We start from the raw sequence: 72089 nt of genomic DNA, 5'->3' as shown, positions 1-72089 counted from the left end.
ATCATACTCATACTCTTACATTCTCCCACTTGAGTATGATTAATCACAACAGATAATCATCTCAAATTATTATAAAGGTGATCGCATAAGTCATTCATCTACACACTAGTACATAGACACAACAAGCTTACATAAACCAAAACAATGAATTTATAATAATTGCCTCTGCAACACAAAATACAGATTTAACTTACAAATCACAATGTTCAGTTCATGTTTATAGCAATGTATCTATCACACCCCGAACCCAGGTCGGTAATAAAAACTCAAACCCCGAATCCGAAACGTGAGTTAAAAGCTAAAGAAATAAGAGGAAATTTGACACCGGTTGGAAAATGAACTCCTCTTATTAAAAATAACTCCAAAATCCTTACAAGGTGTACAAAAGTAATAAATTAAAATCCTTAATTTCTCCTCAATCGCAACCTCAGCTCTTCTGACACCTGTCTTGCCAAACAACTCATCTGTAAAATAATAGGTGAAGGGTGAGCAACAACCACTGTCGCTCAGTGAGTAGAATATATAATATGCCAGTCAAGCTTGCCCTTTTAATCACACTATAAAATAGGATAATGATATCAAATCATTATACACATAATGCCATATCCAATCATCCCTTCACGTGTTCATTATAACCTTCATAAATTGTAACTCACCACGTGATCCCTAATGGCCATCTGCCATAATGTCCCCATGTGCAGTTTACATTTATCCTTGGATTAATGCAACACCAAAGTTCTCATGCTCCATTAACATCTCAAACAATTCGCTGATCAGATATATATAATAACTCTAAAAGTACTTCACAAAATCCAACATGCTTGACTTGAAATAGAGAGATATTTGAAATATGGAAAAATCTCACGATAACTCATGATTTTCGATTGTCAGAAAATAAGAATACTTTGAAACACATTACATAAACCACTCACCTCGATAAATCTGAGCTTTGGCAAGACAACCCAACTAACATCTCCACAAACTTCAAACCCTAACTCTCTATCTCTCTATATACATATATAATATATATATACCCACACACGTACGTACATATATATACATAGATATATGCTATATATACATCATCTCTATGTAATGCATGCATTGCATGCTTCTGTGGTTTCAAAAGAATGGAGCCTTTGCTCCTATTTATAGGGAAATAGAACGGCTCCAAGACTTGAGGTCCAAGGAAAATATACAATAAAACATATGAAGTCCTATCCGTAAACTCCTACGTGTGTATGAAGGTGATACTTTCCTTGCGACACCAAATGTAGCATCAAGATCTTAGTCACTAGTTATGCAAGGTGTCAATTGCATGTGTGCAAAGGATGACACGTCCAAGTAAATAGCCTTGCAAAATCAGCACACTAGAGTGCTTACTAATCACCCATTTCTCTCTCCCAAGATAATTAAGACTAGTACTAATAGGAGCTAGGCATGTGGTATATAATAGTACTAATAGTTGCAAAGAATAATGCCAATCATCAAGGTAAATCAAGTGCCCGTGTTAGACGTATAATAACTTTTCATGGATTCAATAGATGAAGTTTGAAGGCATTTGAATGATGAAGAACCAAAAAGAAATCTTTGAAAAAGAAAAAAAAAGACGACGCCTCCGCAGAAGTGATTGCGTTACTTTCGAAGTCAGCTATTTGGTTCTTTGGTATGTAAGGGTATTTGGTATCTTGTGTCTTAGGGTTTTGCTGTAAGTTAAGGATTTCGATTCTTTCCATATGAGGATTAGAGTTAATTAAGTTCGCGAATTCATTACTAAATTAGATTCTTAATTGTGTGGTTTAGCCGAACACCTTCTTTTCTTAATGTTAAATATATTATTGTACTTAAGAAAAAAAAAAGAATTAGAGTTAATTCTCTATAAATAAGATGTTTGAAATTCATTTGGGACATGTAAGTCTGTTCTGGCCATCTTTACAAATTGTTTTTTTTTTTTTTTTTTTTTTGTTAATAAAATAATATTTGTATTTTGTAATTTATTTGTGCGTCGGATTTTAAGAGCATCGGATACTCTATATAAAGACCCCTCTCCCTCTACTGAGCAGTTGACCCTTGTTGATTGACCTACAATATAATAATCTCCTTGGCAAATATTGGTCCCGTTTCGTTTGTTGAAACCTGACCGAGACAATGCCTTTTTCAGCCTATATTATTGGTCTCTAGAATCTCGGAAACAGAAAACAAGAATGATTTATATGTAAAGAGTTTACAACTGTGAATTGTTATTAACATTCTAAAAATCTTATTTAGCATTTTAAATTTTCTATAATTAGAAAGAAAAATACACTTACAAGGAGTGTAGAATGAGATTTTTGAAGTGCTAATAACAGTTCCCTTACAATTTATTATTTTGGAAGTCGAAAATACTTATATAGGCATTTCAGCCTCTTTTGATCGTGCAATTCACATCAGGAACTCACAAGCAACTACCTAGCACGAGGCCTTTTGGGAGCTCACTGGCTTCGGGTTCCATAAGAACTCCGAAGTTAAGCGAGAAGGGGGCTAGAGCAATCCCATGATGGGTAACCCACTGGGAAGTTGCTCGTGAGTTCCCTAAAACAAAACCGTGAGGGAATGGTAAGCTCAAAGCGGACAATATCGTGCTACGGTGGTGGAGTGGGCCTAGGAAGTGATCCGCCCCGGGCCAGGATGTGACAGTTACAGTAACCAAAAGATATGGGAGAGGACCGGTGATCAGAGAGTGATGTATAATATACACGATGATGGGCCATGCATCTCATCGGATAAGGGTAAAGATTATTCTGTTTTACATTACCCATATTTTTTATTAATTTTTATTATTTAATCATCTTTAATAGTTTTGCTCTAATGTCCAAAAATCAACTAAAAATGTATAGAGGTAAAAAGTGTTGCGTGGATAACAGTAGCGAAGCCAAATCAGTAGTTTGTAGTTTGAAAACTGGTCTTTTAATTGTTTTGAATACAATTTTCAATGCTACATATAATTGAACCATTTAATACTATTAGAGTTTTTAATTGTTAGATTAATTTTCACAATTATTTAGATTTTTTATTTTTTATCTTAGTCATTTTTTTTTTTATCATATAACGCTACATAATATTTAGAAGAAATTTTTCCATAGTTTTAGCTCCGTAGCATTCCGTAGCTCTTTTATTGTAATACTTATTAAAACTCCACCTAATCTGTCACATCCCGGCCCGGGGCGGATCACTTCCCGGGCCCGCTCCACCACCGTAGCACGATATTGTCCGCTTTGGGCTTACCATTCCCTCACGGTTTTGTTTTTGGGAACTCACGAGCAACTTCCCAGTAGGTCACCCATCATGGGATTGCTCTAGCCCCCTTCTCGCTTAACTTCGGAGTTCCTACGTACTCGAAGCCAGTGAGCTCCCAAAATGCCTCGTGCTAGGTAGGGATGAGAATATATATATAAGGATCACTCCCCTGGGCGATATGGGATGTCACATAATCTCACTTTCTCGAGCAACTTTTTTTCTATGATATGTATCATTGAGTGGTTCAAAAAATCGACGATTTGATCTTTCATATAAAGATCTAATAAATCTTTACGATTGCTATATTATAAAAAAAATAAAAAAAATAAAAAATTGGTAACACTAAGTGATATTTACTATTGTAGCCGGACTCGTTCCTAAAATTTCATTTGTTACACTTTGTCTCTCAATTAGTCATTTTCTATTTACTTTGCCCTATTCCAACTTCTAGTTTTGCTTAGATGGCCGTTAGTTAAACATTTGTGCTACCAAACAATCATTTTTCTCTCAATTTCTTTTCAATTGTAACACTCCTTTTTTTAAGTTTTCTGCACTTCAAAGGTGACTAAAAAAAACTAAAATCGCTGCCGGTAGATGTACAAACTAACTGGAATAGAAGCTTCCTAAGAACATTTTCACATTTGACACAAAATTAAGAAGTTGACTGCAAATGTAAAATTCGAAGGTGTAAAAACCGCTACCTAATTTGCAGATCAAGGACCAACGCAACACGCTAAGGACTAAGGGTGTGTATGGTTTGTAGGAAAATAGGGCGGAAAGTGACGTCCTCCATCCACATCAGGCAATCATTTACTTCCTCGCGCCAAACTAACATAAAACATTAATTGCTTTTTTATGACATAATTGAAAAGGAAAGTGTTATTGACACTTCAAAAATCTCATTCTACACTCCTCACAAGTGTATTTTTCTTTCCAAATATAGAAAGTTCGGAGTGTAGAATGAGATTTTTGAAGTGTCAATAACAATTCCCATTGAAAATGCTCATTATAACCTAAAAGGTGATACTTCCTTCCATGATTACCAAATATAGAAAAAAATAATTTTCATTTTCGCGTACCAAACATAGCCTAATTGGTAAGGAAACTGATTCAACACACTATTTTTATCCAAGAGCACATCGCATATTTATGAGCGTTTAGATAAACTGAAGTAAAGAATATCAACAGACAAAAACAAACAAGGTGTTTTTTTTTTTTGTTAAACGAACAATATTATCTACATTGAGAGAAGAGAAGGGAGTGGGCTAAACCTAACAATGTGCTAACAATGATTTGGTTCAAATTTATCTTTTGCGAGAATCGAACCTAAAACTTCTCACTTACATATAAAGAGTGATATCAATACTGTAATGCTAAATGCGTAATACTAAGCGGTAACAAACAAGGTGTTAGAAGTAGAGAAAAAGAGTATAAAACTCATTTTTGCTCATTATATTTTAATTGAACAAGGAATAAAGGAAATAAAAGAAATAAAAGACATCACAATTCACAAACAAACATGAAAACGACGAAAAGAGATAGAGTAACAACGAAGCTGGAGTCAGAAGTTTGTTACAATTTTATGTACATTGTATAATATAATATTTTCTCAAGTGTAAATTTATCCCATGAACTCCCTAAAGCAAAATCACAAATCACAAACTAAATGAAGAAAATTCATAGTTTACAAATCAAATCAAAATCCATCTCCTCTAATTTCGACATAACATTTCCAATTAATTCAATGGAAGTTTGAATTAAATCTAGGGGTTGAAAAAGTGATCGCCACAGTGACATTTCCAACCCAGAGGCTTGTAATTCGAGTACTTGTTGGTACCTGGATGAGATGGGTCAAAGAACATCATGGGGATGGTTCGGGTCATGCCTGGTTCGACCCGCCGCTCGTGGCTGGAAATGGTGGGCACTTGAACCGCCACGCATGGGTGGCAATAATTGCACTTGTTGTGGCAGCTTGGTGGATCTGAACCCAGCCTGGTTTTCTCCTCAAATAACATGCCCTGCACGATGTTTAGCACAACATTAATTAACTAATTATAACCTTAATTTTGTTTCAATTTGATCATAAATAAAAATGAAAATTAAGAAACTGTTTAATAACCATTTTGTTTTCAGTTTTTCAAACATGAAAATTATTTATGTGATTTTTCAAAATTTGAGTTTCATTTTTCATTTTTCGATTTTCAGTTTTCAAAAAGGCAAAAAACAAAATGAAATGGTTATCAACGGGCCTAAATTAATTGAAGGGTAAATGTTTGTGCTTACCCGAAGAGGAGGAGAGAGAGGCTGAGGCAGATGAGCAGTAAAACAAAAGGCTGGAATTGAAGAGAGAAGAAAATGCAGAAAGACAATGGCTCTGGTGGCTTTCAAATGAAGATAAAATGAGTTTTTCATGGTAGTGAAAATATAAATAAATATATATATATATGATGTGCATATCATGTCACCATGCAGTCATCCCCCCGAATAAATTAAACACAACCCTTCAAGGATAATAAGTTTACAAAAAAGATCTTGAAATCCCACTTGCCAATTTCTCTGAAAGTAACTTCAAAGGCAATAAGCGAGAGAGAGAGTGAGAGAGAGAGAGGTTTTGGTTAAATTTGTGATGGAGTGGATAAAAGGAAGGAACAGGAAGTGAATAAATGGGGGGTGTGGTGGTGGTGGTCGGTTATGGGGGTTCTGACTGACCACAATGAGAGAGAGAGAGAGAGAGAGAGAGAGAGAGACGTGCAGAGGGGAGGCAGAATAGTGAGAGGAACAATACGAAAAAGGAAACTGTTGTTTGAAGTCTAACTGGTTTTATCTGCAGCTGGGAAGTGAGTAGGAGTGACTTGCAGTAAATACAAGTTATAGATTTACTAGTTACAATGAACATTTAATGAGGTTTAACTGCTGTTAAAACTCAGCTGGGTGAAACTCTCATGTGTCACGGTCGTATCGTCCCATGAATGCTCTCAAATGATGGAGTTTATAAGTCTAGTAATGCTCTCAAACGATGGAGTTTATACGTCTAGTATGGTCAAACAATAAAGTTATGTATGTTTAGCTTAAAAGAATGAATCAGTAATATCACGTTGTTGTTCTTATTTTTTAAGAAGTTTATTTTTATTTTTTTACTATGAACAATAATACTATTTTAAATTATATTAATCGGAAGGAATTGGTTTAGTTAAATTAAAGACAAAAGTATTATCTACCGGGCCAATTTATATCTGGCTAAAATAACGATTATGTACACAAAATGATCCCTAAATGTAAATCCGAATCAAAACCCTACTTTTAGAATATGAAATGTACAGTTCTTCTCATTTTCCAAAATAATATTTCTTGTCTTTTTGAGATTTTAAGATAGTTCTCCTTAGCCCAAATTGCTTCCCAGCCCTTGTTAACTAGTCAACTTAAACTATTAACATAAGGATAATGCTCGATTGTTGACAAATTCTAGCTGGAAATTACAGAAAACTACAATCAAGGGTTGGAAAAACAGAAAGTCAATGCATGACCAATGTCAAACTAGCCACATAGGAGACATTCACTTTGCAATGTTAAATTGATATGTAAGAATGTTGTGAAATCGAAAGTTACTTGTATGCATGACCAATGTCAAACTAGCCACATAGGAGACATTCACTTTGCAATGTTAAATTGATATGTAAGAATGTTGTGAAATCGAAAGTTACTTGTCTCCTTATAATATGTGGGAATGCTGTGAAATCGACGATGTATAGTGGAATATAAAATAAAAAAGATAATATTTATGAGGTTCGACAAAAATAATTCTCATTATTTTTCTCTCTTCTCTAGCCTTGTAGTTTACTGATATATTTCTCTTCAACATCATGTATATCATTTGTGAGCTATCATTGACCGTTATATAGGAATTGTAAAATGTGCTCATTAGGAGGATTGGATAGAAATTTTTTAACTTATATGCCTCTCCACCAAGCCACTTTCTTTGACTTTGTCCCACAATTGAAGGTCCATTCAAACCAAATAATGTCATCCATATTTACAACAGAAAATCGTTCTTCTTGCATACATATTAGAATTTAACATGTGTGCATGTATATAGTGGCATATGATAATTTAACACACTGTTATTCAGAGTTCAAAATATCTTACTCTCTAACTTATTGTAAATAGTTTTGTTAATATTAGGTTTTACGCTAAATGGTAAGGTTTTCTTTGTCATTTGCAGGTCAAATAAGTGGTGTTGTGCATAAAATTATATTTTTTGTGATTTTTATTTAGTCTTTTTTACGTGTTAGACTATAAGTTGCAAATAAGAATTAATAACTTTTAACATATAAATCAAAGGTCTTAAGTTCGATTCTCTCCAAAGACGAATTTGAACCACATCATTGCTAGTCAATTGTAATGCTAAGTTCACCCTCTTCTTATAGTAGATAATTATCATTTGTTAAAAATAACCATATAAGAAGTAAGCAATGTCTAATTCAATTTTAGTAGAGTTAGGAATTGGGACCAAAATTGCCAAAACCGAAGCTACAAAACTAAAATGAAATTGTGAAAACACCTCAAAAGCTTTTAAACTATGCCAATTAGAAAATATGTTGTAATTTCGAACAGAAATTCTTGAAATTTCTAAATGTATTGGTTCCAAAGCTGCTGATTATCTGGACGAAAGAAAGAGGAGCAAAAATAATTTAAAAGAAGATATAATATTAAAGGATCCAAAGGAAATGGCAGCCCCTTCTAGTTTTCCTGATTTGTTGCTGTGATTTTTACGGATCACAATTAGTCAAGCTGCCAGCTGCAGGGCATTCACAGTCCACTGCCACTGGGGAGGTTGCAGACACACAGACGGAGAGAGACAGAGAAAAAGAGAGAGAGAGAGAGAGAAGTAACGTGAGGCCCTTTTCATATTGTGGGAAGGAAAAAGAGAAGAAAGATGTCTGTCATCTAGTTTTCGTTTTTGAGGTTAACCTTTAAGTTAAAGCTATCCATCCAAAAGACTAAATGTGTGTTCTTCTTTGTTTTTTTTTTTTTTTTTTTATACATTTTAAAATTTTTCCATAGTGTGAGTAGGCCTGGCAATTTCTGACACGACCCGATAACCCGACACGACACGACACGAAATTAACAGGTGTTTGGGTCGACACGATAACGAATCGGGTCTTATCGGGTAACCCGATAAGCACCTGTTAAGATAACGGGTTGGGTCGGGTATACACGTGGGTAAACACGATACACGATAAGCAGAATATTATTTTTATAATTTTATAACCCTAAAAAAATACTATAATAATTATATACATTAATTTTACAATTTTATACCCCTAAAAATTATAATAAAAATATATATATATATATATATATTAAATTAACTATAAAATTTATAATTATTATAATTATTATATATACTATAATAATTATACCCCCAAAATATTAAGTCTATCTATACTAATTATATATATATATATATATTAAATTTTATAAAAACTATAATGCATATTAATTAATAATTTAATATGCATGAATCATGATCATGCATTTGCCAACTTGCCGCCCTTTTTGAAAAAAAAAATGGAGGGAAAATGAAAATGTTAAGAAAAGTTGAAAATAAAACAAAAAAGTGAGGGAATTAGGGAAAGATGTTGGAGGGAAAAGTGAAAATGATAAGAAAAAGTTGAAAAGGAAACAAAAAAAAGAGGGAAAAATGAAAATTAATAGAAGTGGTGAGAATTTTTTTTTTTTTTTTAAGTTATTAACTTTTTATCACACACATGACTGTCATGACATATTTCACTATTTTTATAATGACACACGTGACACGTGATGTATGTACTATTCCGTGTACCAGTCAATTATAATTTATACGTACAAAATAAATAGATTTAAATCTACTTAATAAATATATATATATATATATACACACACACACACGAAACTTGATTGATGGCATACGAATTCTCCAAAACTAATTTCAACGATCCCAACCGTCAAACTTGTTTGTATATGCTTTGAGATCACATCAACAAAAAATCATAAAAAATAAACATTCAGAGATCAAGTAACGGGACAAAGCTTTTCAACGGTTATAAACGAAAAATCACGATTTAACGGTTATTTTAACTCCGATTTTGATGATTTTTTATAACTACACTCCTTGACCCTATATGAATACAATGAATGGATTCGATCTTCAATTTAAAATATTTACACAAGTGGATACCACAAAATCTTTTGTTATACTTAATGAAAGTATAAATAAACTCTAAGTGTTAGTCAATCTATCGTTTTACGAATTCTCCAAAACTAATTTCAACGATCCAAACCGTCAAAATTGTTTGTATATGCTCGGAGATCACATCAGCAAAAAATCACAAAAAAAAAAACATTCAGAGATCAAGTAACGGGACAAAGCTTTTCAACGGTTATAAACGAAAAATCACGATTTAACGGTTATTTTAACTCCGATTTTGATGATTTTTTATAACTACACTCCTTGACCCTATATGAATATAATGAATGAATTCGATCTTCAATTTAAAATATTTACACAAGTGGATACCACAAAATCTTATGTTATACTTAATAAAAGTATAAATAAACTCTAAGTGTTAGTCAATCTATCGTTTTACGAATTCTCCAAAACTAATTTCAACGATCCAAACCGTCAAAATTGTTTGTATATGCTTGGAGATCACATCAGCAAAAAATCACAAAAAAAAAACATTCAAAGATCAAGTAATGGGACAAAGCTTTTCAACGGTTATAAACGAAAAATCACGATTTAACGGTTATTTTAACTCCGATTTTGATGATTTTTTTTAACTACACTCCTTGACCCTATGAATACAATGAATGAATTCGATCTTCAATTTAAAATATGTACACAAGTGGATACCACAAAATCTTATGTTATACTTAATGAAAGTATAAATAAACTCTAAGTGTTAGTCAATCTATCGTTTTACGAATTCTCCAAAACTAATTTCAACGATCCAAACCGTCAAAATTGTTTGTATATGCTTGGAGATCACATCAGCAAAAAATCACAAAAAAAAAACATTCAGATATCAAGTAACGGGACAAAGCTTTTCAACGGTTATTTTAACTCCGATTTTGATGATTTTTTATAACTACACTCCTTGACCCTATATAAATACAATGAATGAATTCGATCTTCAATTTAAAATATTTACACAAGTGGATACCACAAAATCTTTTGTTATACTTAATGAAAGTATAAATAAACTCTAAGTGTTAATCAATCTATCGTTTTACGAATTCTCCAAAACTAATTTCAACGATCCAAACCGTCAAAATTGTTTGTATATGCTTGGAGATCACATCAGAAAAAAATCACAAAAAAAAAAACATTCAGAGATCAAGTAACGGGACAAAGCATTTCAACGGTTATAAACGAAAAATCACGATTTAACGGTTATTTTAACTCCGATTTTGATGATTTTTTATAACTACACTCCTTGACCCTATATGAATATATTGAATGAATTCGATCTTCAATTTAAAATATTTACACAAGTGGATACCACAAAATCTTATGTTATACTTAATAAAAGTATAAATAAACTCTAAGTGTTAGTCAATCTATCGTTTTACGAATTCTCCAAAACTAATTTCAACGATCCAAACCGTCAAAATTGTTTGTATATGCTTAGAGATCACATTAGCAAAAAACCACAGAAAAAAAAACATTCAAAGATCAAGTAACGAGACAAAGCTTTTCAACGGTTATAAACGAAAAATCACGATTTAACGGTTATTTTAACTCCGATTTTGATGATTTTTTATAACTACACTCCTTGACCCTATATGAATACAATGAATGAATTCGATCTTCAATTTAAAATATTTACACAAGTGGATACCACAAAATCTTATGTTATACTTAATGAAAGTATAAATAAACTCTAAGTGTTAGTCAATCTATCGTTTTACGAATTCTCCAAAACTAATTTCAATGATCCAAACCGTCAAAATTGTTTGTATATGCTTGGAGATCACATCAGCAAAAAATCACCAAAAAAAAAACATTCAGATATCAAGTAACGGGACAAAGCTTTTCAACGGTTATAAACGAAAAATCACGATTTAACGGTTACTTTAACTCCGATTTTGATGATTTTTTATAACTACACTCCTTGACCCTATATGAATACAATGAATGAATTCGATCTTCAATTTAAAATATTTACACACGTGGATACCACAAAATCTTTTGTTATACTTAATGAAAGTATAAATAAACTCTAAGTGTTAGTCAATCTATCGTTTTACGAATTCTCCAAAACTAATTTCAACGATCCCAACCGTCAAACTTGTTTGTATATGCTTGGAGATCACATCAACAAAAAATCATAAAAAATAAACATTCAGAGATCAAGTAACGGGACAAAGCTTTTCAACGGTTATAAACGAAAAATCACGATTTAACGGTTATTTTAACTCCGATTTTGATGATTTTTTATAACTACACTCCTTGACCCTATATAAATACAATGAATGAATTCGATCTTCAATTTAAAATATTTACACAAGTGGATACCACAAAATCTTTTGTTATACTTAATGAAAGTATAAATAAACTCTAAGTGTTAGTCAATCTATCGTTTTACGAATTCTCCAAAACTAATTTCAACGATCCAAACCGTCAAAATTGTTTCTATATGCTCGGAGATCACATCAGCAAAAAATCACAAAAAAAAAAACATTCAGAGATCAAGTAACGGGACAAAGCTTTTCAACGATTATAAACGAAAAATCACGATTTAACGGTTATTTTAACTCCGATTTTGATGATTTTTTATAACTACACTCCTTGACCCTATATGAATATAATGAATGAATTCGATCTTCAATTTAAAATATTTACACAAGTGGATACCACAAAATCTTATGTTATACTTAATAAAAGTATAAATAAACTCTAAGTGTTAGTCAATCTATCGTTTTACGAATTCTCCAAAACTAATTTCAACGATCCAAACCGTCAAAATTGTTTGTATATGCTTGGAGATCACATCAGCAAAAAATCACAAAAAAAAAACATTCAAAGATCAAGTAACGGGACAAAGCTTTTCAACGGTTATAAACGAAAAATCACGATTTAACGGTTATTTTAACTCCGATTTTGATGATTTTTTATAACTACACTCCTTGACCCTATGAATACAATGAATGAATTCGATCTTCAATTTAAAATATTTACACAAGTGGATACCACAAAATCTTATGTTATATTTAATGAAAGTATAAATAAACTCTAAGTGTTAGTCAATCTATCGTTTTACGAATTCTCCAAAACTAATTTCAACGATCCAAACCGTCAAAATTGTTTGTATATGCTTGGAGATCACATCAGCAAAAAATCACAAAAAAAAAACATTCAGATATCAAGTAACGGGACAAAGCTTTTCAACGGTTATTTTAACTCCGATTTTGATGATTTTTTATAACTACACTCCTTGACCCTATATAAATACAATGAATGAATTCGATCTTCAATTTAAAATATTTACACAAGTGGATACCACAAAATCTTTTGTTATACTTAATGAAAGTATAAATAAACTCTAAGTGTTAGTCAATCTATCGTTTTACGAATTCTCCAAAACTAATTTCAACGATCCAAACCGTCAAAATTGTTTGTATATGCTTGGAGATCACATCAGCAAAAAATCACAAAAAAAAAAACATTCAGAGATCAAGTAACGGGACAAAGCATTTCAACGGTTATAAACGAAAAATCACGATTTAACGGTTATTTTAACTCCGATTTTGATGATTTTTTATAACTACACTCCGTGACCCTATATGAATATATTGAATGAATTCGATCTTCAATTTAAAATATTTACACAAGTGGATACCACAAAATCTTATGTTATACTTAATAAAAGTATAAATAAACTCTAAGTGTTAGTCAATCTATCGTTTTACGAATTCTCCAAAACTAATTTCAACGATCCAAACCGTCAAAATTGTTTGTATATGCTTGGAGATCACATTAGCAAAAAATCACAAAAAAAAAAACATTCAAAGATCAAGTAACGAGACAAAGCTTTTCAACGGTTATAAACGAAAAATCACGATTTAACGGTTATTTTAACTCCGATTTTGATGATTTTTTATAACTACACTCCTTGACCCTATATGAATACAATGAATGAATTCGATCTTCAATTTAAAATATTTACACAAGTGGATACCACAAAATCTTATGTTATACTTAATGAAAGTATAAATAAACTCTAAGTGTTACTCAATCTATCGTTTTACGAATTCTCCAAAACTAATTTCAATGATCCAAACCGTCAAAATTGTTTGTATATGCTTGGAGATCACATCAGCAAAAAATCACAAAAAAAAAACATTCAGATATCAAGTAACGGGACAAAGCTTTTCAACGGTTATAAACGAAAAATCACGATTTAACGGTTATTTTAACTCCGATTTTGATGATTTTTTATAACTACACTCCTTGACCCTATATGAATACAATGAATGAATTCGATCTTCAATTTAAAATATTTACACAAGTGGATACCACAAAATCTTTTGTTATACTTAATGAAAGTATAAATAAACTCTAAGTGTTAGTCAATCTATCGTTTTACGAATTCTCCAAAACTAATTTCAACGATCCAAACCGTCAAAATTGTTTGTATATGCTTGGAGATCACATCAGCAAAAAATCACAAAAAAAAAACATTCAGAGATCAAGTAACGGGACAAAGCTTTTCAACGGTTATAAACGAAAAATCACGATTTAACGGTTATTTTAACTCCGATTTTGATGATTTTTTATAACTACACTCCTTGACCCTATATGAATATAATTAATGAATTCGATCTTCAATTTAAAATATTTACACAAGTGGATACCACAAAATCTTATGTTATACTTAATAAAAGTATAAATAAACTCTAAGTGTTAGTCAATCTATCGTTTTACGAATTCTCCAAAACTAATTTCAACGATCCAAACCGTCAAAATTGTTTGTATATGCTTGGAGATCACATCAGCAAAAAATCACAAAAAAAAAAATTCAAAGATCAAGTAACGGGACAAAGCTTTTCAACGGTTATAAACGAAAAATCACGATTTAACGGTTATTTTAACTCCGATTTTGATGATTTTTTATAACTACACTCCTTGACCCTATATGAATACAATGAATGAATTCGATCTTCAATTTAAAATATTTACACAAGTGGATACCACAAAATCTTATGTTGTACTTAATGAAAGTATAAATAAACTCTAAGTGTTAGTCAATCTATCGTTTTATGAATTCTCCAAAACTAATTTCAACGATCCAAACCGTCAAAATTGTTTGTATATGCTTGGAGATCACATCAGCAAAAAATCACCAAAAAAAAACATTCAGAGATCAAGTAACGGGACAAAGCTTTTCAACGGTTATAAACGAAAAATCACGATTTAACGGTTATTTTAACTCCGATTTTGATGATTTTTTATAACTACACTCCTTGACCCTATATGAATACAATGAATGAATTCGATCTTCAATTTAAAATATTTACACAAGTGGATACCACAAAATCTTATGTTATACTTAATGAAAGTATAAATAAACTCTAAGTGTTAGTCAATCTATCGTTTTACGAATTCTCCAAAACTAATTTCAATGATCCAAACCGTCAAAATTGTTTGTATATGCTTGGAGATCACATCAGCAAAAAATCACAAAAAAAAAACATTCAGAGATCAAGTAACAGGACAAAGCTTTTCGACGGTTATAAACGAAAAATCAAGATTTAACGGTTATTTTAACTCTGATTTTGATGAATTTTAACAGCTACACTCCTTGACCCTATATGAATACAAAGAATGAATTTGATCTTCAATTTAAAATATTTACACTAGTGGAATTTATATACTTAATAAAAGTATGAATCAACTATAATATTAATAATTATATACATTTAATATTTGTAATAGATTAGTAGTGTATGTATTATTTTTTTTATTAGGCTTTCATTTTCGAGTGTAGATATAGTACTTGAACGAGAAATGTTTTAATGTTTTCAAGTAATATTTATGTCGCAATGTGTGGTATGTGCAAATTGTAAAAAAATATATTTTTTTCTTAACGGGTCATAACGGGTCGGGTCACTTTACCCGTTGGGTAAAGTGACACGACCTGTTAAGGACCCGTTAAGATAACGGGTGTGACACGACACGACCCGTTAAGATAACAGGTGTTACACGAAAACGACACGAACACGACAGACACGACCCGTTTGCCAGGCCTAAGTGTGAGTATCAAATAGCATGTTTATGATAAATTATTTATTATTTAATACATTTGAATGATAAAATAATTAAATGATATCGGATTTGATTTTTTTTTCTTTTTTTTTTGTTAGAATGATTTTTGAATGAAAATTTAAAAAATTGAATTGTACTAATTATGAAATTTGTAGTAAAGATACGTTATTCGAAAAGACTGAGATACATGCATTCTCACAAAAATTTAATATAAATAGATTAATGGCCTTCATGGTGATAGCTTATTCAAAAGATATCCAATGTTAAAATAATAATAATAATAATAATAATAATAATAATAATTAAAACAAAATAAAAAAAACTTGGGATTTAAACCCTCGTGACAAAGATTGTTAACAAATCTAATCCAAAAATGAGATTTTTGTCAAATATCCATTAGATGCAAGGATAAAAATATCCAACCCCACTCTTTTTTCAATTTACCTTCGTTTTTCTTCGACTTTTTCTCTCCTCTCTCTAATTGTACACCAACATTCCACCACCCATTCTCTACTCTCTTCTACCATTAGTTTCAAGATTCATAAGAAGAATAAAAATAAGAGTAAACTAAATGTATAGACTAAATTTTGTAAACAAAATGACATAGAAGTTGATGATTGGATTATTACTTGGGTGTTGATTAACGTGCTTATTTCTTATTAGAGATATATCATTCAGTTTGCACATTTAGTCTACAAATTTAGGCCATCCCCTATGACCAATTTGAAGTCTCCCTTCCAATTCGTCAAGTTGTGGATTACAAAGTCGTAGAGGCTGTAGAAGATGCGATCACAGAGTCAATGCTCGCTCAAGAACAGAATCTGAAGCGCGCCATTTGCGAATTTGATCCACCGCTCGATTTCGTTCTCAAGTTCTTGCCATGGCGTCTTCTAAACCTCTTCTAGGTCTTGTAACATTCAGTTTACTATGCATTAACATTTTATTTTGGGAAATACCCAAAAATATGACATTTTCTTAATCTTGGGACATAAATAGGACAAACCGGTCATGCACAAGTCATGCACACCATGCACAAAACTAAAATTACTAAAATACTCATATATAAATACTAAAAATCATCATCCCATTGCATCACTTTTCTCATTTGGAAGAGATGGATGTGGAGAGAGCTCTATGAGCTCTAGGTTTGTTGAGCTCAGATTTTGAAGAGATGGAAGTCCAAAGAGAGGTGAGAATAGTGGTTGGGTTTTGGGTTGACCTTATACCTCTGATTTCAAATAAAGGGATGCGAGGGAGAGAGAGAGAGAGAGAGAGAGAGATAGAGAGAGAGAGAGAGAGATGAGATGAGTGAACTGGGTTTTGTACCATATTTTCTGTTTTGACCGAAAAATTCCATTTTTTTCGACGATTGAAGCTTTGGTAGGTATAGTAAGGTAGGGTGTTTAATTCCAAATTTCTACATCCATGATTTATGGAATAAATGGGTTGTTTGTAAGATGAATTAATACTTAGAAGTTAAATTAGGGTTTGTATTTTACGTTGGGGCCTATGAGTTGTGGAATAAACTTTACTTTTTGACGTGCCACAAAACTGGGATGGAACAATTTTTGGTTCAAGTGTACAATTACAGAAATTTGTGAAATTTTGCCCATAATGTGCATGGGGTGTGCATATGGTGTGCAATGATGCGAGATTTATACGCACACAAATTAAACCCTCTTTTTGTCAATTGTAGTATAAGTATAAGTAGGGATCGTTCTGGACCCGGGATTAGGAGGGATTGTTAATCACTTGGAAACTGACTCAAAAACGTAAAAACGTAATATAAAACACTAAACTAGACTCAAAGAATGTAAAACTAAACTTTAAAACACTAAAACAAACCAAAAGACTCAAACATCACCCAAAACACTCAAAACTGCCTAAAAACCACTTTCTGGGCAGTTTTGAGTACAAACACAAATTTGGACGAAATTAAGTGATGACTTGACTCAAGACTCTTAAAAACACAAACTAAATGTAATTCTAACTAATCTAACACTTTAAAATAAATGGGGGATTGGTTTTGACGAATTTAAAACTAAAACAGAAACTTGGAAACAAAACAGATTGTACAAACGAAATTGATGGAATAGAAACTAGTTAGAGGGTTCCTTATCCACACATGAACATAAGCATATAATTTGACTCCCAGTTATGACTTCAACAAACGATGAATGACAATGCTCCAAGTTAATTAGGTCCGCTTAAATTAACTTTCAGATTTCCCTAGATTCATTGGATTGAATGGGATACGCATTACAACCAAATTATTCCTAATCAAAGTCCCTAACATGGAATACGCATGATAGAGACATTCAACAAAGATCATTAAGTTCAACGGAAATCATAAACATCGACTAGGCATTCATAACTATGGAATACGCATGTTAATCCAGCCTAGGGTTTACTAAACACAATCGTGACTAGCGATTTTTACTACTCATGAATATAAGTTCATAACGATTAGGTGAAATTCCCTTATATCCTAGCATCAAGTTTAGGCATGCAAATTAAGTGTCGACCCTCAACCCACATACATAAACAAGTTCTTAATCAAAACAGAAAAGTAACCCACATCTAAAGTTCATGAATTCATAACTGGAGTAAATCAAATCATAACCAACATACGTTCATGGCTTCAAATTCGCCTCTAACTAAAAAGAAATTAGTTCCACATGTTTAACATAATTGAATAACAAGTTAAATTAAACATGAAAACAGAAACAAGAAAAGAAAGCACAAATTGATGGAATTGAATGGATGGAAAGTTAGCTACGGGGTTCATCTCCACATATGTTATACTTGCATAATAAAACGATTTCCAATTGCATTTCAACAAATCATTAATTCTCAACACCCCAAGTTAACCGTGATGCACTAATTAACCTTCAAATCTTCCTAACGTTATTGAATTGGATGATTGCATACGACAACCCAAAACATTCCCCACAAGTCCCCTACATGATTGCATAATAGAGATACAAGCAAGAATCATTACGCTCTACGAAAATTATAAGTGTTGACGAGGCATTCGTTACTATGGAATACGCATGAAACTTATGCCAAGAATTCGTTTAACGCGATTGTTTATAAGCAACCTCCACTACTTGTGAATATAAGTTCGTAACTATTAGGTGAAACTCACTTATATTCTAGCGTCATATTCATGCATGAAAATTAAGTGTGCACTCTCAATAAACATACATAAATAAGTTATCAATCAAACGGTTAAACGAATTGAATCCACAACTTATGAAACGCAATTAGAAGTAATCAAATCAAAATGCAAGCATAAACATATATTTCGAATTCCCCCCCTAGCCAAAGGGGGTTTAGTTCCTCATGGTACAAAACAAAAAGAATCAAAGAAACACCTAAACATTCCAACAACTCAAACTTGAATTGTATGAACGTTTAGGCCCTCTTCTCTTCCATGCCTCATTCATACAAAACAAAGAGTATTGAAATTAAACATAGAAATCAAAGAAACACCTAAACATTCCAACAACTCAAACTTGAATTGTATGAACGTTTAGGCACTCTTCTCTTCCTTTTCGTTGTAGCACAAGGTCTAAGGATAGTTTGATGGTGTGAATGGTTTGGGGAGTGGTGAAAATGGAAGGATGGTGTTTGGATTGTAAGGGAGAGCACGGCAAGGGTGGAGAAATGGTCTACATTCTGAATATGGAAGAGTGTTGTGACTGAAATCTGTATGAATCAGAATGTATTGAGGTGTGGGTTTTTATAGGAGGAGTGGAGGTGTATATGGCTGTTTGTTTATAATGCATGTGGCTGGTTAATGATGGAAAACAGCTAGGAAAGCATGTGAAAGTTGGAAATGCATAAAGGGTACACGGCAAAGAGGTGTTGTTGGTGCTGGAATTGCATGTGTGTGCATGTGAAAGCTGCCAAGATGCATGTGAAAGTGTATGAATGTGCACGGCATGGGTTGTTGATTTTCTGGAATGATTGCAATGATGAAATGGATGGGAGTGCATGTGGAGTGGCTTGTGCAAAGAGGGAAGTGCATGTGGCTGCTGGAAATCTGATGGGAACTCACGGCACAAGATGGGTTTTGTGTGCATGTGGCTGAAATTGGATTAAAGAATGGGAATGCTAGGTTGGAAATGCATGTGAGTGAATGATGGCAGATTGTGTGGATGAATGATTAGGGTCTTGTAAGGGTGGAAATGCATGTGGAGTGCATGGTTGTGTTGGTTGAATTAAAGAATGGGAATGCAATCTGAAATGCATGTGAATTATGTTGGAAAGAAGGGGAAGTCACGGCAAAGGAAAGTGAATGAATGTGTGGCTGATTTGTTTGTTGGTTAAAGATGCATGTGGATGAATTATACAATGGGAAAGTATGTGATTGACAACTAGGATGAATGGTGGCTGCAATGATGAATACATGTGGCTGAAATGAAAGGGAAATGCAAAGGAAAAGCTGGAAATGGGAGTGAAGAGTCACGGCAAAGGTAAGTGTTTGGTGATGGGTGCATGTGTTGGTGGTTTTGCATGTGAATTAAAACTAGAGTGAATGATGATGAATGCATGTGGATTAAAGAAAGAGAATGTGGTGTAATGATGAAGTGGAATGCTGAAAATGTAAGGGGATGCACGGCAATGGGTGTTGTTTGTGTGAAGTGTGTGTGAATGGTGGTTTTGCATGGCTTTGATGGATTGTTTGATTGGGCTAGGCCCTTTGTTTTATTTCCTAAAGTGCACACAAGGCTTCAATTTCGTCCAACCTCTTGGCTCCATGGTTAAGCTATCCAATCCATGCCCAAAAATGCTCCAAATAGCCTCAAAATGCACTTGCTTGCTCCCTTTGCCATTAGGACCTAAAAACAAACGAAAATAGCTTAAACTACTAAAACAACTATGAATTAACAACATAAATGCACGAAAACAAGCTAAGTAAGTCGCCTAAATATGCTCCTATCAAATTCCCCCACACTTAGCTTTTGCTAGTCCTCGAGCAAAACAAAACAAAAGAAACCAAAAACAAAACAAAACGAACAAAACACAACCTACACCTTCCAACAAACGTCTCAGAGATTTCCAATGCACATGACAAGTTAAAAATCATCATTCCCATAGATTTTAGCCATCTTTACACTTAAGTACATTCTTAATCATAGTCACCACATACTAGTTCACAATTAAGCATTTAAAACACATTTCGAATGTAGTAACATGCCTTAGAGAATTTCCTCAATTCCTTACTAGAATGCACTCTATTTTCACACAGATTTTCTGACTACACACCCTACACTAGTTATATGTGAGAAGATTGATGTAAACATGAAAACGAACACTCACATATATGCATCATAAAGAGAGCAATTTCTGGAGTTAATAAGCATGTTTAGGTATGATCTCATGAATGGAATGCTACTACTTAGAAGCGAGAACCAGTGACACCATAAGCTCATACCAAGTTCAAACTCCACAAATTGAAACACATAACACTCAAGATAGAAATCACGGGTTGTAATGGGGCTTGGGGTGTGTGGCTAACAAAGAAGGGATATGGAAAACAAAGGTTCTTAAAGAAATAGCGAGCAAAGCATTTGAATCATCTTAGAATTCACTTTTGAATGAAAACTTAACTTTTGAACAAAAAGGGAGAACAAGCTCTTTTTTTTTTTTTTTTCTTTCTTTCTTTCTTTTCTTTTCTGTTTTTCTTTCTCATATGTTTTTCACAATTTTTTTTTTCTTTTCTTTTGACTCTCAAAACATACAAACTTAAGAACAAACTTTCCCTCCCCCACACTCATTTTCTTGCAAAATGTAACTCAAAAGGAATTCAATTAAGTCATGCTCACTATACTTCAAGAACAAGGGTATGGATGGTCCTACTCTAGGCTAGGTAAGGGGTGATGTGGTTAGCAAAGAAAATAGGCTAAACGAGGCTCAACAGGGTTAAAGCTAATATATACGAAATATGGGAAGTAAGGCTATTTGGCTATGGTGGCAACTACACAACTTCATCTTGATATATGTTATGCAATTCAATGTCATGCTTTAAATGAAACGGATATAAGTTCTAGCATTTAGTTCTATCATGATACAATTGCATTCTAAGTAGCAACCAAGCAAGGAATAATGAGATCATGCAACAACTTTAGAAAACAAAGAATCACAGAAAATAACTCTCCAAAGAAAGTAATGGCTCGAGTCTCACAAGGTTGTAGCGTTTGTATGAGTTCCTTCCTTCAAGCATGTTACAAAAACGAATTTTTCTTTTATGATTGCATGTGAAGTCATACATTATAACCATAACCAAGCCTATACCAAGAGTAAATCAAACTTTCATCCATGTTTATAACTCTCTTTAACAGTCATGCAATTACAAACCAAATCCATGTCATTTTGTTGGAAGGTACCCTAAGACACAAACACACAAAAATGACTCAAAAACGACTCTTTTTAGGCTTTTCAAAACATGTTTTTTTTTTTTCAAATTTTTATGTGATTTTCGGAGTTATAAAAACAAAACATACTAAAACACTCTAAAACAACTTAAAAACATCTTAAAACAGCAAGGAACAACATTTTAAGTAATGGGTGATAAAATCCCACGAATTTGCATCAAATATATTTAGTTACCCCCCCCCCCCCCCCCCACACTTAAATCAAACATTGTCCTCAATGTTTTAAGCATAGATTCACACAAAACATAAGTAAATACACAAAAGCACTTAAACATACTAAACATGGCAGAATGTAACTTAACAAAGAGAAGAGTTTAGGGACGCAAATCTGGTTATGGAGTGTAAATTTCATCTTCTCCTTGGTAATTGCATTGAGGCATTGATCTTGGTGATTCCACAGGCTTTCTCTTGAACTGGTTTCCGCCCATCGTTGATTTTCCTTTGTGCTACTTCTTGAACTGGGCAGCAGGATTCTTTTGGTCTTCCCCGAAGGTCTGAGCTTCCTCCTTTTATCTGTTTCTTTGTTCAATCTTTCCAATTCGTATTGAAGAGGGTTAGAGGATAGCTCAGCATATGCAGTTGTTGCTTGTCTCCACATGCTTCAATGTATCATTTTCACTTGCCTTACTTGCTCCGTTGAAGATGACTACTCGAGAGCAACGCTAGGTAAGCAACCAGGAATAAATTCCAGGCAGTCGGCTCCAGATCGAAAAACTGACTCCAAGTGCCGGCTGATTACTTCTTTCACTTTGCCATGCGAGTAAGAACAAGGACAAAGAAAAAGACAGGGAAAGAGCATGATATGAGATACTTTTGCTTTTGACCTTGATGATATGAGATACCTTTGCTTTTGAAGAAGCGGTGAATGAATCAGCACATGCTTCAATCTGCCGTTTCCTCCTGGGTCATCTGTACTCCAGGCATCTGGTATCATCTTTGGGGAAGAAGAAAAAAATGAGTATTTCGAAAGGCTTTGCTGGGAGCGCGCCCTCAGAGGTGAGGAAGAGTTGGGCATTTTCTTCAGGTTTGCCTTGCCATAAAAGATGAAGGTCGACATATATAGAGATAATATCAAGTGGTGGTACTGTTCTTTTACCCTTGTCGACAAACGTTTTGATCCCGCAAATCCGGCTTTTTGAAATAGTGGCGCCTCTTCGATTTCTGAACGACGCCCCTTCGATTTCTGAACGACATGTAGTAGTGCGGATGTGGCTCCTTTTGACAAAGCTGCACGCGTTTTCTGAAAAGCAGAGAAAGCGTCGTCGAACTTTGCGCTTGTCGGCTAAAGATGTGTAGTTGCGATGATGGCCTCCACGTGTTTTCTGAAAAGAAGAAATCTTTTGACAAAGTTGAACACGTCCTCTGAAAAGCCGAGAAAGCGTCGCCTAAATTACGCCGGAAATTCCGGCTTTTTGAATCGGTGGACGCATCGCCTTGGCTTCTTATAGGGGTATCGATCTCCGCCAACATACACACTCTGAAGATTTCCTATTCTTGAAAATCGACTCCGGCCCTTTGAGAATTAACTTCATCCGCCCCTTCTCTTTGAACACTTTTGAAAAATGGCAAACCCATCGAACCTTAGCTTAGAATTGAGTCTCAGCAGTGATACGGGCGCGCCGCGTCAAGGTAACGTATGGCGCCCTTCTTTCTTATCTTCTAACGATCCTCTTACAGGTGAAGACTCCGTGATGCAGGACGCCACAACAGCTACAATAGTAGCTAGGAACCTCCTCACTCCAAAAGATAGTAGGCTGCTGTCAGGACGGTCCGATGAGTTGGCCGTTCAAGAGTCCCTCGCTCTTAGTGTTCAGTGTTCGAGCTCTGTGTCCAACATGGGCCAACGCCTGCTTGCCCGCTCCCGTTAGGTGGAATCATTGATGGCAGAGGTGGAAAGTCTTAAGCAAGAGATCCAGCAGCTTAAGTACGAGAATAGAAGTTTGCATGTGCTTGCAAATAACTATTCGTCGGGCATGAAGAGGAAGCTTGATGAGCTGCAAGAATCTGAGGGTCGAATTCAAAGTGACCGTCAAAGGCTTGCGGCTTATCTCCAGAGGCAACTTTTTCCTGGGTCATCCAGCGCTTAGCCAAGTATTGAGGCCTGGAATGCTCTAGCTCCGATGCCTCCCGCTTCTATACCTCCCGCTTTTATGCCTTCCGCTCCGATGCCTTCCGCTCCGACGCCTCGTAGTGGGGCTTCACGTAAACAACCTTTGTGAAGTTTCATCTTTCTCCATGTTTAGTATCTTTTTTTTTTTTTTTTTTTTTTTTTTTATGAACATGCTTTGTTTTATTCAGTGCATTGGGTTGCCTCCCAAGTAGCGCTTTCTTTCACGTCTTGCAGCCGAACGAAGAACCCAATCACTCCAGGATATGTTCACGAATCGGATGAGAACTCCGAGTCATAAACTAGTACCTAGAACAAGAAACAAAACAAGATTAAGAATCTGGAATAAAATAAAAACAAACGAAAATAAAACAATCCAAGGGATTAGCAAATTTTCTAATCCCCGGCAACGGCGCCAAAATTTGGTGCGAGATTTATACGCACACAAATTAAACCCTCTTTTTGTCAATTGTAGTATAAGTATAAGTAGGGATCGTTCTGGACCGGGGATTAGGAGAGATTGTTAATCACTTGGAAACTGACTCAAAAACGTAAAAACGTAATATAAAACACTAAACTAGACTCAAAGAATGTAAAACTAAACTTTAAAACACTAAAACAAACCAAAAGACTCAAACATCACCCAAAACACTCAAAACTGCCTAAAAACCACTTTCTGGGCAGTTTTGAGTACAAACACAAATTTGGACGAAATTAAGTGATGACTTGACTCAAGACTCTTAAAAACACAAACTAAATGTAATTATAACTAATCTAACACTTTAAAATAAATGGGGGATTGGTTTTGACGAATTTAAAACTAAAACAGAAACTTGGAAACAAAACAGATTGTACAAACGAAATTGATGGAATAGAAACTAGTTAGAGGGTTCCTTATCCACACATGAACATAAGCATATAATTTGACTCCCAGTTATGACTTCAACAAACGATGAATGACAATGCTCCAAGTTAATTAGGTCCGCTTAAATTAACTTTCAGATTTCCCTAGATTCATTGGATTGAATGGGATACGCATTACAACCAAATTATTCCTAATCAAAGTCCCTAACATGGAATACGCATGATAGAGACATTCAACAAAGATCATTAAGTTCAACGGAAATCATAAACATCGACTAGGCATTCATAACTATGGAATACGCATGTTAATCCAGCCTAGGGTTTACTAAACACAATCGTGACTAGCGATTTTTACTACTCATGAATATAAGTTCATAACGATTAGGTGAAATTCCCTTATATCCTAGCATCAAGTTTAGGCATGCAAATTAAGTGTCGACCCTCAACCCACATACATAAACAAGTTCTTAATCAAAACAGAAAAGTAACCCACATCTAAAGTTCATGAATTCATAACTGGAGTAAATCAAATCATAACCAACATACGTTCATGGCTTCAAATTCGCCTCTAACTAAAAAGAAATTAGTTCCACATGTTTAACATAATTGAATAACAAGTTAAATTAAACATGAAAACAGAAACAAGAAAAGAAAGAACAAATTGATGGAATTGAATGGATGGAAAGTTAGCTACGGGGTTCATCTCCACATATGTTATACTTGCATAATAAAACGATTTCCAATTGCATTTCAACAAATCATTAATTCTCAACACCCCAAGTTAACCGTGATGCACTAATTAACCTTCAAATCTTCCTAACGTTATTGAATTGGATGATTGCATACGACAACCCAAAACATTCCCCACAAGTCCCCTACATGATTGCATAATAGAGATACAAGCAAGAATCATTACGCTCTATGAAAATTATAAGTGTTGACGAGGCATTCGTTACTATGGAATACGCATGAAACTTATGCCAAGAATTCGTTTAACGCGATTGTTTATAAGCAACCTCCACTACTTGTGAATATAAGTTCGCAACTATTAGGTGAAACTCACTTATATTCTAGCGTCATATTCATGCATGAAAATTAAGTGTGCACTCTTAATAAACATACATAAATAAGTTATCAATCAAACGGTTAAACGAATTGAATCCACAACTTATGAAACGCAATTAGAAGTAATCAAATCAAAATGCAAGCATAAACATATATTTCGAATTCCCCCCCCTAGCCAAGGGGGGTTTAGTTCTTCATGGTACAAAACAAAGAGAATCAAAGAAACACCTAAACATTCCAACAACTCAAACTTGAATTGTATGAACGTTTAGGCCCTCTTCTCTTCCATACCACATTCGTACAAAACAAAGAGTATTGAAATTAAACATAGAAATCAAAGAAACACCTAAACATTCCAACAACTCAAACTTGAATTGTATGAACGTTTAGGCACTCTTCTCTTCCTTTTCGTTGTAGCACAAGGTCTAAGGATAGTTTGATGGTGTGAATGGTTTGGGGAGTGGTGAAAATGGAAGGATGGTGTTTGGATTGTAAGGGAGAGCACGGCAAGGGTGGAGAAATGGTCTACATTCTGAATATGGAAGAGTGTTGTGACTGAAATCTGTATGAATCAGAATGTATTGAGGTGTGGGTTTTTATAGGAGGAGTGGAGGTGTATATGGCTGTTTGTTTATAATGCATGTGGCTGGTTAATGATGGAAAACAGCTAGGAAAGCATGTGAAAGTTGGAAATGCATAAAGGGTACACGGCAAAGAGGTGTTGTTGGTGCTGGAATTGCATGTGTGTGCATGTGAAAGCTGCCAAGATGCATGTGAAAGTGTATGAATGTGCACGGCATGGGTTGTTGATTTTCTGGAATGATTGCAATGATGAAATGGATGGGAGTGCATGTGGAGTGGCTTGTGCAAAGAGGGAAGTGCATGTGGCTGCTGGAAATCTGATGGGAACTCACGGCACAAGATGGGTTTTGTGTGCATGTGGCTGAAATTGGATTAAAGAATGGGAATGCTAGGTTGGAAATGCATGTGAGTGAATGATGGCAGATTGTGTGGATGAATGATTAGGGTCTTGTCAGGGTGGAAATGCATTTGGAGTGCATGGTTGTGTTGGTTGAATTAAAGAATGGGAATGCAATCTGAAATGCATGTGAATTATGTTGGAAAGAAGGGGAAGTCACGGCAAAGGAAAGTGAATGAATGTGTGGCTGATTTGTTTGTTGGTTAAAGATGCATGTGGATGAATTATACAATGGGAAAGTATGTGATTGACAACTAGGATGAATGGTGGCTGCAATGATGAATACATGTGGCTGAAATGAAAGGGAAATGCAAAGGAAAAGCTGGAAATGGGAGTGAAGAGTCACGTCAAAGGTAAGTGTTTGGTGATGGGTGCATGTGTTGGTGGTTTTGCATGTGAATTAAAACTAGAGTGAATGATGATGAATGCATGTGGATTAAAGAGAGAGAATGTGGTGTAATGATGAAGTGGAATGCTAAAAATGTAAGGGGATGCACGGCAATGGGTGTTGTTTGTGTGAAGTGTGTGTGAATGGTGGTTTTGCATGGCTTTGATGGATTGTTTGATTGGGCTAGGCCCTTTGTTTTATTTCCTAAAGTGCACACAAGGCTTCAATTTCGTCCAACCTCTTGGCTCCATGGTTAAGATATCCAATCCATGCCCAAAAATGCTCCAAATAGCCTCAAAATGCACTTTCTTGCTCCCTTTGCCATTAGGACCTAAAAACAAACGAAAATAGCTTAAACTACTAAAACAACTATGAATTAACAACATAAATGCACGAAAACAAGCTAAGTAAGTCGCCTAAATATGCTCCTATCATGCAACTATTCATGCTACAACTTAATATGAGAAGCGTGAATGTCCATTAGGTATAATGCATGTATATTGGGCCTTGGAATTTAGGGAGTATGACCACAACCTAGTTGGCCTTGGCGAAAAATAAAATTAAGAAAAAGCTTAGAGGACGTTAAGGGTCATATGTGTCCATGAAATAACAACAACGAGTATCATATTTTCCACGTGCATGTTTAAGCAGTGGTTGATAAACATAACAAGACTTTTCAAATTGTTGTTGTAACCTTATATACGTACCAATTATGTTTTAATTGTATCCAATGTACCAATAGATTGCCTTTAAAGTTTCTTATTAATGCGAAAAAGCAACTAGTTGCTCGATCTCCAGTTCTGTACATATCATGTGCATGTATTGTACATATGATGTGCATGTGGTGTGCATATAGTGGACGTCATTTTTCTGTTTTCAAAGAGAGAGCTATGAGCTATGAGTTTTTGGGTTGGCTCATATTTGTGAGCATATCATGTGAATGTCGTCATGTGCATGTCGTGTGCATGTCACTGGAAATAGATGATTTTTAATGGGATTTCCATAATCTAAGTTTAGGTCAAAGATTTGTAAACTACAGACCTTTAAGGAATTTCCAAAATCTAGGCCCCGCATATCCCCTAACGTTGTCAATTGCATGATGCACGTCCACAACAAAATCGATGTCGTTGCACGTATTGTTACAGATAACAAATTTGAAATTTTCTTTGAACTTAGAATGAGAAAGCGTTCATCGGCGGATGAGAGAGAGAGAGAGAGAGAGAGAGAGAGAGAGAGATTGCGGCAAAAAAATGGTGTCTTTAGTTTTTCATAATGGATTTTCTTCTACATCTAAAAATTTTTTGGACTGCAGATTGTTTTGACTCAGATGGGTTTTGAATGGGATTTAAAATTTGGGGAAGAAGATGATGATTTGAGGAAGAAATCCCCAACCTGCAATTGCAAGCACAGAAATGTGTTCATTTCCCAAAAGGGTAAATCAGCAAACACAAACAATCTCCAAATAAATCAAATCTTCCAACTGGGTTTTCGAATTTGGGGAAAAAGATGATGATTTGAGGAAAAAATCTCCAATCTACAACTGCAAACATAGAAATGTGTTCATTTCCTAAAAGGGCCAATCAGCAAACACAAACAATCTCCAAATAAATCAAATCTTCCAACTCGGTTTTTCATTATCTTTCACTAATCTAAGAACATCCAATAAATATCAATTTTAGAGAGAGGGTGGGAGGGAAAGAGAGAGTAGAGAGAGAGAAATAAGAAAATGGGAGGAAATAACTCGTTTATATACGAGGGCAATTTGATCATTTCAAGGTGTAGAAAAAATCTTGGTGTGCATGCCGTGTGCATATTCAAAAAATTCTATTTCTATTCCAAGATTACGAAATGTCTTATTTTCGGGTATTTCCTTTTTATTTTTGGTAGCAAGGTTCGCAACTTCATTAAACCAACCAAACAAATTTACATGAAAGAGGTCCAAAAACAACAAACATAAAATATAGATATGGACCACAATATACAACCCAACAGAAAGTTGTGAGCCCAAAGAAAAAGAAAAAAGCAAAGAAACATGAACAACTTGCATCCACCGCCACCTTCTTTGGAAAGATCCCATCCAACCAACGTAAACCAGTCACTAGAAATTAAGCCATCCAACGCTTCAGAAGCGGAGAAAAAGAAAATTTCAACATCTTCTAAGGAGCACCCTGCAGATCTGCACCACAAACCGAAGGAAGCTTGTAGGGAAAAAAACTACAAGCAACAGTGCCAATGCGGGGCAACTGAGGAACAGAGGTGGTGAAAGCACACGAGAAAATCCGAAGCTCTACACACCTTCCCGTGAATTGCAGTCAGTTATCGATAAAACTAGTAATCATAAGCTAACGAGGCTCTTGAGATAGAGGTTTCGGAGACTGCCTTTAGTGATCAGAAGATTAGAGGTCAGTTTAATCATAAATGGGTCGGGGTGGAAAGAATACATTCGAGCAATGCTCTATTTTATCGGATGGGTCATAATATCTAATCGTAGCAATTCCCTAGTTTGTTCCCAGTGCTTGAACCTTTGGATGGAAATTTAAGAGTTTGGTATTATGCTTGGGTTGCGGATTTGTATATTCATGATAAGTTATAGGATTGATTAGTTTAAATTGTTAATTTGTTCAGTTTATATATATTTTGTTTATTGATCTGTATATTCTTTTAGGTGATTGCTTATGACCACCTTCTTACGCTTTCAACTGAAGTTTTTGTGTAGAATCTCGATCACCCCATCAATGGGAATTCCTTAGGTCTAAGAGCCCTTTTCAAATTTCCACCAAAAACTTCAGTTGTAAGCGTGCTCATAAGCAAACACCTAAAAGAACAAATAAATAAAACAATCAACAGACAGATATATAAATTAAACAAATTAACAACTTAAACCAACTAATAATATAACTTACCCATGAGATGAATTCAGTAAAAATGGGCCACTCCTCAAGCATAACTACCAATCTCTGAAATTTTTATCGAAATGGACAAGTTTATGATTAAAGTTTGATTTCTAGGTAGGATAGTATGCTTAAATTGGAAAACCTCATAAGTTCCACACCTTGCCTCAATAAAATTCTCTCACACACTGCACTGCACTACACCTCAAATATACAGTAGAATATCCATAATTTAGTACTCGGTAAATTAATAACCTTTGTTAAATAATATTTTTGGCCGGTTCCGATTTGTGTATAACGTGCAAAATTAATAATTCACTAAATTTATCAATAATGCATTATAAAAAATTCATATAGATCCCACGTAATATGTAAATTAATAATTTCTTGTCACTATGGCTTTTGTTTATTTAAATTGGGTTTTTGTTTGCTAAAATGTTCATAAAATATAATAATGTAGTACATTAAACACTGTACAATATGTTTTTAGGAAAAATAAGTATATTCATGAAATTTTACTTGATTAAACAAATACATAAAATTATTAGTTCGTAAAAGAAAAAACTAAATACAATGTATTGTATTTAAGAAAATAAGGAATACTTGGATATTTAATATTACTAATTAACAGGGCCAGCCCAGAGAATTTGGGACCCTAGGCGAGCCTTTGAAGTGGGCTCTAAAGTTCTCTGATCCCCTGTTTTTTGTACATTGATATATATATATATATAAGAATTTGCTGAATACATAAAAAATTCTATTTCTATATCAAATATCATTAAAAATTAATATTAAAAGAAGATAGATATCCAAACATTACTTAATATTACACGTCTCACATTTTTAGATGCAAATGTACTAAATGTTTGCAATCAAGAGTCTAAAATCGAGAGTGAAGAACAATAAAACTTGATTGACGAGTATAATAAATTCAACAATGACCAATTGATTTCTCTTGTGTTTTTTCTAAAATCAAACATCACACTAACGAATTGAATATTAAAATTATCCATTGAATAATAAATTACTGACAAGAAAAATATAAATTCAAAGTTTTGATTACCTTAAAGTACAATCTTGAAGATCATGTGATAGTTGATTTAAAATTCGATAGAAATGGAGAGATTGAAAAGTTGAAAGAAAAATAAAGATTGCAAAGGAACTTGAGTTTTATAACTTTATATGCATTTGGACAAATCGATGGAGAGTAATTTTTTAAAAACAAGAAAAAACTAGTGACTAAAGAGGCAACTCCATGTTTCAAACTCAACATCCAAAAATAAAAAAGAAGTTGAACATTTCCATTGCACCAAAAAATGAAATTTAATGTATATTTTTTTTTTACTTTTTATGTATTTATATGTAATTTACAGATTATATAAAATTTTTGATGACCCCTCTAAAGTGAGGCCCCTAAGCGGGTGCCTACATGAACTGCCCTCAGGGCCGGTCCTGCTAATTAATTGATAATTTAATAAATTATTAATTCATTGATTATTTTATATTTGCTAAATTAATAGATTTTCTTTGGTCTGAAGGCTATTAATTTATAGATATTTAACTGTATATTACATGCTACTAGCTCATGCATGAAACAATATATGAGGTTATTTAGTAGCCAACCTCGTAGTTAATTTTTGACCGACCTCTCTAATCCACTAAATCAGCAAGTTACAATCATAATAAACTGATCATTGTTAACTTTCTTGGTTGTTTTCTTAATCATGCTTTACCTGTTTCGTGGAATACTCGGTGTAAGTTACTGCAACTAAGATAAGTATGCTGAGGATTTTGATGAAAATCTGTCAAGAAATTCTCAGGGCTGGGATGATTGTTCAAATTACTGGATTTCTTCTGGCTAGTTACCTTGGGATGTAATGGATGATTTGACGAAGACCTGGTTTGGTACTGAGGTGATTCTGAAAAAAACTGGTATCAAAAAAAGCTGGGAGCTGTTTTTGTGTTTGGTAAACATTCAGCTTCAGCTTGTTTTCACAGTTTTGGGTGAAAAAAAACCAAAAACAAGAAGCTGCAAAACCCAGCTTTGAAAAATCGGTTTTTTTTCACATCTGTTTTACATAAAAGTTTACCAAACACTATAATACTGTTTTTTTTTTCAAAAGCATTTTTACAAAAAAGTTTACCAAACACTCTGCTGCTTTATTTCACAGCCGCTTATTCTCACAGCACAGCAGAATCAGCTTTTTTTCAAAGCACAGCAATACCAAACCAGCCCGAAGAGATGTTAGGTGAAGAATGGGAGGACGATAACAGTATGAAGGACGTAGAAATGAGGTTCCAATTCCATGATGGTTTTTATCTCGATAATGGTGGGTTCGATTGGCTCCGATCTCCTTGAATTTTCTTGATGGAGTTCAGGAGGTTAGAGATTCAACCACCTGTAACCTGGTGTAAGAAGTGTTCTTTTTCCTACTAATTATCTGCCATTAATAATCGGCATTAAACTTCCATGTGTGAGATGTTTGTGCATCAATGCAAGTGGAACCTGTCTAACCAAGAAACTAAAAACAAAACAGTTATCAAAGTTTGAACCCACGGCTAGTCATAGAGGAACTAGGACGTAGGGGCCGAACTTCATGAAATGATCAGGTTTTGAAGCGTCAGTTAGAAACCGATGGCATTACATGAGACCAAGTTGATCCGGGAAACCAGAAACATGTACCTTGTGACACGAAATCGGATTGATTTCGCAATTGACAATTACAGAACACGAGCGAGGAGAAATTACATTCCTACCTTATTGCGACAATTGTACGCTCAAGTGGTTGCAATTCTGTATTACAATTATTCTTTCTTTGTTGTTTATCCTTTACCACCCAGCACTGCGTACGTCCAACAAGCCTAAGAATCTTTTCTCTTGGCTGAAAACCTCATACCCCCGGGAACAAAGCCGCATTGATAATCGCCTGAGAGGAATACAGATCCACGTATTTGGCTTGTGACCAACAACGTTGGAATAACAGTTACATGAGAATTTGTAGCTCCAAAATCCTTGGTAGTCTGCGTTGCTTCCATCAACAGACTATATTTGGTGGGCTTCCTTCTGTTTTAAATCCTCCTCACTTGAATTAGGTACTATAGTGGTACTTTGTTCCTGGTCGCGTACCTGTCTACTTTCCCGTAGCTTCCCAGAAGTCGCAATTGCAAGAATTAGCTCAAGTTGTTTTTCCTGCTGCTCCTGCATATGACAATCAGCGAAACATATTATATTCATAATAATGACGCCAAAAGTTGGATCTCACAATTAATAATTTTTTGTTAACCTAGAGAATCCATGACAGAGATTCGAAAAGCAGATAAGAGTGCAATCACAAACAGATAGAAACACTGAAAGTCCATTAACCTTGGCATTCTAGCTTGTAGAAGGGAATATAACCACACTAATCAACGATATTTTCTACCAGCTGAATCACTAATGGAAGAACTCCATAGAAGTTAATATTATTCCCAAAATCATTGAAAATATTTGATCCTCGAGTCTACATGCTGAGGAAACCTGACAACTCTAAATCCTGTTTAGAACCAGCTGGGAGTGGAGAACACTGACCTGCATTGCCAGCAAAACTTTTTGAATTTCTCCAAGCTCCTTTTCCAAAATGTCTTCTTGTGCTGCTAATGCTCGCGTAGCCTCAGAATTCTTTTGAGCCAAAGCTGCAGTCTTCAGAAACAACAAACTAGTTAGATGAAGTGCCAGATAAATTGCAATATTATCTGATACAAGTTTATTGATACTTTAAGCAAACAAGATTACATTATTTCTGCACTTCAACATATTGAATTAATCCATTTTTCAGGGTTAGCAGTAAATATCCTAAGGTCCTAAACATCTCAGCATGGCATAGGCTCATAGCCAAAGAACCTTGAGTTTTTGTTGTACCAACTTTACCCATGTTGATTACCACTCATACCATTACCGACACTATCTTGCATCTACCGCTAAGTGTCTAAACTTGTTTAAACCTGTCCCAATCATCTGCAAAATGGTCCCCAGTTCGACAAAATTATTTCAGGAGCTACCAGAGATTCGACAGAACCATTTTCCAAGATCATTGGGTTCTGACGTTGAGTGTCTTTGTTCTCATGGCTATGACCTTTGACATTTCACAATGATTAATGATCATGCAGGGAAAGGAGAACAATGCGTCCTTACTTTTTTTGGCTGTGGGGAGAGAATAGTTGAAAAGCCTGAAAATATGATTTCGTCACCAGGCAAAGGTAATGATAACTATTAAATAAGTTACCTTTTTTGCACGTACAGCTCACCACAGAAGTAGAGGATTCTGAATAGCTGCTATGATTTTTAGATCTCTTTTACCATTCTTCTTGAAAAGAATCCTAGCGTATTCAGCATTCGAGCCAAGCACATGACCATATGGCCTAGACGACACACTTCTATTGTATATAATCGTTACTCGTACTTGATTGAGAACATGGTAAGCATCCACTAGAATCCAGTAGCCATACAGATCTTACTTCTACAGTCATCATCCTTAAAAATTCTCATGTACCAAAATTGAGTTATTAACATATATAGATGCTCCATTGTGTAGAGACTCTAAGAGGTGCTTCATGAGATAGTTTCACATGTTTACGAGTAAGCACATAAAGTCCTCACCTTTTTCAGCACTCTACATGATATACTAATTTCACTACTCAAATCTTACAGCATTAGCTTTCACTCAGTATCTGTTTCACAAGTACTTAAAAGCTATATACTGTACAAGAAATAGATTATACAGCATGCAACTGAAATCATAGGCATGTATATCCCAATATTATCACTCCATAGACACTTATTGCAGTGTGCCAATACTAGCCTGATGCAAGATAGAATCATAGACTTACACATTTATTTTTTGAGGTTAATGATGACAGAAACCAAGGTGTTACACTAACAGGTGGATGAATGGGTTTCCACAAGCAACTTCAAATTTTGACGTAAGTCTTAACCAGTAATCAATGAAAGTGGTGGTGATTATGGGACAAAATCAAATCTCCAAGGGTGTGGTTATTGTAATAATCTAGACACCATTTGAAGAACAATCAATCCTACCGAGCTATATAGCAAATAGATTCTAACTGTGTGGCCTTTGAATAATAAAAATGAACCAATCTCAAAATTCTTAAGACTCCACATTTGTGGACAGTGTATTTGAACATTTTTGGATGTGGAAAAACTCAATTCAATTGGGCACAGATAGATGACATATCCAAATGTCAAGATATACTGCAATTTCCACAATTTGACAAATAACAAAATGAGTTATTCAGAAACCACCAGCACAAAGGTACCAATCAAATCGTCACTAACTTAACCATATAGTGTGTAATACATGGTTTCATATTCCCTCAGAGGTCACTCTATAGGATGGAGCTTAAAAAGTAACAGATATACTCAATTGATACTTACAACTATTACGGGTGCAAACCATGTAATCAAGTTATACTGCATCCTATTCAAGTTATGCCATTTTAGGTTCGTATCAAGTACTAGTCAAGACTAACTCAATATGTTTAATTAATAATGTAAGATCACTGGACACTAACCAATCTGTATACTATTCGTGTCATGTGGAGTTGATACATGTTACTTATGAACAGAAACCCAAACAAAACTATAACTTCATATCATTTTTGTCTTTGTACTAAACTATAATCGAACTTAACCCACTAAACTATAATCAAACACTTCATTAATTTCTAAAGCTATTTAGTTTTACTTTGATACTACATTTCCAAGACCTTATCACAATTTATAATCCAACTAGAAAGGCCAATGCTTGCAAAAATAGTTCAAGTATTTCCTTTTCTCTGTCAAACAGTAATTCTCCGAAAATTCATCTACATTACTATAAATAGAAGACTTTACCAAACTTATCAGTCATCCAAAAGTTTCCATTACCTCAGCCATGGGCTCTTTCAAAGCCTTACGGGTAACCCGAAATCGTATCCCCAATTTCTCGAGTTGCCTTGACAAAACCCGAATGATTGTAGTCGAGCTCCGCAAATCCTCCTCCAATTTCTCAATTCTCTCAAACAAATTCAACTCCATCCCACCCTTCACCGACTCCCTGCACATTCGCCTCCACTGCCGCCGCCGAATCCACGCCCCAATCCCTACGGCCATTACCAACGCCACAGCCCCAGACGCCAAAACCCAGTTCCCCATTGGCACTAAAGACGTCTTCTTTAAGCTCAAAACCGCGCAATTCACCGCGAAACCAATCGAAACAACCGCCGACGACGCAATGCACAAAAACTCCGCAATCGACAAGAAATAGTCCAAATTGAAGGCACCACTGACGGCGTCATTTGGTTGCAGAGCTGCATCGGAGTTGTACACTCCAAGACGAGATTGATGGGAGCTGAAATTTTGGGGATTTACAGGACTGTTGTTTGAGATTGGGAAATGCCGGCGACTGATGATTGGGAGAGAGAGAATGGCTGGGGTTTTGGGGAAAGATGCGGCGGCGATGTAGAGGGCGAGTCGAGGTCGCGGAGGTGAATTTACTAATAGCTGGAGGCAAGTGAATGACATTGTTTTGGGGCTGTGGATCTCTGTGATTGTGCGGTTGGGTTCAGTTAGGGTTTTGGATTTTGGTCCATTTGATGTTGCACACAGAGAGAGAGAGAGAGAGAGAGGGACAAATAGTGGGCGATGGGTTCGATAATTGGCGCGTGGAGAGTGTGATTAACAAAAACCAAGGCAAAACATGAAATCGGCCTACATCTCGTTTTGAACTCATCGTTCTTTTTTTTTTTTTTTTTTTTTTTTTTAATAGAAAAATGACCTAGATTAACAAAGTTCATAACTTACTGTATCATCTAAACTATATATTAATAGAATTTTCTTTGTGGTGAAAATATTATTTAGTCTTCTATCACAACAAAAAAATTAAGTATACTAATGTAATTTCACAAAATAAAATTTCGTTGCTCTTTGTTTAAGCTTTACCTACAAATGATTTTAATATCTTTAATTTTAAAAAGTTAAAAAATAAATACAAAATAAATCTTTCTCCCTCTCTCCACACTCCCTGTTCCACAATCTCTCTCACTCTCTTCTTCTCTCTCCACTTCCATGTTCCTCCACTAGAATGGGAGTGTTGGAATGAATTGCGCACATCCGCGGAAGATGGCATTAGTTGATCAGAATCACCCATGAACAACAGCAAGAGATGGATGAGGTTGATTGATGGGTGATAAATTCATGTTGGATTGCTTACATTTTTCTAGGGAGGGAAAATCAAATCACATGTGTAGTTCTAAGAATGATGATGTCTCCCTGACGAGAAAGCCTATGGCGAGGTTCCTATGAGAGATGAATCTCCATGATTAAATCTACTTGTGGACTAAGGCATGTGTAGAGTATGTGTGACTCCTCAATGAGAGAATGTGTAGTGTCACTATTAGATCCTTGGTGATCTTGAGAGTCATTTTAAGAAGAGTAATCTTTATTAAATCAGGAGAGTATCTAAAAGGAAATCTATAATAAGATATCCAATCCTAAAATTATGATTAGATTGTTTAATCTCTAAGATATCCTAATTAAATATGAATTAGGATCTCCTTAATTGGGAGACAAGTCATCCTTGTAACGAGGTTAGGCCTAATAGACCCACATCGGATTACCTAAATCTTAAGCAATCTAACTCGGGGTACTAGGCACGGCCATGATCACCCGACGAGGGTTTCGTTTGTTTTGACCATATTGTGCCACATGTGGGCCCAGAAAATCATAGTCTCACAGGGAGGGTGTTTGACAACGCAGCTCCAATGCCTAAGTCAAAAGTGTGAAAGTCAGGGAGTTTTGAATTGTAATTTTATCATGGGGATTTGATAGGGACACGTGTTTTTTTCTTTCTCATGAAGGTTTATGGGTATAAGGAGACTCAGGCCTAGTTTTTGTTAGCCCAGATGTATCAAGATGGAAAACGATTCGGTACGGATCTCTCTCATCAAAGACCTAAGATCAAGTGATCTGGATCGTTAAAATTTGATCAAACGGTTACAAACAGGAGATTCTTTTGAAAGTTATAATAATTATAACTGTTGAATCAAATTTCAACAATCCGAATCACTTGATCATGAGCCTTTAATGGAAGAGATCCAGACCAGATCCTCTTCCATCTTGATATATCTGGGCTAACAGAAACTAGGCCTTAGTCTCCTTATACCCATAAACCTTCATGAGAAAGAAAAAAAACACGTGTCCCTATCAAATCCCATCAAAGTCCTGGAGCTTTATCTATCACTCCTTGCTAATTATCCAATACCTTACGCGCACTGCATGCATGAGATGCAAATACAGCTTAACCAACTTCCAAAATGTTAACCAAAGTCAATCCTTAGTCTCTTTATTTGATGGTTGAAGTATTTGACGACTCATGCGGAGCCAAGTACATGGCTCTCCTGGGCTATAGCATAGGAAGAGTTTTGGTTCTTAAGCTTAAAAATATTAATCTTTTGGTTATTTTATAACTTTTAATTGTCACATGGGAAATTTTATTTAAACACATGTAACATCTTTCTAGATCTAACTTAGTCTCTACATCCATATTATTTGCAATTAAAGAATTAATATTTCTTTAAACCCAAATTTATTATCTAAACTACCCTTCCAAACCCAACTCAAAGTGTATCTTTATACTCATTTATAAAATAAAATCTCAAATTAAATTAGAAGGAAAAGAAAAAAAAAATCCCCTTATAGCTAACTTGCTTGAATTTGGGTACATATGAAAATGTTGGCTTATTGAATGTTAATAATTTGAAAAACTGATCAGTTTTTCAGTTGAACTGTTCCAAAATTTCCTTGAAAGTTCCCTTCTCCACAATTCGAAGCTTAAGAGGCCGGATCGAATTGCTTCTCCTCGAGACCACATAGCCATGATCCAAAAATGTTGCATCCATTTCTCTACAACGTTTACTAAGAACTCTCTCTTCAACTTATCCCTTGATCTCCCAATATATTATGTAGTGGCCTGGTTTTGGGACATCAAATTTGCATGGCTTGTGAAATCGATCAGCTCGGCTTTCGACTTGCTCAATAGTTCAGATCCTTTATGGACCACCATTTGAAGGTTCTTTTTTCAGTGTTTTTGTCTATGTTTACTGTCAGTATTGAAAGTGTTTTGTAAAAATGGTGATTTGGTAAGGTAGGGTTTGATTATTAGGGGTGGGTTTATTGATAAATTTTTGTTTTTATGTTAATTTCATCTTGTACTTGATGGTAATTATGCAATAGGGTAAAAAAATTAATTTCCATTTACAGTTTAAGTTGGGTGTAGAGAGAGGTTTTGTGGGTTCAAATAAAATTTCACTTTTCATATTCTACTTGGGAAATGAAAATTTTGAATCTTAAAATTAATTGCTTTCGAAGAAAATAAGAGCTAATAAATGTTAAATAAATTCAACACTTTAACAAATATTATAATTTAAAAGTAATAAGTTAAAACTTTCATACTACAAATGATTCCTTATTTTATTCACTTAAAAGTTTTGAGGCTAGAAGCTTAGAAAATATAGTATAAATTTCTTGCTTCAATTGTTACTTTCAGATTTACTATTATATAACTTTATTTAGGCAACAAAAGATTGAAAATTTGATTTCATAGTAATAATTTTAGCTTCGCCCACCCACCAAATAAATCCTAACTACGTTATTGGAAGGAACACTTTTAAACCAAACACAAGAATGATTATAAAGATGTCCTAAATTTGTTAATCCATCAGCGATCATATTTATCTCCCATGCGTAGGTGATTAGTTGAAAAATGAGGAATCCGATGAATATGATGCCACATGTCTTCTAAAATAGCCTTTGATTCTCCAAAGTATTCGAATATGATTATGAATTGGTTCTTCTTGTTATTCCAAGTTCAGGTAAGAGAGGCTGAGCGGGGGCTAGACGGGCGCATGTGGAGAAGCCCGTTACGCCGGAATATGAAAATATTTTTGTTGCAGAGGCAGCGTGCAAATTTGAAGGTGTCGTCGTTTTTCAATACAACGCATCCCTTGTTTTTCTTTAAGATGGTCCTCACCACCTTTTGTTTCCCTCACCCTTATATTCTTTTATTTATTTATTTTCTTAACCAATCTTCTGACTTTTTGTTTTTATTCATTTCTAACTTTTTTTTTTCTTTTTAAGACCACATCATTTTTGTTCTTCTATCCAGCTTGGTAACAAATTATTGTAACTAATTTATTGTATAATTCTAGTTATATTTTGAGACTACTTTTAAAATGATTAAAACTCTTGAACATTAGATTGAAAATATTTAATGTCATTAGATTTTCTTTGGTATCAGAGTTTTCTGGGGTTTTGTATCTTCTGGTGTGCTTCATAGTGGATAGATAGGTTTTATACTATTTAGTTTCTACGAAGTGTAATATTGCGCACCAAATTTTGTGTCAAACAATGTGAATGTTGCGCTATAAAATTTTGAACCTTCAGAACGTTTGGGTTACTCTTTCTAAATTTAATATCGATCAAACCAAACTACCTATTTTGAATGACAATAAAGCTGAAATTTTTGCCCTTCGTGAAGAAAAATTCTAGCTTCTCTACTAGTCAAATATACAAAAAGTTAAATTCAAATAACTTAGGATGATTATGGGCTTGTTTGGATGTGCTTTTAAAATGGTTAAAAACGCTTTTAGAAAAAATATTTTTGGATTCTAAAAGCATTTTAGTGCTTACTGCAGCAAGTACTAGTTATGTGCTTCTTCTAGGAAACACTTTAATTGATTTTTCATGATTTATTTGTATTTTTACTAAGGATTGATTCCAAAAACATTTTCACTAAAAGCGTTTTCAGTAATTTTAAAAGTACATTCAAACGAGCTATACTTCAAGAAAATAATACCTCTGAATAGGAATTAACAGAAGGTTATTTTAAGCATATATTTACTTATAACAATTGAATTTGCAATGAATCAATTATTATTTGTTTGGTCAAATGAAAAAAAAAAGGTGAATTTCCATCTATTTTTTTATATGACAAACCTGAAAAATGAATTTTTAGATATGAAATAACTCATGAAATTTATACCCTAATTTATTTCATACTTCCTTCTTATCCTCGTTTATTTTCACATACATATTTTCTCATCACTTACAAATATGGGCAATTAGGTTGGATGGTCACTTTTTGACATTTAGTTGTAGAAATGTTCATTTTTTAATAATGACAACATAGTAAACATACAACAATAACACAACTATGATACAATGACACATGATCATTTCTGTCAAATAGTAATCCTTCTTGCTAATCGCCTTAGAAATAATTAAATATGCCAAGAAGTGAGAGGAGTATCATCGCAAAGTTGGCACAACAAGACTGAGAAGAAAACTTGGGTTAGTTAAGATTTGAGGCAACTCACTTTAGAAAGGCATGTGTCATGTGGCATGTATTGCTTAAGTTCATTTCCCAGAAAGAAAAACCGAAGAAAAGCGTGCGACGGGTCACATAAATTGTGTTAAGATCGAGAAGATTCCTCAATCATTCAAATACCCTTTATTTATTTATTTATTTATTTATTTTGAGTTCGTCTTTTATTTAACATCCGTTTAATCGATTTCATGTTTTAAATATGCTCTAATAAATAATAATAATAATAATATGCTACTACAAATTAGTAATATGATTTAGTAGTATTCTTATTCGTTTGTAAGCAAGAGGTTTTAGATTCGTTTATCGCTAAAGGCGAATTTGAACCACATTATTATGACTAGCTCATTGTGAAGCTTAGCATCCACTCTCCTACCCTTTTAATGTAACTAATACCATTTGCTTAACAAAAATAATAATATTATTATTACATTGTCCGACCTTGACTTGCACCTAGCATAGGACTTTCTCTCTCAAATTAACTTGGGATCCAGGTTATCTCCTTTCCATTTTATTGCCTCTCCAATTCACGTCAACATTTTATGTTGACGTCATTAAGAGAGAAAGATAAAAAGAAAAGTGGGAGGGGAGATAAATGGATTTTGAGAAGAAAGAATCATACTCCATTATTGTCACATCCCAACCCGGGGGGGACCACTTCCCGGGCCCACTTCACCACCGTAACACGATATTATCCTCTTTGAGCCCTGACCACGCCCTCACAGTTTTGTTTCTAGGAACTCATATGAGAACTTCCCAATGGGTCACCCATCCTGGGAGTGCTCTCGTGCGCTACTCGCTTAACTTCGGAGTTCCGATGGAATCCGAAGCCAGTGAGCTCACAAAAGGCCTCATGTTAGGTAGGGATGAGAGTAAACATATAAGGATCACTTCCCTGGGCGATGTGGGATGTCACAATCCACCCCCTTAGGGGCCCGACGTCCTCGTCGGCACACCACTACCAGGGTTAGGCTCTGATACCAAATTGTCACATCCCCGCTCGGGGGGACCACTTTCCAAGCCCGCTCCACCACCGTAGCACGATATTGTCCGTTTTGGGCCCCGACCACGCCCTCACGGTTTTGTTTCCAGGAACTCACACAAGAACTTCCCGATGGGTCACCCATCTTGGGAATGCTCTTGCGCACTACTCGCTTAACTTCGGAGTTCCAATGGAACCCGAAGTCAATGAGCTCCCAAAAGGCCTCGTGCTAGGTAGGGATGTCAGTAAACATATAAGGATCACTTCCCTAGACGATGTGAGATGTCACAATTATCTTGACCAATGTTTTCAGTTATTTTGTAGAAAGAGAAAGATAAAGAGAAAAGTGGGAGGGGAGGAGAAAAGGAGGGGAGGTGACTGAAATGAATTTTGGAGAAGAAAGAATCATACACCATTAACTTGACCAATATTTACAGCTATTTTATTATTTTATTGTGTTGAGATGAAATTTTAGTGCCATCCGATTGAATTATTATATGAATTCGAAGAGAGATGTTGACCAAAATAACATGTGACTGGTCTGCCAAAAAAAAATCTGACATGTGACTTGGGTCACATCAATCTATAACAAGTCTAGCGACCCAACATAATGGTAGAGTTTTCAAATCTTACTTCATATCTTTTCTTTTTCCTTTTAAATTTGGGAGTTTTAACAAAAAAAAAAAAAAAAAAAAAAACTCGCAGTAGTGTTCACTTTAACGAAAAATCATATTTTTACACTAAAAAGTCAGACATGGTACTATTCACTTTACCTTTTATTTTGTCCTTATTGTTAAAACTAAAAGTTTTGAAGCTTTTTTCATTAGTTTTCCTTTTAAAATTTCAATGATCTAATTATCAAGTACAGTTAAAATACCATTTTTGACAGTAAAAGACTTGTTTGCTATATGTTTCCTTAGAATAAAAAATTCGACTTTGTTTTAAATACAAAGTTATATTTATAGTAAGGGGTGATAGAATAAATTAGTATCAAATACTCGAACTTATAATTTATGAGATTCGGTTCCAACCTAAAACTTTGTACTTATAAGTTATGAGTAAAGAGAAATATCATTAGAACTTAAAACTAAACGAAATAATAATAATTCGAACTTAAAACATCTTATGAGGTTGTCTCGTGATTTAAATTTTTTTATAATACATTGTCTGGTGGTAGATGTACTTGATTGACGGCATGGGATCATTGGTTGTTCTTGATCCTAATAACTCCAAAAATCCCATGTATAATTGTTTGTATATTGTATTTGACACCCATAAACAAGTAAGGCAAACTAAATTACAACCTCCTTTTTCTGCTTCTATTTTCTTTTATTATATTTGTCTTCATTTCCTCTTTTCTTGAATGAAGTACTTTAGTTGAAAACTCTTGGTAGTCTTCAACATTACTCCACAATATCTTACATCCACCATCGACAAGCCTCTATAAATAATAGTACTTGTCGACATATGTTGGCATAGACTTTCGGCGTATGTTGACATGAATTGACAGGTGCCTACTAGATGTTCGATGAAATGACCCAAAGAAGCTTTATGCTTGATCTTATGACCTCATTATTTAAAAATCTTGGCTATGCCATTGATTGAAGGGTAGTAACTGGATGAAAAAAAAAGGGAAATAATTGGGGCAATTATGAGATTGACACTCATTAGCTAATAAGACCATATAATAATATAATTGATAGCTAAATTGAATGAATGAAATAATTAAAGAGAAATGTTAAGGAGATTTTATTAAAAGGTAATGCTAAGAGACTAAATTTGTAGATAAATTTATAAAATAAATTATTTGTCATCAATAAGAATGAGCACGTTTATTAACGTTTAAGTAGTAACTTAATCATTAATTTTCATGTTTTTAGTTTACAAAATTTTGTCTACAAATTTAGTTTTTTTAGCATTATCTCTTTTTTTTTTTTTTTAAATGGGACTTTTTAAGAACTCATTATCACCTCACAGTTTAACGTTAATTCCTATTCTGATGTTATAAAATATTGTGTTAAAAAAATTAAGGTGACGTAATCTCATTTTTAAAAGAGTTCTGTAACACTTATCATTAATAAAATAATAAACATTATAACGGCAAGCATCCGACCATGGTTGGTGAGATTGCACCTTCACTTACCCTACCAAAAAGACTCTAATGCCCCTATGCCCCACTTAATTTCGTTTCATAATACCCATGTGATATGTGACCCACTGACCCTATAATTCACTTATTTCCCAAAATACCCCTTATTCCCTCCTTCCCCAACTACCCACCTGTTTGTTCGAAGTCCTCCCCTCCAAAATCGCTATATAAACCCCTTCAAACCAAACTCCTCCTCACAGCCTCCTCACCAAACACCTTCTTTCTCTCTCTAGAAATTCCAGTTCTCTCTTCAGACAGTAAGAGAGAGAAGAAGGAAGAGGAGGAGAGAGAGACAACAGCAATGGCTCTCACAAATCCAGCAACCCTGTCCTCCAAATCAATCTGCAAAACTTACTCTCTCTCCCCTCCCACTCCTCAGTCTCACCAACCCATTTTCTCCCCATTTCCTTCCAAGAAAAAGACCCTCCACCCCATCTCCGCCGCCGCCGACTCCGGCAAGTCCCCCGTCGTCGCCGAGAAGCCTCCAAAGGCCGCTGCGGCGCCCACGAAGTCGGTTTCCGGAAAATGGAGCTTGGACAGCTGGAAATCCAAGAAGGCCCTGCAGCTTCCGGAGTACCCGGATGTGAACGAGCTGGAGACGGTGCTAAAGACCATCGAGTCATTTCCTCCGATTGTGTTCGCCGGAGAGGCCAGGCACTTGGAGGAGAAGCTCGCCGAGGCGGCCCTGGGCAATGCTTTTCTCTTGCAGGGCGGCGACTGCGCTGAGAGCTTCAAGGAGTTCAGCGCCAACAACATTAGGGACACCTTCAGAATCATGCTTCAGATGGGTGTTGTTCTGATGTTTGGAGGACAAGTGCCTGTTATCAAGGTAGTGCTTTTGACGATCTCGTCTGGTTTTTTGACAAATCTTTGATTTTTGTTGTAGTGTTCTAGGATACCGTTTGATAACCATTTCAGTTTTCGGTTGTTAGATTTAGTTTTAATTTTCGAAAACTTGTTTGGCAACTACTTTCAGTAACGAAATGATTATCAAACGTCACCTTAGTTTTTGGGTTTATTGTTTTGAATGGTGTGTTGAACGAGGACCGAGAAATTTTTTATAACCATTTCAGTTTTCAATTTTTCAGTGAAACTAGTTACGTAACGAGTTTTTAGTTTAAAAAAAAAAAATGTGAAAAGAAAAACTGTGTTGGACGAGGATTGAGAGTTGCGGGTTTGTTCATTTAGGTGGGAAGAATGGCGGGTCAGTTCGCGAAGCCAAGATCAGCGGATTTTGAAGAGAAGAATGGGGTGAAGTTGCCGGTTTACAAAGGGGATAACATCAATGGTGACGCTTTTGATGAGAAATCTAGAAATCCAGACCCCCAGAGGTTGATAAGAGCTTATTGCCAATCCGCGGCAACTTTGAACCTTCTTCGGGCCTTTGCCACCGGAGGGTATGCTGCTATGCAGAGGGTTACTCAGTGGAATCTTGATTTCGCTCAGCACAGCGAGCAGGGAGATAGGTATGCACTCAACCCACATTTTAAAAATTTAGATCCCTATCCATATTATCCATATTAGTTTACATGACTGTAAGGAATGCTAAAACATATACTTGAATGTTCTAGTACAAATTCGGAATTTGGACGCGTAGGAGTTTCGAAGATAATCAAATTTGAATATCAGACTGAAGAGTTTCAATTTGCTCATTTGCGCTGTTACAATGATTCAACAGGTACCAGGAACTGGCTAGCCGGGTCGACGAGGCTTTAGGGTTCATGAATGCTGCTGGACTTACAGTTGATCATCCTATCATGACAACAACTGATTTCTGGACATCCCATGAATGTCTGCATCTGGCCTATGAGCAATCACTCACAAGATTGGATTCTACTTCCGGTCTGTACTATGATTGCTCCGCCCACATGCTTTGGGTTGGTGAGCGTACCCGGCAACTGGATGGTGCCCATGTAGAGTTCCTAAGAGGACTTGCCAATCCCATCGGCATCAAGGTAGGATTTTTTAAACTCTCGATTAATCTCATTGTTATTAGTGGCTTTACATGTGTGTACGCTGATAGATCAAACTCGTCGTTGTTGAGCGACTAAAAGTGTCAGTAAGTTAAGCTGCGCCGTTCATTTTTTCGGGTAAAGTTGTGTTAAATGGCTTAAAATGATACTTGTGGTGCAGGTGAGCAATAAAATGGACCCAAAAGATCTTGTTAACATCATCGAAATCCTGAACCCTAGTAACAAGCCAGGAAGGATCACAATCATTGCTAGAATGGGTGCTGAGAACATGAGAGTCAAGCTTCCTCATTTGATTAGGGCTGTCCGCCAAGCAGGGCAGATTGTGACCTGGGTCTCCGATCCAATGCATGGAAACACTATCCAGGCACCCTGTGGACTCAAAACACGTCCATTTGATTCAATCTTGGTATAATTTCTTTTCTAATCAACATGAAACGGAAAAATCTCCGAGTATTTCCCATTCTAATAATTTGTTGTAGGTAGTACCATTGACTGCTTGATCATGTTGCACCACCTATACATATAAATCAACATAGCAATACTGCAACTGCATATCGTTTAAGTCAGCATTATTTTGAACAATCCATGCCATGTAGGTTAGTATTGAAGAAAATGTCCTGTGGACTGAAAAGTGCTCATAATCCTTTGGTGGCAGTTTATCGGTGCTAGCATCTAGTTCGTAAAGAGACTCAAGCAATATGTCGGTTTTCTATTAGACGTACAAGTTATTATATGCAAGATTGTGATGCCCTTGTGTATTCACAATTTGTTACCTATTAATCTATTTACTTATTACCATCATCATTGAATCATCGTCTTCGTGTAACAATGGTTGGTATATTGTATTTGCTTGCAGGCTGAGGTACGAGCATTCTTTGATGTGCACGAACAAGAAGGGAGCCACCCAGGAGGAATTCATTTGGAGATGACTGGGCAGAATGTGACAGAGTGCATTGGAGGCTCGCGAACAGTGACTTTTGATGATCTGAGCTCACGTTACCACACCCACTGTGACCCGAGGCTCAATGCTTCTCAGGCTCTTGAGCTATCCTTCATCATTGCAGAACGACTTAGGAAGAGAAGGATGGGAACTCAGCGTTTGCCCTCGTTAAACCTCTAAACAAAACATCAAAGTCGTGCATTATATCAAATGATTGGAAACCGTGGTGTATTCGGTAGAAAATAAAAGTGGTATGGATTATCCAGCAAACTGCATATTGCTCCACCTGCAGATTAGCGATAAGAGAGTCGAAACAGTTCAGAGAAACAGGATAAACGATGAGAAAGTTGAGCTCTGGATCGAAAAATGTCGAGTACTATATATATATTCCCAAGTTATTTTTGGTTGTGCAGATTGGATTGCAGGATGCTGGCGATCAAAGCTTGTACAATGCCATAATTTAATTTGTTGTATTTCGGATTTGAATTTGTCTTATTTATGGATGCAGTTCTTTTTCCTTTTTTTTTTGGTCAAAATTTATAAATGTAGGTCTTTTTTCCCTTTTTTTCTTTTTTTCTTTTTTATTTTTTTATTTTTTTATTTTTTATTTTTTATGTCAAAATTTATGGAGGTAGTTTGATAAGGTGGTGTAACTTGTACGAAATTTTTGGAAGAATAATAGCAAAAGTCATAACTTATGGCTAATGTTCTAAAAGATGTTAGACGCTAATCAGGTGGGAAGTTGAGACCTAGAACTTAGGCGTCTGGGTAAACTAGGAGAATTTAAGTAAATTTATTACATATCGTATATATAATTGCATGCTCATACTTAATAAATACAAAATTGCACTGAGATACATAAATTGTAAGATAGAATGATATATAGATTATAAAATATTAGAACATAGGAACAAGTATATCATTTGTGTTCATCTAAGTATTCAACAAATCTTTTATAATTTATTGAAAAAATAAAATGCAAAATGAAAGTTATATATTTTATGTCTAAGTGAGAGTTGCGACCTAGACAGGTGCCCAGGTAGGTCTGGGCGGGCTAGGCAACCGCCTAGGCGGTCTAGACGGGCACCTAAGCAGGTGTAGACACACTTTCTTAATTTTCAAACGTCTCGAGATTAATCGGAATAATGACCAGCCGCTTAACACCTAGACGCTGGACGAAAATTTCTAAAATAGTGCTTATAGTACATATAATTTTGCGTTCATCTCTCCCATCAGATGACTAGTGATTTATGAGAAAGTTCTCATTTTGGCGGTGCCCGTGATTAGGATGATTAACGCACACGGCCGTATCTATACAACTGGTGTATACAAACGCCTCGTAGTGTCACATTCAACGCTCTGCATGTCATTCTTGTAATTTTGTGATAGGAATGTTGTGTCCAGAAGTTTGTTCCTCATACAATCGATGTACAATGCATACAACTCCCCATGTTATTCACGCGACCTACTCGTCTTATTGTTCTTTATATTTTATTTTTCATATTTTGGTGTATGATGAATGATTTTGTTGAGTCGGTAGGCAAGTAGCAATCTTTCTAGATCTAGATATTAATAAGGAAGAAGATTCTCTTCGGATTCACCTTCGGATTCCCATCTTCTAACAGTTTATCGTATATTGTGCGATTAGTTTTTATGTATATTGTGTGATTAATTTTCGTCAGGTATTATTTGTATTTAATTTTAAATAAAAAATTAAATAATTTATGATCATCCGATACATGATAAATAATTAAAATATAAAAATCCCTAAAATCTTCATAATTTAGATCATGATGAGATCCAAATCGTTAATGTACGGCCTAAACGAAGGCCTCGCATGTGTATAATAAATATTGAAAATCATCATTGGACCATTTTAAAATTTTAATATAAAAAAATACAAGTTCAGAATATAATCCAAAAGGTCAACAAGCAATTAAATTATAAATTAGACAGCTGCACTGCACACGTACCCTTGTGAAGTGCGTGTGGTGCCACGCATAACATATGCACACACGTGTTCTCTTTCTGTTGGGGCAACGTTCCACTTTTATGTTACTTTTATCGCTTAATTATATCATTATTTATGTCATATTTCTAATAAAGATGAACTTACATACATAAGTGGATGTATGTTAGATTTCTTGGTCAATAAGAGATGTAACCCATAATTGTCAGATTTGTTCAAATCTTTGTTTTAATGATCCAAATTATTTTCCTTATTCAAAATTTATTGTTGCAAGAAATCATTCAAGAAAACTAATTAAAAAATGAAACAGTTCAAATTATTAAAATACAATGCTGAGTTGGTTGTACAAAAATATTCATCGATGAAAGTCGCTCTTTATAATTGGGTACATGTTAAATTTCTTGGTCGGTGAGAGATGTAACCTTAAACTGTTAGGAGTCCAGAGATCTAGCACTAGTAACTTAGTTGTGGCCACCAGGGGAAGAGGTAGATGAAACCCTAACTAGCTGGTTCAACTTGAAACCCCCATATGCATATAACTATAACTCACGTGCCCATCTAACTATAACTATAACTCACGTGCCCATCTAACTTTATATTCTGCTTGGTTTGTTCGTCTTATTGTAGATAGATGCAGGTAGAGCACCGGTAGCTCAACTTTTTCAAGGATCAGAAAGACTTAAGGAGGCATTTTAACCTCTTCTGGCCACCATCGTGTAATTCACCAATTTCAAAAATCGAACCTAAGACTAGCCGTGTGAAATATGACAACGTAAAAACAACATATTAGGAAACAACAAATCCATCTTCATTGGTATACAATCTAAGCAAAATTGTATTAATTTATACAGGCTGATTGTAGCCTACTCCAATGAACTAAGCAAAGCAAATAATATTTATTATTGCCTACTTGGGGGGAATAGACAATATTTGCCTACAGAGAATTGCTTATAACGTTGGCTCATCATCCATCACACCTTCCTTTTTTTGTTGACAAAACTCCATCAATCTTAAAGTTTAGGCAGGGTCCTGCATCTAACGAAGGAAAAGGAAAGTTGGAGTGAAGGATACGATGAGCATATATGATTTGGATGTGCAAAGCCACGAATAACACACACACACACCACACACACACCACTCGACACAAACGCACTACTAGGATCACAACTAAATGCTCTCACTGGAATCCCGATGAGTGCTAGGTTCAGTCGCACACATGCGTGTGAACGAATGAGACCTACAAATGTATAGCTGGGCCATTCTGCATCAACAGCTCACCTACCGACCCATGTGCATGTGAACGACTGAGCCAAGCCCAGTCTATCTCTAGTAATGCCACCCTTGAAAACACCATTTTTGAGGCATACCAAAGATGTTGCCAACATGGATGGAAGAAATTATAGACTATGCATTGCATTATTGGCCAATAAGAAACTTTTATTAGCTACTTCATATGGCACACGTGCATAACCCTCAACCGCAACATAGGCGTTCTAGTCATATGGTTCAAAGTGCACTTTAGCAATAAGGGCACATCGATAGAGCTACCAGGGCAAAACTAAAACTCAGCAATAATATAAACGACAGGCCTTGTATTAGACGACAAATCCTTTCAGCCAGATGCATACGCTAGTCCACGATGCAACCAATCTTCTAGTAATACGGCATGTATCGAGCTGGCCTTCTGAACCTCGGAACCTTCCTGCAGATGGAAGAAAGGGAAAAGAAAGCATGATACATCAGGCACCTCATTTTGATAATAAATAGAATAAGAGACTGGAAGGAACATACCCATATCCATAGGGCGAGAAGTAAGGAGGTACATATGGCCTCCTGAAGCGGTAACCCATGTAAGGATTGAAGCGTCTCGGCCGGTATTGCTTCATACCAGGAACATTCGTCCTTTTAGGCAAAACCTATAGACATATATATTAACAAGAAAATGAATAAATGCGATAACAAAAATAATGGATAAGAACATCCATGCCCAGCTTTCCGATGAGTTACCTTCAATTGCCGGCCGTGCAACTCAGACTCGTTTAGCCCCAGAGCCTCTTGAACAGCTTCGGTTTCCACAAATTCCACATAAGCGAAACCCTTTGGTTGGCCAAACTTATCTGTCAGTATAGTCACTCTATTGACCGTACCACATGATTGGAAATGCTGCTGCACTTCTTCAGGTGTGCATGCATAATCAACCTACAAAACATGATTTATCCAGTTTTTGAAGACAAAGCTGAGTCAGCCAAAGACACAACACGCACGATAACACATGGAAGTGCCTTCACGACCAAAAAAGAAACAATAAAGCTCAGCTGATACTTTGGCCTTGAGAACAACTGAGTGTGTTTGAAAGTTTTTTAAAAAGCGTCAGGGCATTCTGCCAAAATAGAGTTAATTTCTTGATGTATTCATCTCCCAATTGGAGGATTTATATAGGAATACAAGCAATGATGATCAGGTATGAAACCAGTACAAGAAGTCATAAAAACACTACTGCCTATACCTAACTTTACTGTTTACAACTACTTTATTAATTACAATGGAACTCATGTCTAATTTCCTAATTCTTAAGTCTACAATGGCTGGCTGCTATGGCTGCTTAAGTCCACAATGGCTGGCTGCTTCAGTTAACACTCCCCCTCAAGTTGGTGCATAAATATCTCGAATGCCCAACTTGCTGAGTGCAAGATGGAAAATCCTACTTGACACTGCCTTTGTTAACATATCTGCTAGCTGGTCATCACTCTTCACATAAGGCAAGTTAATGCTACCATCAACCAACCTTTCCTTAATAAAGTGCCTATCCACTTCAACATGTTTAGTACGATCATGTTGAACTGGATTATGAGCAATGCTAATGGCGGCTTTGTTATCACAATAAAGATTTGATGGCTTTGTAGAATTGAAACCCAATTCTCTCAACAACATATTGAGCCATAACAATTCTTGCACGCCGTGTGCCATACCTCTAAATTCAGCTTCAGCACTGGATCTAGCCACTACATGTTGCTTCTTACTGCGCCAAGTAACTAGATTTCCTCCAATAAATGTAAAGTATCCAGAAGTCGATCTGCGATCAGTTACTGACCCAGCCCAATCTGCATCAGTGTATCCTTCAACTTCTTGATGTCCATGATTGGAAAACATCAAGCCTTTTCCAGGAGCAGACTTCAAATACCTGAGAATGCGTTGTACAGCATCCATGTGGGCTTCACTTGGCCTATGCATAAATTGACTCACCACACTTACAGCATAGGCTATGTCAGGTCGTGTATGAGACAAATAAATCAACCTCCCAACTAATCTTTGGTATCTTTCCTTGTTAGCCGAAACTTGATCAGGATAGTCTCCTAATCTATGATTTTGCTCAATTGGTGTGTCTGCAGGTTTACAAGCTAACATCCCAGTCTCAGTTAATAAGTCTATAACATATTTCTTTTGAGAAAGAAAAATGCCATGCTTTGATCTTGCAACTTCAATACCCAAGAAATATTTCAAAGTACCCAAGTCCTTCATTTCAAATTCCTTGGCTAGATACATTTGAAGTTTTTGAATTCCCTCGACGTCATTACCTGTAACCACCATATCATCCACATAAACAATTAAGGCTGTAAGTTTACCTTTATCATGCTTAAGAAATAAGGTATGGTCAGCCTGAGTTTGCTTGAACCCATAACTTCTCATGGATTGAGTGAACCTGCCAAACCATGCCCTTGGTGATTGCTTCAATCCATACAAGGACTTTCTCAACCTGCATACTTTGCCAATATCACAAGTGGTAGTGAATCCAGGAGGAAGATCCATGTATACCTCTTCATCCAAGTCTCCATGTAGAAATGCGTTTTTCACATCAAACTGTCGTAGAGGCCACCCCAGATTTGCTGCCAATGACATAAGAACCCTAATAGTGTTGATCTTTGCTACTGGCGCAAATGTCTCTTGATAATCAATGCCATAGGTTTGAGTATAACCTTTGGCTACCAATCTGGCCTTGTACCTCTCCACTGAACCATCAGCTTTATGCTTTACTGTGAACACCCATCTACACCCAACAGATTTCTTGCCTTCAGGAAGTTTAACCAGTTCCCAAGTGGAGTTTTTTCGAAGAGCTTCCATCTCTTCAATCATAGCTTTTTTCCATTTTGGATTTTTAAGAGCATCCTGTAACTTATTAGGAATTGAGACTGATGACAATTGGTTTGCAAAAGCTATATAAGAGTCTGACAAGCGATGAGATGAAACAAAATTAGATATAGGATATTGAATACCCTTTGTGGAAGAATAACCATAACGAACAGGGGGTATCCCTCGATTTTCTCGAATAGGATAACGAGAACCAGACTCATGATGTGGTTCATTTGGATCAGCACTTAATGAAATCTCATGATTGGACTCATCAAATATAGTAGGCTGAAGAGAAGGAGAATGAGTGGTTACCTCAGGATAATTCGTATGAGTAGCAGCTGATTGGTCAGAGAGTTGGTCAATGAGGGGATCTATATGTGGGTGGTCTATCTCATCAGCCACTTTTTCTTTTTCTTTTCCTTTATCTCCCCTTTTTCTTGTCCTCTCATATACCTTCAATATTTTTCCACTCTTTGCCTCATCATTAGGCAAATTTGGACCATCACCGGCATCAGACAAGTGTTCATCCGAAAAATGCATACCACCAATGTCAAGTGGCCACTGCTCTTCCTCCTTACTCCCCATCTCCCCCTGAAGAGAAGTGACCGAATCTCCGTCTGAAAAATAAGCCTCTTGTTCCTGAAAGGTAACATCCATAGAGACAAAAAATTTCCCATTGGGAGGATAGTAACATCGATACCCTTTCTGAGTAGCAGAATAGCCAATAAACATACATTTGATGGCTCGAGGATCCAACTTATCACGATTTTGCATGTGGACATGAACATAGCAGACACAACCAAACACTTTTGGAGGAATATGAAGGAGTGAAGGAAGAGAATGATACTGGGAAAGGGTTTGGATAGGTGTTTGAAATTGGAGAACACGTGATGGCATGCGATTGATAAGAAAAACAGCTGTGTGAATGGCATCACCCCAAAAACGTTTAGGAACATGCATAGCAAAACATAAAGATCTAGCCACATCCAAGAGGTGACGATTTTTACGTTCTGCTATACCGTTCTGTTGAGGAGTATGTGGACAAGATGTTTGATGAATGATACCTTCTTGTTGAAAAAATGTTCCAAGTCCATAATTCAAATACTCTTTCCCATTGTCAGATCGAACAACTTGAATTTTAGCATTAAATTGGGTTTGAATCATTTGATGAAATATTGGAAAAACAGACATAACCTCACTCTTATTTTTTAGTAAGTATACCCAAGAAACTCGAGTGCAGTCATCAATGAAAGAGACAAAGTATTTAGCACCAGTATGAGTAGGAATATGAAATGGTCCCCAAACATCAGAATGAATAAGAGAGAAAGGAACATCACTTTTATTGGAGCTTAAAGGAAATGAGACACGATGATTTTTAGAAAAGATGCAAGTTTCACAATGGAAATTAGAAACCTTGACTTTAGAAAATAAAGAAGGGAATAGATATTGCAGGTACTGAAAGGAAGGATGTCCCAATCTTTTGTGCCATAACCAAATTTTTTCAGAAGCTTCAAATTGTTTAGCTTCCACTTGACAACTGTAACTTGTCTTCTCACAATCTGGTGGTAAGTCCAAGTAGTATAGACCTCCCCTCTCTCTACCATGACCAATCAACGCTTTCGTTCGAATATCCTGAAACCAACAATGAGTAGGAGAAAAGATGGCAAGACAATTTAGTTGATTTGTGAGTTTACCAATAGAAAGCAAATTGTGAGAAAGATTAGGAACATGTAAAACAGATGAGAGAGATAGGCATGGTGTTAATGAGATGGAGCCTGCTCCAAGCACTGGAGTGGAAATACCATTAGCAACTTTAACGGTATTTAAAGGTGGAGTAGTGTGAGAAGCAAACCATGAAGAGTTGTTGGTCATATGGTCAGAAGCCCCCGAATCAATGATCCAAGGTTTATTTGGAGCACCAAATGTGGTGTTCAAGGCAAAACCAAAGTTACCTGCGTCGACTAAGGAAGTGGAAGCAGTAGTAGGAGAAACTGAGTGAGCAGATTGATCTACTCGAGGCACGGAAGGCGTTGGTGTAGACAGGTGTGCTTGTGATCCAACAATGCTTTTCTTTTGATTTTCCTTCTTTTGAACCCACCAATCAGGATATCCATGCAACTTAAAACAAGTGTCTCTAGTATGCTTATCCTTGTCACAATAAGTACACTTCCTTGTATCAGTAACTTTAGATCCACCTGATCGAGAATTCGAGACTCCACGGGGAAATCGAGACGGAGCAGCTACCATGGCTGATCCTTCCACTTGTGGGCCAACCAACATAATGGTTTGCCTACTTGCTTCAGCATTCACAAGAGCATAAGCAGCACGAACAGATGGCAAAGGTGTTTGAGTCAAAACTTGACTGCGAACATGATCTAAATGAGGATCAAGGCCAGCCAGAAAATCATACAATCTTTCTTCTGAAATTTCTGTCTCTCGAGCAGCAACATCATCAGCACATTTCAATTTTCCAGGACGTAAGAAATCTATTTCTTGCCATGTTTGCTGGAGTTTACCATAATATGCAGATAAAGGCTCACCATTCTGGCGAGTCGCCAGTGCTTGACGGCGAAGTTCATATAATTTTGATGCATCTTTTTCAATTGAGTAAGTTTGGGTAACAGCATCCCAAACATCTTTTGCAGTAGAGAGTCGGAGAAAAATGGCCCGCAAATCTCTAGTCATGGAGTTGAGAAGCCAAGATTGAACCATGGCATTCTCTTCCTCCCATATAGCATACGATGCATCGGCTTCTGCTGGTGCCTTCTTTTTTCCACTGACATAAGACCATTTGCCTCTGCCAGTGATGTAGATGCGGACACTTTGGGACCACGAGGAATAGTTGGACCCATCCAACTTGTCTGGGGTGATATGCAGAGACATATCATTTTGTGTAACAGCGGCTGAAACAGTGGTCTTGGAGTCACCCATTACTACTGCAACGAATTCTCTTTATTGAAACAATAGAGAGTCAGTCTCACTGAGAGAGATGCAGGAACAAAATGCAAGGAGGAAGAGGCAATGGCACGGGTTTGTTGGGTGATTCCAACGGGTATGGTTTATAGGGTATGGGGTAGTATTTAGGTAGAGATGCAGCGGAATATATATGGTTAACAAGCTCAATATGGGTAGTGATGTTGGCAGATATGGCCAAAGAGAGATCGGATTCGTATGAAAGTAGAAGGCCTGCTATTCTGCAGGTCTTATGGGGTAGATGGCAGTAGTGCCAGTAGGTTAATCAGAATAGAAACTCCTTTTGGATCAGAATGGCTCTGATACCATGCCAAAATAGAGTTAATTTCTTGATGTATTCATCTCCCAATTGGAGGATTTATATAGGAATACAAGCAATGATGATCAGGTATGAAACCAGTACAAGAAGTCATAAAAACACTACTGCCTATACCTAACTTTACTGTTTACAACTACTTTATTAATTACAATGGAACTCATGTCTAATTTCCTAATTCTTAAGTCTACAATGGCTGGCTGCTATGGCTGCTTAAGTCCACAATGGCTGGCTGCTTCAGTTAACACATTCTAAATACCAAAAGCACTTTCTGCCCTGCTTAGCTGAATAAACAAAGTACTTTTTTAGGCAACGAAGAATTCCATGTCAAATTTTATTATACATGGCACATAAAAACATAATCCCCATCCAACATGCCAATGAATGTTTAGTCCCTGTAAGCCTGCTAACTTGAGAAGACGGAGCTTCTGCATCCTACAGTCTCGGTATTATTCCAATTACTACTTCCAACAAAATTTTGCACGAGATGAAGAAAGTCCTGGATAAGTCTTATCAATGTAACACAGAAAACTGCTATCCTGTAACACTCTCCACTAAAATTATAACATAGGACCATGGGTGAGGCACACAAGCAAGGGAAAAAAATTTCTAAGGTGAACATAATTTATAAAAATATTACGAGAAGAAGAAAGTCACACTCAATGGATATAGTCTTCTTTTTTAAAATTTGGGTGAACGTAGTCGACAGATAAGAAAATCTATCTCAATCAATATAGAGAAGCAGAATCATGTACCCCTCACCACATAAGTACATGGGCACATATTCCTGAGCCACCAACCAACACCATTCCAGCAGCAGAGAAGCTCTACAACTAGAATTGAATACACGACTTTCCTTGGTTCTTCAAAACAGAGTTGCTGGCCCCTTGTGTACTGAAGATCCAGCATCTAAATTCACATCCTACCGCGTGCCCCAGCCTTCACTTGGAATATCTTCAGCAAATTTCACCCCTTCTTTCCTCCTCAACACATCATATCCCCCTACAACTAACTGTTGTAATTTTCCAAATGCACTTTTCTTTTTTCTAATTCTTTCTTCTTTTTCTTTTCATGCTTTTTTCTTCACCTTTTCCAAATTTTCCTTTATTTCTTTTTTTATTTGATATTTTCTTCCTCCCATTTTCAACTTTTGTAATTCTTTTTTCTTCTTTCTTTCTTTCTTTCTTCTTTTTTTTTTTTTTTTTTTTTTTTTTTTTTTTTTTTTTTAAATTCAACGTGTCCCTGAAATGACAGTCTATTTATACATCAGAATACTCTGAGCCACCCTCAAACTACAGTGTAACATGTCCAGCTCATACACAGAACTTGATGAAAAACAATGACCCTGCGATCATATTACGACATAAGGTCAATCCATGACTCTGAAGTTGGGCATCATCCACATCCACATAAAAGTAAAATAGAAAGATAACTTCAGTGAGTAGTACAATTGAGGAGGTTAACCCCTTGCTTTCTCTTTTATGTTCCTCCAAGTCCAAAGTAAAAATTAAAGAAGACGACAAAGGGAGAAGAAAAACACAATAGACAATAACAAAAAAACAAAAGAAAAATGAAAAGACTAGCAAAATTCAGAGTACTGTCATGATATATGATTACGGGTTGAAATATAAAATAACAAAGACATAGCAATATCTGATGTTTTGAAGTGAAGTCTTATAGATCGCAGAAGTGGTAAAGTCTACAAAACTAACAAATTAGAAAAGAACCTACTTAAGAAATGAAACATTGTGGAAGTGAAGCAATATCAGGTACGACCATAAATTATTGAGCTATTACAGTAGTTTGTTATCTTTGTTATTTTATGTTTTCCAACTACCGATTGCCTATATATGGGTCGTCTTGTAGTACGTTATTGGTCCATTGGTTTGATAACGAAGAATTGCATTGAATTGAGTTCACCCTACTTGCCCCTCTTTCTCCTTCTGTCTTTCTTCTCTTTTACAATTCCATCATCCTTAAAATATCTCTTCCCATCCTTCATACATTGGTGCAAAGCTTTTTCCTTTTTAAAACCATATATCTTGTGAAAAATTATGCATGCTTTCATTGAAGACTAGGTAAATGTAAATATAAAGAAGCGCATAAATAATGTTAAGCCATGGCATGTTGATCAACAAATGCATAAACCACAAGTTCATAGACTGTTAGGTTGTGGGTTTTGTTATTTCTTGGGCTTTAACAAAACTAGAATCAAATATAGATTGGGCAGCGCGTAAGCACACATTGATATGTAGATTCTTGAATTACAGATCTAGAGAGTTTTGAAAAATCTTCTGACCTAATATATTCATATGACATTACAGCTAAAGAAATTCCAAATTCTAGATAGACTGTAATGTGAGGGTCCTTTAGATTGTAAAGTGATGCATGAGTCCCAACACAAAACATTCTCATATCCTGATTGATATAAAAGTTATTTTATACTAAAAAACAAGCATTATTTAAGTAACTATTTCCTTTAAATCCTTTCATATCCAGAGGTGATAATAAAATTAAGGGAATCCCCATTAGCACTCCAAAATAGCCAACCTGCACTCCCCCATTCTTTATATTTTACTTGACAGAGCAGTGCATGATGACTTTTTGGAGTACAATTAGCAGCTCCCTAATTTAATTCCATGAGTGCATTTTAATAAATATCAACACTACTACCATACAAAGGTTAAACAAAAATGCAGATATCAATGGCTTATCAACATTACTAACACTAGATAGAGATACCAAAAATCTGGTCAAATCATAAAGAATATCCTCTTCATTTTGATACTGAAAAACTAAATTGATATATAAAATCTAGTAGTGGACTTGCCAAAACCACATGTTTACTCGCACTAAGCAACTTCACACAAAGATAACATGACAAACTGGAGGATTTCTCTATAAACAGCTGAGTGTCAGAAGTATGAGTGGGCTGTCGACATAGATCAAAAAATGCCGAACGCAGGGCAACATGGCCATTAGGACTAGACAAGTAGACAGGTCTAAGCTTAAATGCACAGAATGCAAATGCTTCAGAAAGAGTAAGAGATTTCAACATTCTGGTACTTACATTGCCGACAAAAACCGATCGTGCATCCACCTCTTCCCTGTTTGCTTGAGAAGCAGCGGCAATTACAGGATCTATGTGGAAACAATAACGACACATAGGTAAATAAGCATGTTACTCAAAAGAAGTTAAACCAAAATTCCTTGCAAGTCACACGAAAAAACAAACATAAAAATGTTAAACTCCAAAGGACAATAAGAGTGTAATTATCAAAACGCTGATAACATAACACACCTCAAAAAACACTTAGCGTGACGCATAACTAAACCCTTGTGCTCTATTTTTCAAATTTCATGATATGCACTACAGATTTTCTACAAACATTCAATAGAACATGGTCAAATACAGCATTTTACAAACCATATATTCCAAAAACCTCCCTCTTTCAGTTTCAGTAACCACAGGATTCAAGAACCAAAAAATTAATTACTTTTTTCAGGAGAGAGAGAGAGAGAGGGGAACCTTGAACAGCGCCCATTTCCTTCTCAACCTTGGCCTGCATCTCGCGAAGAGCCGCAGCTTCCTCCTCCATCTCCTTCAACCGCTTCTTCATCTCGTCCAGCTCCTACAATACAAAATCAAAGCCACCGAATTAATTTGACAATTGTGTTTTACGATTTGGTTGCTGAAACAAATTGAATTTCTAGGGTTTTAATGAGTACCTTTACGGCGGCGGCGTCCGCGGTGGACATGTCAACGTCGGCGTGATGAGCGTCCATGTCGCCGTCCAAATCTCCTTCGTCTGGGATCTCTGCTCCGTACACCTCATGCTCCTCTTCCTCCATTGCTCTTTGACCTCTGAATTCTTTTCTACGAAGGTATACTCGTCCGTCTCTTGTATTTGCCATTGGATTATACTTGGAGGCTACACTAGTTATACGGGGTCGTTTTGCCAAATCTATTTTGCTTTTTTATGGAATTTTCTATGGAAAACCCAAAATTGAAACATCGTCATCCTTCAATAATCATTTCGTTTTTAATTTTTAGTTTTAAGCAATTACCATGGTTACTAATTAGTCTTATGATGATATTGCTTGGGTTCTTGCATGAACTAGCTGAGAGTGTTCACTGTGTACAAAATTGCTAGCTAGTGATTGTAAGATAGATCAATTTCCCTTGCGTCCTTAAGAGCATCACTTCTTGTTGTTGTCAATACCAAATCAGGTTCCATAGGTACTTTGGCGGGTTTTTCTTCAAGTACATTGGCTTCCTCCAATATATCGAGTGTATATTTGCATTGACAAATAAAAATTCCCACTTTAGAACGGGCAACTTCTACGCCAAGAAAGTATTTTCAATGGTTTGAGATCTTTAATTCGGAAACAACCTTTGAGAAACTTTTTGAGATTACTACTTGCTTCTTCATCATTCCTTGTAATGATCATGTCATCAACGTAAAGTAACACCAAGTAATAGAATTTTCACAAACCTAAGTAAACAACGAGTAATCAGCACATGACTATCAAAAACTAATTTCTTGAATGGCATATGAGAATCGCTAGAACTAGCTGCGAGAGGCGGTAACATATATACTACTTCATGCAATGTACTATGGAAAAATGCATTTTGCACATCCATATGGACAGATACCAATTCTGAACAGCAGCAACAATCAAGAGACAACGAACAGTCATTCATCCAAAGGATGACACACCTTTGTCAATAAGATGCCACCATGCATAGGGTTACTTCCTAACACTACGGTCGGCCACCTCCTCCTATAAATACCTCCATCTCTACTAAATTTTGGTATTTAGAGAGAAAACCAACTTGGGCATCAAATGTCCATTGACCAACCCCTCTCCCCCTACCTCGTGAGCACGTGAGGCTTTGGTCTTTGATCAAAGGTATTGATTGTTTTGTAGGTACAAATTCAACAAGACTGAAGACAACATATTTTTTTTGCCACAAACCATATTACTATGTGGCTACCCTTCAAGGTTCTTTGATTAGTGTAGAGATTATAAGGCGCTTTCATGTATGATGTAGGATTCTTTCCCTTCCAATTTCTCTCTTCTCCAGTTTCCTCCTATTTGAACGGTTGTTGGAAATATTGGCAATGTGGATGCTACTTCTCCTACAACAAATTACATTAGATAAATATTAGTATATGATCATTCTCATTGCCACAATTATTTACATAAAAATGAACAAAATAAGATAAAATACTTATCTTTAGTAGGTAGAGAACGTTCTTCGTTGATATTTGATTAGTACAATATTTTAGGTTAAGGCATGTAAGTTCACTATCCTTAAGAGCAGATTTCGCTCCTCTAAGACAATGTCTTGGTGTAGCAGGTTATGACGCCCTACTCTCTAGGATACAACAACCTTTGATCCTTGTAAGTGTACACTTGTAATATTTAGATTGGGTGAACAACTCAATTTTTCCATTGGTACAAAACAATTGAATGATATAGCCACACTTGGAAGAATGAGGGATTCGATTATGGAATAGAGATGATGATCTTATTTCTCTCTTTCCAAAAAAGGCTCACAATTGCCAATATATATAGTCGAGGCTGAGCCCCAAAAACCCGTGATCAATCATGGCAACGAGAACGAATTAAAATCAAATAATTGCAACATTATGCATTCAAATGTGATTGTTAACCAATACGTTAAAACCAGACTCATGTACCTGAAGGATTTTGTTCTCATCTAACTTGAAAATAACAATAAGTAAGAACCAATTCTAATGCCATATCCAAACGGTCCAATGAAATAAGATTGGAATCAAAACAATCATATAAAAGATTTGATGTCTAATGCATTGAATATGTAGTATAAATATTCAATGGAAAGTTATTTCTAAAGGTACGGTCAACAAAGGTTATAAATGAATTTATACCAAAAGAAAATTAAATTAAATAAAAGAATCAAATCTAATTTTGAATTAAAACAATTATAAACAACAAATGTACTTTAAGATGAGAATTTGGGTTTTGAAATACCACTAAAAATTCCAACAATCCCCCACATATTTCAAAATACAAATCGAATCACCAGAAAGGAATTTGAGAAACAAAAGGATAACGAGGACCAGGATGTACCAAAGGAAAGTGCGAATCCAATGCATCAGAATTGGTGTCTTTTGGATTATGAACCAACCTTAGGACGAGCTAGCCGTAACTCACATGAATTTGGTGAAAATTAATTTTTCTATGAACCAAAATTTCTTTTCGTGAATCATAGGACTAACCATCCACATTGAATCCTCTGAATTGAGCTTGTCCTAGCGGGGCACGAATAGGCCATGCGCCCACTTGGATATTTACAAGTGCTCTAGAGAACTAGCTTAACCTCTCATAGGAAGCGGCACCACTTCCACACTCGTATAGGTGAATCCATCAAATGTGCACTACAGTCAAGCACACCACCCATATATAGGCTATGGTATTCATTCAGAACATAGGTTCAACCTCACACACTGCAGTAAGAGCACTATCTACACCATAGGGATATACTCTCGACAAAAATAACATTTGATATAAACCATAATGCACGCCTAATCAACAAGTGACTTGTTCTTACCCATATGAACCTACTTCTTGGGATCTCCATTCACATAGGTTGTGTTACCATCACTCTTGATTGATGTTATAGGCATAAGTCTCATCCCCTCAATGTAATAATCATCACAAGCATCTAGCTTAGTGGATTTGTCAGAGGATTAGCTAGATCCATTTCTGACCTCAAAACAATTATATCAAATACATATGTCATTTAGCTTAATGCCCTCATAGCTATGATATCACACACAATGAACCAACTAGTCTCTTCTACAAATAGTGAGATATCACAATAATATACTCAAACAAAGTTGGTCTCCTCCATATAAAATGGGATATAACAAATAGATGTTAAGCCTCAAATAAATATCTTTTCCAACGAGTGTCAACTCATGTTCCAATCCAAAGTGAATCGGCATATCTATTTAAGATATTTCTGCCAAGCATAACATCTCAACATAATATGGCATTTGCACGTATAACATTACCGTAAGTTATCTAATAAAAATTACTACTCATTCATATTAATATATACTATATATTATCTCAAAATATGCCTCTGCAATGGTCCATGGAACTTTTTGGTACACCTGTTCAAATCCTTTACATCTCATCAGCTGAGTGTTAATATCATAATGGTTACATATAATTTCCATACCATAATTGGTGAGAACAAAACTGATTTCAGAATGTATCTCGAAATATTATATCAGATGCATATATGCTAGATAAATTTAAATTTAGCTCAAACTCTCATAGCTAGGCTATCGCCATATATAAATACAGATAAGCGAATGTCTTCCACATAAAAGGATTAAAAACATTTGCCGTCCAATGTTAAGTCTTCTTTAAGACTACCAACTATATTTCATATTGGGCCTGCAAGTCTAATTAGGATAGCTGCAGACATCGCTTATCAACATATCAAAGTAAGCATCATAGTTGAAATAATATTATTATCATACATGAAGATAAAACTCACCATACATTATCTATCAGTAAATAATACCTCTCGTATATTTGCACGGGAAATATATGGCTTTCTCAGACTTTTGAATGTACTCCAATTAAGTGTTTCATCACATATGAATTCACAACTACATATTGTGGTTGTCTTGGTATCTTCTTAGCTTTACCCCCACATTTCCATGTATGTCAATGCATGCAAAAAGACTTTTCCGTAGAAGGGCTCTCCCACCCCCACAATTTAAATGGTATTCTGAAACTTGTTAGAATATTATCAATCTCACCCAGCTTCGCATCCAACTACTGACAAGATGGAATATTAATTAGTCTCAAGACTAATTCAAGATAAACCTTTATTACAAACAAATTGTGTTCTTGTACCAAATCATTATATGAAGATTAGAACCCCAACAATTTCAACTAAGTAACGAAATTCATGTATGATATCCATTATACTACTTTCAACCATGCTTAAAATGCATTAGTAGTTCAGCAATATTGTTAAAGCAATTACCTAGAGTAAAACACAACCAGACCTGCAAGTATTTTATCAAAATTGTCTCACCGCACTGATAATAAGTTAAATGTAATAGTCTGTAAAATATACGACTATAAATTAAATACTAAAATATGTTTCTGTAAGTTAATTTCTTCCATAGGAATTAAGGGTCTAAGAGTTACACTAACTGCACATGCAATAACACTCCTTTGTAAGATGGATGAGAAACTTCTTGATCTCTAGTTGTCACCGAAATCATCACAAAAATTGTACCACTGCTCATTTGTAATAGCTCTGATTATAGTATCACTACAGCTCAACCGCAAAATCATTAGATCTAGACGAATTTGAGGTAAAAATTAGTTTCAAGCATCATATAATACTACATGATGTAGCTATAGTTTGAAAGAAAGGACAGTAACTCCATGATTAAAGTTAAAAGACTGGAAAACGATTGTATAAATAGACTATTAACAATAATATCACTTAAAAAGTTGAAAGGCTCAACAACGAGAAACTAAAAACTCCATTAATGGACTAAAGCTTTTTCCCGAAATTCATAAGTCCATTAACTCTATTGACAAACGTTAAATAATTATCATCATCCTAATCAATGAGAAAAATTCCATCAATAAAAAATAACATGTAACCCCCTTATTTAAGAGATAATCAAGATATTTATAGCATGCCATATCTTAATAATTATCCATGGGCATATAAGTAACCAATAAATGCTTGTAAATTTTTTAATCTAAGGGCGATCACTACGTCCAGCACCTTGATTTTGAACGTGACAAAACCACTTAAAAACCAATATTTACATGCCTTTCCCATTGGCTATAACTATAAGGAATCATGCTCACAATAAATCATTATAATTTTAAATTATAAAATAAATAAATAACTAATTAATAGCTAAGATAATGTGTGTCATTTATCTGTAAATTTCATATATAATGAAACGAACTTCAAACTCATCTCATCTGAATCCTCCGAGTAAGAGTTATCTTGTAGGCTCTCATTGACAATGAAAATTCTTGGATGACAATTAATCAAGCGATACACCTGCATACTTCTCCTACCACAAGTTCAATCATACCCAATATTAATAAAGGACATAAAACACTGAAACTGATCTCATACTGCAATATTCTCAATAACAACCGCATAGATCAGTTGAACCTTATAGTTTCCTACGACATCAAATTCTGAACGTTTATATATAGAAGAATGCACCGCAGCGTAGAGTCTCATGCAATCAATCTCACTTAGACATATATGGGTCGTGCCAATTAGATCATGAGTAATACAAGAGCTTAGATAGAAAACATTGGTCAAAATTAAATGGAATGAAAATGAACTAACAACACTAAGAAAATATAATGCAACAAATTGTAAGAATAATATTAAGGCTTCCCCTTGAGAAGGTATTGTACTTCAGCTAGCTCTAATATGTATATGGAAATGGTGACCTCCATTCGTGCTGCAATATTCTGCGGTGAATGTATATATGGGATTGAGGAATCGTTGTAGAAGTATTTTAAGTAGCAATCGAAATCTACTCTTAAGATTGTTGGAAATATTGGTGATGTGGATGCTACTTCTACTACAACAAATCACATTAGAAAAACATTAGTATATGATAATTCTCATTGCCACAATTATGTACATAAAAATGAACAAAATAAGATAAAATACTTATCTTTGGTAGGTAGAGAGCGTTCTTCGTCGATCATTGATTAGAACAATATTTTAGGTTGAGGCGTGTAAGTTCAATGTCCTTACAAGTAGATTTCGCTCCTCTAAGACAATGTCTTGGTGTAGCAGGTTATGGCGCCCTACTCTCCAGGATACAACAATCTTTGATCCTCGTAAGCGTACACTTGCAATACTTAGTGAACATCTCGATTTTTTCATTGGTACAAAACAATTGAATGATACAGCCACACTTGGGAAGAATGAGGGATTCGATTACGGAATAGAGATGATGATCTTATTTCTATCTCTCCAAAAAAGACTCACGACTGCCAATATATATAGTAGAGGCTGAGCCCCAAAAACCCGTGTACAATCATGGCAACGAAAACAAATTAAAATCAAATAATCGTTATGCATTCAAATGTGATTGTCAACCAATACGTTAAAACCAGACTCATGTAACTAAAGGATTTTGTTCTCTGTAGACATGTAAATTTCGTTGCATGTAAATGATGCATCACGTCCATGTGGCATTTGACTTATCACAAATGGACAAGTCATCAATCACATATGGCACAAATCAAGCAAAGGAAGCTCAAAACCTCCCCAAAATTCGCCCAAAAGGAAGAAATGTCCTTAAAATCGGCAAGGGACCCAAATTGCTCCCAAAATCGGAAAGAAAGCTAAAGCATCTGCACAAAACAAGCAAGAATTGAAGATTGCTCGCAAAATAGGCAAGAAAGCCCTATAGATTTTGGTCAAGCAAGGGAAAGTGGCTGAAATTAAGACACAAAACATGCCTAAATTCTCCCATGGACGAATCAAGACACAAATCAAAGCCAAATCCATCCAAAGGCAAGCTTTGAGAAGTCTATAAATACAAGGTCCTCAAACAAGCATAAAGGTCGACAATTTCTACATTGAAGGGCCGAAATTCTCACAAAAGGAGAACCTCTGCCAAATCTTTAAAGACTAATATGTTGCCAAAGCTCTCTTTGAAGAACGTATAACCAAAGCTGAAGCTTTCTTTCAACCACAGCCGAAGCATTCCCTTGAAGAATCAACAAGCACTTGTGTAGATTCCTTCAAGACTTTGTTGCAAGCTTAAAATTTGTAACGACGTTCGATTCAAGATCAAGTCTCAAAGACCCTTAAATCAACAAAATCCCACATTAACATCACCTTTGCCGTAGGTCATAAATAAACCTAGAGGTGAATACTATCCACGCATTGTTTTAAGCTCAAAACTTGAAGCAATTGTTCAATCATTCGTCCGAGATCAATTCTGGCGACCCTTGGATCAACAACCTACACATTTACATCAAATTTGAAGACTGAATTAGAGGAAAATTGTAAACAGAGATTGTAACCCTACAAATTCATCAATACAAATATACTTTGTACACGTGTTCTCATTGCATTCGTTATAGAATTTTCGTGTCTACAAATTTAGCACACCCAGTGGGACTTCTCTGCCTCTCATCTCTGTCTTCAAATTCACAAGAAACACATATGGCATCAAGAAATCTCTTTGCCGAAGGAGTAAGAACACCCGAGGCATGAGCTAGTGATCACCCTGGCCTCGCTAAAGGTGCCAAGGGAAGAAAGCCCGAAAACGTACTTTGGGTCGTTGACTTCCGATGCCGACTCAAGCAGTAGCTCGTATCCCGTAGCCATGTAAGTCATGACTACTGGTGCTACTTCAATCGAAGAGCAGCTGGCACAAATGAGTGAAGTAATCATAAGGCTAATAAAGACTGTGGAAGAAAAGGATTTGCAGATTGCTACACTTGTCAACCATCTGGAAGCGTAGCACGACGAGAAAGCTGGTCCGAAGGTTGATCCACCAAATGAGGAAAATGATGAAAAAGATGAGCCTTTGATGGACAAAGCTGAGGAGAAGCTAGAGGTGGACTGAGCTAAGACACTCACAGGATATCTCTTTATCCAACAGTTACAAGAGATGATCATAAGCACAATCAAGTGCAATATGAAGGAAGCTCGCATGATTCCATGTTGTACTCAAAGCCATACTCTAAAAGGATTGATGCCTTGAAGATGCCAAAGGGTTATCAGCCACCCAAATTAATGCAATTCGATGGAAAGGGTAATCTTAAACAACATATTGCCCATTTCATTGAAACTTGCAACAATGTTGGGACGGAGAGATGCTACCTCATCAAGTAGTTCGTGCGCTTGCTAAAAGGTAATGCCTTTGACTAGTACACTGACCTTGAGCCTGAGTCTATTAACAACCAGGACCAGCTTGAAAGGGAATTCCTCAACCGCTTTTACAGCACTCGTCGCACCGTAAGCATGTTGGAGCTGACGAGTACGAAACAGTGGAATGATGAACCTGTTGTCGACTACATCAATATGTGGCGTTCATTAAGTCTGGATTGCAAAGATCAACTTTATGAAACCTTCGCTGTTGAGACGTGTGTTCAAGGCATGCATTAGGGGTTACATTACATCCTCCAAGGCATAAAACCAAGAACATTTGAAGAATTGGCAACTCGATCCCATGATATGGAGTTGAGTATTGCCATTCATGGGAAGAATGAGCCGATCACCGACTTAAAAGAGGATAAGGTGTTCACCCCAAAGGTAGACAAGACTAGGAAAAAGCTCGCCAATGAAGCTTTTGCCGTCCATATTACCCCTATCAAGATCTCATCCAAAAGCAAAATAAAGGAAATGAAAGGTGAGCCTTCTTACACCAAAGATAGGTACAAAAACACCTTGAGGGAACTGGAGCAAAAGACGTACCATTTTCCTGACTCTGACGTGGCTGCAATGCTAGACGACTTGCTGGAAAAGAAGGTAATTGAGTTACTTGAATGTAAGCATCCCGAAGAGGTGAATCATATTAACGATCCTAGGTATTGCAAGCATCATCGTATCGTGAGTCATCCTGTTGGCAAGTGCTTCGTCCTCAAGGAGCACATCATGAAGCTAGCACAAGGAGGAAAAATTGAACTCAACCTTAAAGACACGGCTGCAACACACACTAATACGATTGTCACTACTACAAAGGGCCTTATTGTGTCGATGGGTGGTGTCGCTTTTATACAACATAGTGGCGGATAAGACATTCCGACACCCACTTAATATGGTGTCGGAGTTATTGTCGGTTATAACCAACAAAAATTGTTAACGTCGCTTATAACCGACATTGATTTTAATTTAATACTGGCGTCACATTAAAAAAAAAATTGTGTCGCTTTTAATCAATATAACGTTGACGTTGGTTAAAAGACAATAGGTGTCGCTTTTGGCCGACACTAATGATAGTTTTAAAATATTTTCAAAGACAGTGTTAGTTTTAGCCGACATAGGTTTTAATTTTTATTAAAAATTTTGAAATTCGGTGTCGGTTGTAACCGACATAATTTTAGTGTAGGTTAAGAGAAATATTTTCAAAGTTGGTGTCGGTTGTAGTCGATACAGGTTTTAATTTTTTAAAATATTTTGAAAACAATGTCAGTTATAAGTGACGATTGGTAGCCTTTATATACCCTTCCCGTGTTTTCTCTTCCTTATTGGAGGCATCTGTTGATTAGACACAATCTTGATGTTATGCATATCGAGAAAAATTCATGTGACAATGTGGTGGGAACATTGCTAGATATAGAAAAGTCTAAAGATGGATTGGCTGCAAGTCCAGATCTTGAAGTCTTGAACATAAGATGTAGTCAACACCCACGCAGAGAAGGAAATAGAACATTTCGACCTCCAGCATTGTTCATGTTGAAAAGAGAAGAAAAAACTGCCTTTTGCAAAGTGTTGTCTACTATTCAGGTCCCCGATGGATATTCATCAAATTTGTCGCGATGAGTGCACGTGAATGAATGAAAAATATATGGGTTGAAAAGTCACGATTGCCATGTTTTAATGCAGCAGTTACTCCCGCTTGCAATACGTCCGGTTTTGCCTAAAGCTGTTACTATGGTATTATTAGAGTTGAGTTCAATTTTCAGACAGTTGTGTATTAAGAAGGAGTCTGAGGAAGGATTCAAGCAATTGAATTCAAGATTGCATTGACAATATGTCAACTTGAAAAAATATTCCTTCCTGCATTTTTTGATATAATGGTGCAGCTCCCAGTTCACTTGGCAGATGAAGCAACTCTTGCAGGACTTGTTCAATATAGATGGATATATCCAATTGAACGGTAATTAAAAAAAAATTATATATATTTTTTTTTTACAATTGTAGTCATAACTTTAATTAATAATTATAATAATTTGTGTTTCATTTTATAATTGTAGGCATTAGCAAACACTAAAGCGCTTTGTTCGTAATAAGGGTCATCCTGAAGGTTCTATTGCCAAAGCATATTTGGTGGATCAGTGCATGTCCTTCTGTTCGATGTATCTTAGAGATGTTGAGTCTCGTCGCACCCGTAGAGGCCAAAATGAAGATGGTATTGGACATGGAGTATCTGATGGGTTATCAATTTTTTACTCCAAAGGATGTTATACAGGGTCAGGAGAAAATATGGCGCTCAATCTAAATGTTCTTGATCAGTGTCATAGATACATTCTAAATAATTGTGATGAAGTTAACCCATTTAGAAGGTAAGAACGTTTAATCATACGTCTTAATGTTTTATTGGTTTTCTTAACTTCGAAAAATTAATTATCTAAATTTGGACATAATTGCCTAGGCAACATGAGGAATTCTTGAAAGCTAAACATCGTCAAGAAAGGTTAACTATGTGACAAATCAAGGAGCGAAGCAAGAAAGAATTTACATCATGGTTCAAGCAACTTGTGAGTTGATATAACAATCACATTATTTATTTATATTTTAACATTTTAATTATAACATGTTTATAGTTATCATGTCAACTTTTATCTTCATTCTTGTTACAAATGAATTCAAGATGTCATCCTAATGACACGTTGATATCTCAAGACCTGCATTGGCTAGCTAATTATCCTAGTAGGGTTGTGAGTAGATATAAAAGTCACATAGTTCATGGGTTCAGATTTCGCATAAAATCTATGGGTGATAAGCATAAGAATCAAAATTATGGTGTCTTTGTACCTACAAATCTTCCTGGTGCAATTGGGCAAGTGAATTGTTATGGCAGAGTTGTAGATATGTTCGAGGTTAAATATTGTGGTCATACTGAGACAAGAGGTAGGGGTCGAGCTGTGATGTTATTTAAGTGT

At 35.7% G+C, this 72089-nt stretch overlaps 3 protein-coding genes across 4 annotated transcripts; 1 reads left to right on the top strand and 2 right to left on the bottom strand.

Annotated features, from left to right (window-relative positions):
* Positions 1 to 32914: 32914 nt before the first annotated feature.
* On the bottom strand, positions 32915 to 37020 carry LOC137740028 (uncharacterized). Its single transcript, XM_068479818.1, has 3 exons — positions 36244 to 37020; positions 33889 to 33999; positions 32915 to 33519 (listed from the first exon to the last, which is right to left on the bottom strand). The coding sequence occupies exons 1-3, from the start codon at positions 36877 to 36879 to the stop codon at positions 33364 to 33366; spliced, it is 903 nt and encodes a 300-aa protein (XP_068335919.1). The 5' UTR covers positions 36880 to 37020; the 3' UTR covers positions 32915 to 33363.
* Positions 37021 to 45053: 8033 nt separating this feature from the next.
* Positions 45054 to 48303, top strand: LOC137735841 (phospho-2-dehydro-3-deoxyheptonate aldolase 2, chloroplastic-like). Its single transcript, XM_068475219.1, has 5 exons — positions 45054 to 45697; positions 46057 to 46334; positions 46547 to 46823; positions 47002 to 47247; positions 47698 to 48303. The coding sequence occupies exons 1-5, from the start codon at positions 45170 to 45172 to the stop codon at positions 47959 to 47961; spliced, it is 1593 nt and encodes a 530-aa protein (XP_068331320.1). The 5' UTR covers positions 45054 to 45169; the 3' UTR covers positions 47962 to 48303.
* A 2212-nt stretch (positions 48304 to 50515) lies between these two features.
* LOC137735857 (polyadenylate-binding protein 2-like) lies at positions 50516 to 61139 on the bottom strand. 2 transcript variants are annotated; one of them, XM_068475220.1, is made up of 6 exons: positions 60897 to 61139; positions 60697 to 60799; positions 60238 to 60308; positions 51758 to 51949; positions 51542 to 51666; positions 50516 to 51452 (listed from the first exon to the last, which is right to left on the bottom strand). In XM_068475220.1, the coding sequence occupies exons 1-6, from the start codon at positions 61080 to 61082 to the stop codon at positions 51404 to 51406; spliced, it is 726 nt and encodes a 241-aa protein (XP_068331321.1). In that variant the 5' UTR covers positions 61083 to 61139; the 3' UTR covers positions 50516 to 51403. The 2 variants fall into 2 exon arrangements, with proteins under 2 accessions (XP_068331321.1, XP_068331323.1); XM_068475222.1 differs by lacking the exons at positions 60238 to 60308; positions 60697 to 60799; positions 60897 to 61139 and adding an exon at positions 57930 to 58366.
* Between the last annotated feature and the right edge of the window lie 10950 nt (positions 61140 to 72089).

Source organism: Pyrus communis, chromosome 1 (assembly GCF_963583255.1).
Source record: "Pyrus communis chromosome 1, drPyrComm1.1, whole genome shotgun sequence".
Lineage (NCBI taxonomy): Eukaryota > Viridiplantae > Streptophyta > Magnoliopsida > Rosales > Rosaceae > Pyrus > Pyrus communis.
The sequence above is the reverse complement of the archived record's forward strand: the minus strand, read 5'-3'. Positions and strand labels throughout refer to the sequence as shown.

Coding starts and splice junctions, on each gene's coding strand:
- LOC137740028 (XM_068479818.1), bottom strand. CDS start 36,879: ATGTCATTCACTTGCCTCCAGCTATTAGTAAATTCACCTCCGCGACCT. Junction 34,000..36,243: donor TGAAAGAGCCCATGGCTGAG/GTAATGGAAACT, acceptor TTGTTTCTGAAG/ACTGCAGCTTTGGCTCAAAA. Junction 33,520..33,888: donor AAGTTTTGCTGGCAATGCAG/GTCAGTGTTCTC, acceptor TGTCATATGCAG/GAGCAGCAGGAAAAACAACT.
- LOC137735841 (XM_068475219.1), top strand. CDS start 45,170: ATGGCTCTCACAAATCCAGCAACCCTGTCCTCCAAATCAATCTGCAAA. Junction 46,824..47,001: donor CCAATCCCATCGGCATCAAG/GTAGGATTTTTT, acceptor CTTGTGGTGCAG/GTGAGCAATAAAATGGACCC. Junction 47,248..47,697: donor GTCCATTTGATTCAATCTTG/GTATAATTTCTT, acceptor ATTTGCTTGCAG/GCTGAGGTACGAGCATTCTT.
- LOC137735857 (XM_068475220.1), bottom strand. CDS start 61,082: ATGGCAAATACAAGAGACGGACGAGTATACCTTCGTAGAAAAGAATTC. Junction 60,800..60,896: donor CGGACGCCGCCGCCGTAAAG/GTACTCATTAAA, acceptor TTTGTATTGTAG/GAGCTGGACGAGATGAAGAA. Junction 51,667..51,757: donor TGCACGGCCGGCAATTGAAG/GTAACTCATCGG, acceptor ATATGTCTATAG/GTTTTGCCTAAAAGGACGAA.